This window comes from Lynx rufus, unplaced genomic scaffold (assembly GCF_022079265.1).
Source record: "Lynx rufus isolate CCGP_SWC_20201006 ecotype Redwood Valley unplaced genomic scaffold, mLynRuf1.p SCAF_19, whole genome shotgun sequence".
In the NCBI taxonomy this organism is placed as follows: domain Eukaryota; kingdom Metazoa; phylum Chordata; class Mammalia; order Carnivora; family Felidae; genus Lynx; species Lynx rufus.
This window is the reverse complement of record NW_025814833.1, coordinates 23,846,180-23,897,639: the sequence shown is the minus strand read 5'-3', so window position 1 is coordinate 23,897,639 and position 51,460 is coordinate 23,846,180. Positions and strand designations below refer to the sequence as shown.

The 51,460-nt window shown below is 44.3% G+C and overlaps 1 protein-coding gene across 1 annotated transcript; it reads left to right on the top strand.

Annotated features, from left to right (window-relative positions):
- The first annotated feature begins 981 nt into the window (after positions 1-981).
- On the top strand, positions 982-39,986 carry AIFM1 (apoptosis inducing factor mitochondria associated 1). Its single transcript, XM_047082073.1, has 16 exons — positions 982-1,224; positions 8,378-8,520; positions 14,409-14,508; positions 21,771-21,895; positions 22,021-22,151; positions 23,606-23,696; positions 28,435-28,519; positions 29,163-29,239; positions 31,198-31,306; positions 32,185-32,292; positions 32,630-32,718; positions 33,651-33,791; positions 35,479-35,621; positions 37,302-37,426; positions 39,205-39,401; positions 39,741-39,986. The coding sequence occupies exons 1-16, from the start codon at positions 1,119-1,121 to the stop codon at positions 39,810-39,812; spliced, it is 1,842 nt and encodes a 613-aa protein (XP_046938029.1). The 5' UTR covers positions 982-1,118; the 3' UTR covers positions 39,813-39,986.
- The last annotated feature ends 11,474 nt before the right edge of the window (positions 39,987-51,460 follow it).

Here is a 51,460-nt window from a genome sequence, read left to right as displayed (position 1 = left end):
CCATACAGTTTCTCTTGCTCTGGCTCTGAATTAGTCATTCTTATTACCTAAGTGAGAATTAAATGATAGTATATGTCATCTCCCTAACTAGTGACCACTTTATACTTTTCCACATGCCCCAGAGCCCCTTTGGTAGTACAGTCCAAGTGGCAAGTATTCATTAAATCCTTGCTAAATGAGTAAGTAACCCCAAACCTCGGAAAAGGCACGTTTATATTTTGCATAAAGTCAAATATTATTTCCAATTCAGCTTACATTTGGGAGAGTCAAAACACCTATTTACACTCCACCCCTCACCCTACTATTCCTCCCACAACTCTAAAGTCCTGCTGAGGATTTCTCGGTGAAACACGAACTCTTTTTGCCAGCATCCTTGCTCTCAAGCACAGAAGTCCTAACAGGAAACTATCCGCAGTACCTGGTACAGCATCTAGGACATAAAATTCCACAATATAAAAAAAAAACGATATGGGGAAAGAGAGCACGGAAGGATTACTTGCAGAAAAAGGGATTGGGTGGGAAAGTGCCAGCAATTTGTAAAAGACGGAAGTCCACTCCGAATCTGGGAAGCCAGGTGCTCTGGCTCAGACCTATGGAAAAACTGGAAGTGGAATACAGCCAGAGAATCCGGAAGGCTTAGTACCTAGTAGTTAGCAGCCTAAGACAGAACAAAATGCGGTGCTATGGCCACGGCAGCAGCACAGGCCACAACTGCCAGGCAAAGTGGCTCCACGGCTCCCTCCTTGGACAGTTTTCCAAACTCGATCAGCGGAACACTTTACCACCAACCCGTTGAAACTTGCAAAAACCTCCGGTCGGGGTCTTTGCAATAGTGCGGGCAGCAAGGCGCATGCGCAAATCTCTCACCGTGCGAGCCAATCGCAATGCGGCGCTGAGTACTACGCCTGCGCAGTAGGCCGACAGTCGCTCTTCCCCCTTCTTCTGCTCTAGCTGGCCTGGGTAACCGTCCAATACTCTCCCGGAGCTGGGAGGAGGAGTCAGCGTGGAGTGCGTGTGAAGGGAGCTGGGGGGAGCGGGCCGGGGCCCACGGTGTTTGACCCGTCGGTCGGTCAGTGAGAAGAAAGGAAAGGAGGAGGTGCAGAGTAGCGGTTGCCGAAATGTTCCGGTGTGGAAGCCTGGCAGCGGGTGCCTTCAAGCAGAAGCTGGCGCCCTTGGTGCGGACAGTGTGCGTCCGAGGCCCGAGGCAGCGGAACCGGCTCCCAGGTGACTGACCCATCCCGGGCAACCCCGACCTCGCAGACCAAGGGCCAGGGTTCCATAAGCTCCCTGTGCCTCGCAGCCCTCCCCCTGCCTCCTCCCCGGGAAAAACTTAACCCACTCACAGCCGCGTGAATTCTGAATGGCGGGATCCAAACCCTGAGTTTCACAAGCCGTGCCGACCTGACCTTCAAGGGCTTTGAACCAAGTAGTCGGGTTGAGGCCTTTTCCTAGGAGGGTTTGCTATTCAGGGATGACAGAACAGCTAGCTGTCTCGTATTGTCCAGTGCCACCTCCCGGCCACCCCTAGTCCGCCTTTTTAGAGCAATGAGGTCAAGTAGACTTTGTCATTTACTGATTGTGAGACTTGAAACAAGACATTTAAGCCCGATGCCTTAGTTCCTTCTGTAAATGAGGATATTACCTGCTCTACTTTCCAAACTCCAGATGAGATCCATAGATTTGAGCGCCCTGTGAAACAGAAGCAGCGCAGTTCAAGTACGGAGTCGTTCGGTTGTGCGCCAGACACCAGGAGAGTCCTCTCAGAATTAATTTGAGATGTCTGGTCCGTGTAATTCTTGGTGGTCTTTAATTCTCCAAAGAAACAGTTTGCAGGGCACATTGTGTTTGTCCTCCGTGAAGTTGTTTCCCCAAATTTTAGAGCTGGAAGGGATTTTGTGGTAAAGTTCAACCCACTCATTTTATAGATAATAAACCGAGACACAGAAAGATGAAATTATTTTTCCAAGGTCACATACCTAATTAATAGGTAGAGCAAAGAATAGTTTGCTGGTCTCTAGGCCCCTAATCCACTTGCCACAACTCCACACTGCTTCCTAAATTTGACCTCAAAAGATTAAGAATTCATCTGATTCTCCTTTAGCCCACCTTGCATGAAATATCCATGTACTTATCTGAGCATGTCTTGAGCTTGCTCATTTTCAACCTGCACAACTTAGTGGGGGTAATGAATTATCCACCTGTAAGAGGTGCTGGGTTTTTTAAAATCTGTTTTTGAATGATCACCTGGTGACATTCACATTTGCAATGTAAGGAGTTATCCTCGAGGCCTTTCCAGTGCAGAACCACCTTCTGGGTGCTTTAAAAATAAGATGTGGAAAATATTTCCCTTAGATGGTTAGTCTTTGCAAATGTGCACTTGAAAAGTTTTTCCAGTTGCTATGCCTCAAGAAAACGTTTCCTAATGGGTGTATCTGAGGGCACATCCTAAAACATATTGCTCTTGGAACTTAAAAACCTCTGCTTTAGGTTTTAAACTAATATGCCATCTATGGTGTTATCTGTATGGGTTTTATGCATTGAAACGATAGTGCTCTATGTAAGCTGTACATAAATTTACACAGAAACTTAGGTAAGCTGAAGATTTTCATCCACACTAGCCTTTCAAACTCTGTGTACTTATTTTGTTTAAAACTCACAATTTTTACCAGTACTCTGAAGTCTGACCAAAAGTTCTCATTAAATAAATATGGATTTGTAATGTTAAATTGATTTATTAGATATTTGAAGGTGGTTGGTGATGTTAAAACTACTGAGAAATACAGACGTTTTTCCATTGCATGATTTTGTTTGAAAGCAGTGTGCTGTAGAATATGTTCTGACTTCTTGACATATCCATCCACGTCTTTGTATACACTTATTCTTTGTCCTTTGGCCAAGCACCAGAGTACAACATCATATGCCTTTAGAAATGGGTGGGGTGGGGTTACAATTTCAAAAAGAAATCATATAATTTTAGGAATTAACCCTGTTTCGTTAGCTTTATTATTGTTTATAATCTGGTTTCTTTTTCAAGTAGTAACATCTGCCGTATGTTTTTGCATAGGTGGAGAAGAGGTGCTCTTTATTTATATGCCAATTTCCCTTCGTTTTTTCCTTTTCTCCTCCCACCCCCATTTCTTTGTCAAGATGTTACCAAACTTTAAACCCACCTTGAAAGATCTCATCCACATCTGTCGCCATTGTCAGATTCATTTTCATTATATGTTACCTTTTGCCTTAAAACCATAATTGCTGTTATTTATTTACTTTATTTGGATGCTCTGCCTCTTTCCAGAAATAATTGAAGGCAGTTAATGGTGACTACTTTATGTCTGCATTCAGCACTGAGGAGCAGATAGGTTAGGTAATGGATATTTTCTGTTCTGTAGTATTTTATTAGGTTACCAAACATTGTGTTGCCCATGTGATCAAACTGATCACCAACCCTTGACCTGAGGGTCAAATGTTTGAACCATTTTTCTCTAATCAGAAGAATTCTCACCTCCTTAAGAAGGAAACTGGACTCCTTGTGGGCAAGGATCTAGAATTACTGGGAACTGCCAAATGACACTTTTTTTTTTTTTTTGAAGCCCAGAAGATGAGCCGTTCCCCACTCTTTTCTGCTGAGGCAAAGCTTTCCAGAAGAAAAATTTTGGCAAGTCAGCCTTTTCTGCATCCAATTAATAAGTTATATTGTCTAGGCATTTTCTAACATTTTAAGGGAGTTGCAGCATATTGTAACTTTTTTCTAGATCATGTTTCCAAAAGCTGCCTGGTCTTGTAAATCAAAGAGGGCTGACCCCACGCCTACTGAATGAGAATGTCCTGGAGAAACCCCTGGGGATTTATATTTTAACGCCCCGTGATGTAATTCTTATGATCAGGCAAATTTGGGAAATACTGTTTTAAGGTTTAAAGAAAACAGACTGAGCAACTTTGAGTCTCTTGTAATTTGTGTTAATCCCATTTTCTGATACTCAGAATAGTGGCAGCCATTGTCCCTCCTATACTACTGCACTACCTGAGGCCAGGGATTATGTCCTATTTATTTTTGTGTCCTCAGTGCTTTGTACAGTCTCTGGCACGTGGTAAATTCTCAGTGGCAGAGCCCTAGTACTGTGAAGGACTTAACTTTGTAGAATAGAGTTAGATTTCTTTTTTTTTTTTGTCCTCTAAATCATTTTTCCTCTGTTGCCTTTCTTCAGAGTGGTTCACACTGCACTGTAGTTATTACTACTATGATTCGTCTAAAATAACAGCAAGGGTTTATGCTAAAGAAAGGGGGGGAGTTGATAAAGGGAAATAGTTGTCGCATTCCTTATAAAGAGATACCTGGCTACAGTGGACAGACCGCGTAGCTTGTCCTGTCTTGTGTTTTATCCATGTCAGAAAAATCAGTTTAACATTCAGAAAATAAGACTCAAGAGCATATAGACCTCTTAATTATTTGAGATTCCAGGTGCCTCAATTATATGGATGTATTTCTAGAAAACACTTTCTGGAAGTATGGAAAACGAGATTATGAAATCTACAGAAATGAACTTGCCAATTTAGGTACTATTCTAATGCTAGTCTGTAGTTGTAGTTACTAAGAGCTTACTAATTTATTATTATTATTTATTTAAATTAAAGTCAGTAAACATACAGTGTAGTATTGGTTTCAGGAGTAGAACCCAGTTATTCATCACTTACATACAAGACCCAGTGCTCAGGGTCACCTGGGTGGCTCAGTTGGTTAAGCCTATGACTTTGGTGCAGGTCATGATCTCATGGTTCGTGAGTTTGAGCCCCACAACTGGCTCTGTGCTGACAGCTCAGACCCTGGAACCTGCTTCACATTCTGTGTCTCCCTCTCTCTGACCCTTCTCCTCATGCGCTCTCTCTCTCTCTCTCTCTCTCTCTCAAATAAATAAACATTAAAAAAATTAAAAATAATAAAAATAAAAATTGTTTAAAAAAAAAGACCCAGTGCTCATCTCAACAAGTGCCCTCCTTAATGCCCATCACCCACTTAGCCAACCCCCCCCTCCAGCCACTTCCCCTTCAGCAATCCTCAGTTTGTTCTCTGAATTAAAACTCTCTCATGGTTTTCCTCCCTCTCTGTTTTTATCTGATTTTTCCTTCCCTTTCCCTATGTTCAGATCTGGCTAAAACTTATTTGCAAAGACTTCTTCAAATTGTTCAGTCATTACCATAGAATTGGAAAGAATTTGTGTTTCCTTCCTTCCTTCATTAATACAACAAATATTTATTGAGCAAACACCTACTATGTGTTAGGCACTAAATACAATTGTAACAACAATTCAAGAATTGAGTCCTTGTTTTTAATGTTTGTTTTTGAGAGAGAGAGAGAGAAAGAGAGAGAGAGAGAATGAGAGGGGGAGGGGCAGAGAGAGGGAGACATAGAATCTGAAGCAGGCTCCAGGCTCTGAGCTGTCAGCACAGAGCCCAACGTGAGACTCGAACTCAGGAACCATGAGATCATGACCTGAGCTGGAGTTGGATTCTTAACCAACTAAACTACCCAGGTGCCCCCAAGAATTGAATCCTTGAACAATATAGTGAATATAGACAACAATATTATAATCAGACTTGCTAAGAGACTAGATCTTAATTATTCCAACCACTAAAAAGAAATGATAATTATGTGATAGAGGTGCTAATTACTGCTACAATGGCAATCAATATAAATGTATCAAGTAAAAAAATTGAATCCCAAGTATGAGGAAGGAAGTGCTACCTCTCTGTGTGGTCTGATTGCAGAAAATCTCAGACTGATGTTGTAATGAAAAGTCAAGGAGTAAATTGGCTTCACACTTTGGCAGGACAAGTGAAAAGACATGTTTAGTCATGATGTAAAATTTCCTAAAATTTTGAAGCTATGGGGGAGAGGTGTGGGAGTGATTTTATGGGTAAAAGAAGACTGGGGGTGGGAGAATATAAACATCCATCCAATACTTAACACCTCTTACAAAATTAAAGTCAGTTGGTAGGTATGTAAAAATGGTTTATTAATAATAGTGTATTACATTTATTTTCAGGCAGTAGTTTAAATGTTAACCAATTGACTTTTTAAAAACTCAATTTACTTCTAAGTGTCTTTTTTTTTTGGCAAATCAAGGCAAAAACTGCTGAACTTTACCAAATCTACACTCTTAGTTTTATCAGTTTGTGAAAAGCTAGCAAAAACAGAATAAACACTAGTATCATTACCTTAAAACAAACTTGTTATATCTGGATTTAGGATCTTCTAGAGGGATAATCAGCGGAATTTTTTAAAAAGCCACTTATTTTCAATAAATAAACTTATGGTGGAAGTGGGGAACACAACTAAATTCATTGAACTAAACCGCGTGGAACTTTTTCTACCCAGTTTCATTTTCTAAGCTCTGAGAGTTGTCAGTTTCTGCTTCTGGTGCTTAATCATTCTATGGGTTTCTGAAATTCAAAAGCTTGTCCAGATTGAGATAAGCTTCTCCACCCCTGCATGTTTTTATTTTCATGATTTGTTATTTCCAAATATAAACCATTTTATTTCATGTGGCGATGAAGGATTCTAAAGCAGGTAAGAAATAAAAACAGTAAAGAAAAATACATTTTCACTTCTATGGGTGTGGATTTATAGTCTCTTATCTGTAATTCAGAAATCAAAATAGGACTCAAAAAATCAGGTTTTTGTAACTCATTTGCCAGTGAAACCTGACCTGAACTGGAGAGAAAGGCTACTTATTAAATCTTTTGTTCATCCCACTCAGTCAGCTTTGTCAGGGAAACATTAATGTGTGTGACTGTGGGTTGCTGCCCCTCACTGTGCTGAGTGTTATTTATGGTATGGTATCTGTATTATATACTTAAAACCAAACAATTCTGAGCTCTGGAATACAGTTTCCCGAGGATTTCAGGTAAGAGACTACAGACTCTGTTTTTACTTTTCTGTGCCCTGAAATTGTGGAAGCAAGGAGGAAGCTCCATATTTCTACTATGAAATGCTACAACCAGTGCCCATTCTGTTTGTCTTTCAAAGCCTGGTCAGACCAGGAATAGATCTATCTGCCTCTAGACCATTGGTTCTCAAAGTGCAGGCCAGCAGCATAAGCATCACCTAAGAACCTGTTAGAAATGCAAATTCTTGAGTCCCCATTCCAGATCTCCAGACTCAGAAACTGGGGGTAGGTCTGGCCATCTGTGTTTTAACAAGCCCTCCAATGGATTCTGATGCACGCTCAAGCTTTAGAACCACTGCCCTAGATCGGGATCCGCATCGGCAAATGGCAGCCCACAGGCCAAACCCACATGCTTTTGTAGGTATGCCCCTTGAGCTAAGATTGATTTTTGCATTTTTTAAATAGCTGAAAAAAATTAAAAATATGCTATTTTGTGACATACAAAAATTATTTAAAATTCACATTTTAGTGCCCATAAAGTTTTATTACAAAACAGCCATACCCATTCATTTATATCTTGCCTGTGGCTGCTTTTGTGCAACATCAGCAGAGACTGTATGGCCTGCAAAGCTGAAAATATTTGCTATCTGGTCCTTTACAGAAAAAGTTTCCAAACCCCTGCTCTAGGTCGGTAGTCAACATGAGGAGTATCAGAAGCAGAGAAGGTTCTGACACCTTCCTTCATTTCCGTGTATGAGAGTTGTTATATTCCTCAGGTAATTACATGGATATACAGAGTTTTACATCAACATGATATTTATATTATTTTGGAGGACTAACAGCCAAGTAGTTGATGGATACTTAAAATGTTGTCATTCTAGAAAATATTTTATAATCTGAAATTATTTAGTTCTTTGGAGAAGATAAATCCACTTAATTTTTTTTCTTATTTTGTGCTTTAGCATTTCCATCTTCCAGGACACATTACCTTTCATGAAAGACTGAACTGTGTCCAGGTTCGATTATGTTGTGGGGTTTTCTTATTTTGTGCAGGATTCGAGCCAGCCATTTAGATTATTCCTTAAGTGGTGGTTCCAATGAATGTCCCAGGTAGCCTGTAGTTCACTTTTTGTATCTATTCAGTCACCTCTCTGTGTTTACTTCATTTGTGATGAGGATGTGAAGAGAGTAGTAGTAGTGTTTGATGAACTGCCTGTTGGTTTTTCATTATCTTTTCTGTAAGCTGTAAATTTCTTCCCTGGGCAGCATTCAGTTATACTCCTAAAGTCTCCAACAATTTAAGTTTGAGGATTCAGTATCTATAGTATTCGTACAGTTTTAATTATTTTTTTCTTGGTCATTGAACAGTAACATCATGCAGCCCAGTGGGCAGTAAGTCTTGACTTCTACAGTGCATTGACCTGTAGTCACAAACGTGTATTAACTATTTTATTTTTGTATGTGTGTGTGTCTTAATGAATTGTGTTCCTCAGGCAACTTGTTCCAGCGATGGCATGTTCCTCTAGAACTCCAGATGACAAGACAAATGGCTAGCTCTGGTGCATCAGGGGGCAAAATCGATAATTCTGTGTTAGTCCTTATGGTGGGCTTATCAACAATAGGAGCTGGTGCATATGTAAGTAGAAAAGCAGCGTGTGTAAAGAAGCTGCCAGACAGCTCCCATTAGTAGACTCAGTACTCCCCTGCTTTAACACTTCTGCAACTAACTCCCCTTTCTCCTTTTGCAAAAATTTCCAAAAAGCCTTCTTTAAAGTGCCTACTATCTAACATCCTGTGAAAGCCAACATGGGAATGACTGAAATTTAATCTCATGTTGATTAGCTTTGCTCTTTTCACTTGTCTTTTTACTCATTACTTGAAAGCCACTGCGTTTTCTTAGATTTGACTAATCCACAAAATTGTACCTTTTCTCTTAGATATGACACACTAACCTGTGAATAGGTTAGAATTCATTGCAGCTCCTTAGCACAATATTTGATTTTGACTCATTTGTCAAATATTCAGTGTTTTCCTCAGCTTTGGATAGACATTAAAAAACAACAACAGCTTTCAATCCAAACTATTAAATGTTCCTAAAAGGAAAACTATCCCTGAATCTCACCCAAAGACTCAATTATAGAAGTAGGCCTAGTATCTCCACTTTTAGAATGGAATTTGTGTGAGGTGAGAAATATGGTTTTAAATGCTATGTAGTATTAACACAATTCTATCTCCTTAAATGAACTCTGATCAGCTTTGTTGGTCACAGAGGAATTATTCCATAGGTGTTTTTTCTTTTTTTTAACTTGGCAGGGTTTACTGTGACTAAGCAGATCAGTCTAAAGTTGGATCACGTAAGGTTGAGTGAACCAACTTAGATAACACCTACTATCACCCTTGATTGAAGGAAGCTGTTTCACTCCCCAAGAGCAAATTTTGGATGCCATTATGGTGTATGGCACATACATACGGTGTATGGTTCTTTCCACACTGGTAAGACAGTGAAATTATCTTTGTTCCTTGGTCACTAGGTTATAAAAAAGGGGTGTGAAAATTACTTGAAGTTACCTAGATTGACTGACCTGACTCCCAAATGCACCAATAGACAGTTTTTGCAGTTGTGAATTGACTCAGAATAAGAAATAGGTGAACTCTGATAACAGACTTTGAAGAAGGACACATTCTCCTCCAGTCCTGGAGCAGCATGTTTTTTTTCTTTTTTAGCACAGGGTTACCAAAAATCCTTCCCTGCCTTTGTGTTGAATGCTTCTTCATTAATACTTAGTGCTTTTTCTATTTCCTTTTGTTTCTTTCTTGGCCCTATCTTTACCTACAGTTGTGCAGTGTCATCACCTAGGATCCCCTTCTAGATCACTAGCGTCTACAGGTGCTCCCGTGAAAGATGGCAGCAGCCTAGTATACTTCTTAATTGTAGGAGCGACAGTCACTGGGGCAGGAGTTTATTATGTAAGATGCTTACACTAAAATATATTTCGGGGTAGGGTGGGTGAGACCATGGCACTAATGAAAACTTGATCCATTAGAATACAGTGAAGTATTCACAGCATGTGCTTTCTAGGTATTCATCAAAGGGACATTGTCAGTCACTAGGGAGCCCTCAGATCTCATCTTTCAAACTGTTGAAGCCCTACCAGATGTATCTAAAGCTATCATACATTTAATTATTATAGATCCTTCTCATTAACCGTTTCTTTGAAACTTTTGCCAAGTTCATAATTCTTTTTTAAGATGCTAAATTATATTGTGCTTCAGTGCTGCAGACCTAACAAGATAGTCTCAAACAGTAAACATTGAATAAGCAAGCAAAAGGAACTTGAATACCATCCATTTTAGATCATTTTAGGTAAAACATAATTTTTGTGTTTTGTCAGAAATGATCAACCTGACTTTTATTGTGAAAAGGCATTTTATTGAATGCTTCTGAGGAGGTCCAGAAAAGCCACAGAATTACAGTATTCGCCCCACCCACCCCCAGCCTCTATTTCAAAGTAAATTCATTTGGCAGTGTCCCTTTTGTAATCTCTAATTTGGTCAAACTAGTGGCTGAAGTGGTACAAGCTAACACATTTGTGTAGACTGCTTTCATAAATGCCTCTCATTCATAATTGAGATACTACCCTCTGAGCCTTACCTTTTCCATTTCCTAGCTCTCAGCATTTGCCATCAGTTCCACCTCATTCATTCAAAACTGGATTTAAAGTGTTTGCATCTGATATGTTTGTAACAACTGAAACCTTATAAGCCTCTGGTTTATGTTGCTGTACCAGAGTTGGATGGCCTTCACAGAGCTGGCCAGGCAAACCTCTTGATGCCGGCCACAAGACAGGGGCCATTCACTGTTGCTTTCTCTTGCCCTGGAAATACTACAAAGCACAAGTTCCTCTCAAGCCATTCACTCAAATGCCTCATTGCCCTCTGTGTTTATCCAACACTGGTAATAGTAAAGCTAATTATAGTGCTTTCAGGTTAAATGATAAGCTTTTGTCTACCTGCAACTGTTATTGAACTATTCTGTAAGGTTTTATATTAGGTTTTAAATAATTTAAAATGTGATCTCAGGCAGCTTAGATTTTTATCCTCTGAAACTGGTCTTAGTCTCACAAGAACTGTTAACTTAAAATCGGAATTCAGATTTGATGAGATATAGCTATAAGTTATTTAGTGTTTGTATGAGTCTGCTCTGGCTGCTGTAACAAAATAGCACAGAGAGAGAGAGAGAGAGAGCGCATGAGCTCTGGAGTCTCTTATTCTTATAAGGGTACTACTAGCCCTGTCGGATTAAGGCCCTACCCTTATTTCACCTTTATCACCTCCCAAATGTCTCCTCTCCAAATACCATCACATTGGGAGTTAGGGCTTCAACATAGGAATTTGAGAGGGACACAGACATTCAGTCCACAATGGCGTTCCTTCATAATTTTTTTTCTCGCACATGAGGAAATGTTCCTGATTTAGGTACAGATACTACTTTAGTGACTCCTGAGTTGGGAGCTCTTTTCCTTCCCCCGACTCCAGCCTCCAAAAGTAAGGGAGCAGAAGTGAGAACAAGGAAAACTTTTCTGAAATGTTTGTTTGGGGTCTGTACTTTAAACCAGTTGTTTTTACATTTTTTACCACGATCCACAGAAAGAAATGTATTTTATCTTACAACCCATTATGTTACTATACGTACATAAAATTCAAACAAAGTTCAAAATAATACCTAGTAGGTGTGATATACTCTGATAGTTTTATTCTCTTCTATTTGTTTCTGTAATGCTGATTAGAACTTTACCGAACTGATTTGAAAAGTACTGATTTGAACAGTGCTTCCTCGACTTAGATTGCAAATAGGAACTCCTAATGGGCGTGGATGTGGGCATTCCTCCTCCTGCTCTAGTGACTTTGTCTAGGATAACAGGCAGATCTCCTAATCTCAGTCCTGTTACTTATCAGTGAGCAGAGCTAACGTGGCCTTTAGAATATTTAATGAGATTTAGTATTGGGGCCCTTTGCCCAACTTGTTCAACTGGTAAAATCATATTGCCGTAGAAAATGATCTTTTTCCTTTCAAATTTCTTTAAGGAAAATAAACATATTAATCTGTTTAGAAAAGTTGTCTCCAGAGGCGCCTGGGTATTTCAGTCAGTTAAGCATCTGACTTAATTTCGACCCAGGTCATGATCTCATGGTTTATGGGATCAAGCCCCAAGTTGAGCTCCATAATAACACCATAGAGCCTGCATGGGATTCTCTCTCTCTCCCCCCCTTTATCTCTGCCCCTTCTCCACTCATGCTCGCTCTCTCTCTCTCTCAAAGTAAGTAAATAAACCTTAAAAAAAAAAAAGTTGTCTCCAGTGATATTTTTCACAAATCTGTAGTTTTTTAAAATTTTTTTAATGTTTATTTTTGAGAGAGAGAGAGAGAGACAGAGTGAGTGGGGGAGGGCACAAAGAGAGGGAGACACAGAATCCAAAGCAGGCTCCAGGCTCTGAGCCCTCAGCACAGAGCCCGATGCGGGGCTCGAACTGATGAGCCACGAGATCATGACCTGAGTGGAAGTCGGATGCTCAACCAGCTGAGCCACCCAGGCGCCCCAAATCTGTAGTTTTTCTTAACCTGACATGTATTCATGTCGATAATTGCAAATTTGTGCAAACTAGGAATACAGCAGTACTTGGGGGGAAAGTAAATTTTTATTTAGAATGTCTGTACACATTTTTGTATCAGGATATTTACTTAAAAGCTAGATCCATAAATATATGTGTATATAAATATATGACAAACCCCACTAAACCTCAAGATATTTCTTGGTCTGCTCTACCCCTCATGTGTGAAACCATTAGGAGGTGTAAGAGAGCCTAGGCTATTTTTTGGATGTTCCTCTCTGTCTGAGCATGATGCATTTCTATTCACTCATGTTGACCAGCTTAAGCCATCTTTTTGGTAAAATTCCCTTTCTTTTTTTTAAAAAAATTTTTTTTTTCAACGTTTATTTATTTTGGGGACAGAGAGAGACAGAGCATGAACGGGGGAGGGGCAGAGAGAGAGGGAGACACAGAATCGGAAACAGGCTCCAGGCTCTGAGCCCTCAGCCCAGAGCCTGACGCGGGGCTCGAACTCACGGACCGCGAGATCGTGACCTGGCTGAAGTCGGACGCTTAACCGACTGCGCCACCCAGGCGCCCCAAAATTCCCTTTCTTAAAAGAAATAACTTTTTAGGTGCGGGTAAGGTAAAAACTTTCTTCCTGAAAATTAATGTTAGTTGAATTCAGTGTATTAATTTGATGAATTTAGTGGTAAATTCAAGGACTAGCCATTTTCTTTTAACATACAGTACTTAATTTTCTAACCCATTCATATCATATGTTAGATGTTCCCAGGCTAATGAATGTTAAGCCCAGATCTCAGAGTATAGGTTCCTCATTACAGCCCATTGCCTAATGGGCTGCTCTGTAAAGGGGCTCATAGAAATATTCTTAGGACATGTCCTATGACACTTCTTCTGATTGCCCTTACTTTCTTCTCCAATTAATTAATAACCTAGGATTTCAGTTGACATAAATCACTTAAATTTCTGTCTTGTTGAGCCTGTGGAGTACAAAAGAGCAAAAGTGTTGTAATTAAAGTAAATCATTCTTGCCAATTTAAAAAAACATCTCCAACAAACTCTGATGCTGTATTAAAAAAAAATCTAGTCATAATGTTAAGGGACTCTTTTTCAAGTTGAACAGCTAGAAAAGATAGTATATTTGAAATAGGTGATTAAGCAGGGTGTTTCACCCTTGGTAAATATCTGAGTGTCAAAAAAAGGAGAGACCATTGAGGGAAAGATTAGTTACTCTAGAAGACTAGGATACAGGGAGTCATGTTTCAGGGCATTATCTGAGTACCCAGAAAAACTTGGGACATCTACCTGGAAAACTTAATGTCCCAACTTTGTACCCAAAACCGTATAGCTTGGTTTCACAACTAGTATCCAGCATGGTCCAAAACCCCTTTTATAAAGTTTAGCATTTTATTCTTCTAGTATAAAATGATTTTCTTTTTTTCTTTAGCTGTACCTTCAGACTTAAACATAAGGAAAATTCTTTACATAGAGCCTAAGGAAATTTTTTAAAGTTTATTTTGAGAGAGAGAGAGAGAGAAAGAATCCCAAGCAGGCTCAACACTGCCAGTGTAGAGCCTGATGTAGGGCTTGAACCCATGAACTGTGAGATCATGACCTGAGCTGAGGTCAAAAGCCAGATGCTCAACAAACTGAGCCACCCAGGCACCCCAGAGCCTAAGGAAATTTGAAAATGGAACATTTTCATCTGCTTACCTGTAGCCTTTCTAGGCCAGTGTGTACATACTCAGTATTTTTTTTTCTTGAGAAAGTAATTTTGCCTTAATGATTTTAACATAGAAGAACTTACTTCATGTAGACAAAAGCTTCTCATTTAATTGAAAGATACTGATACTACTTACGGTGTGAGCTGACTTTATGATAAAATAAATTTTCTCCATGTTTGGATCTGCAGGCCTACAAGACTATAAAAGATGACCAAAAAAGATATAATGAAAGAATGTCAGGGTTAGGGCTAACACCAGAAGAGAAACAGAAAATGGCCACGTCACCTGGTGAGTATCATTTGAGGCTCAGTATGTGAAGGGCAAGTTAAAAACAGTTTGGGTGTTGTGCTTTGCAGATGTCTTATAGACAGGACGATGCTATGAGTTGGTAAGATTCTAAAAACTATGGAATTACCCCAGACATGGGAGTAATTTATTAAAGTATTTGACTGGAATTTGGGTTTGAGAATAGTTATTAATGATGATTATGTTGGTTGGTTATTTTTCTTTATATTGGACTCTTAAAAGGCAAGCTTGGTGAGGAAAATTTTTGGAAAAGACATGAAAGCCTTTTTTTTGATGAGGAAATTCTTTTGGTCTGTTTTGTTCCCCGTTAGAGTCTTTGGAGTTTTCTATTTGTTAAAAGATACATTTGTTTCCCTATAACATATAGCCCTAGCAATCAGTTCCATCCCCATGGCTGGCTTGAGTTTTCAGAGAGGAATGTTTTATTTATTTTTATTTATTTATTTTTTTATATATGAAATTTATTGACAAATTGGTTTCCATACAACACCCAGTGCTCATCCCAAAAGGTGCCCTCCTCAATACCCATCACCCACCCTCCCCTCCCTCCCACCCCCCATCAACCCTCAGTTTGTTCTCAGTTTTTAACAGTCTCTTATGCTTTGGCTCTCTCCCACTCTAACCTCTCTTTTTTTTTTTTTTCCCTTCCCCTCCCCCATGGGTTCCTGTTAAGTTTCTCAGGATCCACATAAGAGTGAAACCATATGGTATCTGTCTTTCTCTGTATGGCTTATTTCACTTAGCATCACACTCTCCAGTTCCATCCACGTTGCTACAAAAGGCCATATTTCATTTTTTCTCATTGCCACGTAGTATTCCATTGTGTGTATAAACCACAATTTCTTTATCCATTCATCAGTTGATGGACATTTAGGCTCTTTCCATAATTTGGCTATTGTTGAGAGTGCTGCTATGAACATTGGGGTACAAGTGCCCCTATGCATCAGTACTCCTGTATCCCTTGGGTAAATTCCTAGCAGTGCTATTGCTGGGTCATAGGGTAGGTCTATTTTTAATTTTCTGAGGAACCTCCACACTGCTTTCCAGAGCGGCTGCACCAATTTGCATTCCCACCAACAGTGCAAGAGGGTTCCCGTTTCTCCACATCCTCTCCAGCATCTATAGTCTCCTGATTTGTTCATTTTGGCCACTCTGACTGGCGTGAGGTGATACCTGAGTGTGGTTTTGATTTGTATTTCCCTGATAAGGAGCGACGCTGAACATCTTTTCATGTGCCTGTTGGCCATCTGGATGTCTTCTTTAGAGAAGTGTCTATTCATGTTTTCTGCCCATTTCTTCACTGGGTTATTTGTTTTTCGGGTGTGGAGTTTGGTGAGCTCTTTATAGATTTTAGATACTAGCCCTTTGTCCGATATGTCATTTGCAAATATCTTTTCCCATTCCGTTGGTTGCCTTTTAGTTTTGTTGGTTGTTTCCTTTGCTGTGCAGAAGCTTTTTATCTTCATAAGGTCCCAGTAATTCACTTTTGCTTTTAATTCCCTTGCCTTTGGGGATGTGTCGAGTAAGAGATTGCTACGGCTGAGGTCAGAGAGGTCTTTTCCTGTTTTCTCCTCTAAGGTTTTGATGGTTTCCTGTCTCACATTTAGGTCCTTTATCCATTTTGAGTTTATTTTTGTAAATGGTGTGAGAAAGTGGTCTAGTTTCAACCTTCTGCATGTTGCTGTCCAGTTCTCCCAGCACCATTTGTTAAAGAGGCTGTCTTTTTTCCATTGGATGTTCTTTCCTGCTTTGTCAAAGATGAGTTGGCCATACGTTTGTGGGTCTAGTTCTGGGGTTTCTATTCTATTCCATTGGTCTGTGTGTCTGTTTTTGTGCCAATACCATGCTGTCTTGATGATGACAGCTTTGTAGTAGAGGCTAAAGTCTGGGATTGTGATGCCTCCTGCTTTGGTCTTCTTCTTCAAAATTCCTTTGGCTATTCGGGGCCTTTTGTGGTTCCATATGAATTTTAGGATTGCTTGTTCTAGTTTCGAGAAGAATGCTGGTGCAATTTTGATTGGGATTGCATTGAATGTGTAGATAGCTTTGGGTAGTATTGACATTTTGACAATATTTATTTTTCCAATCCATGAGCAGGGAATGTCTTTCCATTTCTTTAAATCTTCTTCAATTACCTTCATAAGCTTTCTATAGTTTTCAGCATACAGATCCTTTACATCTTTGGTTAGATTTATTCCTAGGTATTTTATGCTTCTTGGTGCAATTGTGAATGGGATCAGTTTCTTTATTTGTCTTTCTGTTGCTTCATTGTTAGTGTATAAGAATGCAACTGATTTCTGTACATTGATTTTGTATCCTGCAACTTTGCTGAATTCATGTATCAGTTCTAGCAGACTTTTGGTGGAGTCTATCGGATTTTCCATGTACAATATCATGTCATCTGCAAAAAGCGAAAGCTTGACTTCATCTTTGCCAATTTTGATGCCTTTGATTTCCTTTTGTTGTCTGATTGCTGATGCTAGAACTTCCAGCACTATGTTAAACAACAACGGTGAGAGTGGGCATCCCTGTCGTGTTCCTGATCTCAGGGAAAAAGCTCTCAGTTTTTCCCCGTTGAGGATGATGTTAGCTGTGGGCTTTTCATAAATGGCTTTTATGATCTTTAAGTATGTTCCTTCTATCCCGACTTTCTCAAGGGTTTTTATTAAGAAAGGGTGCTGGATTTTGTCAAAGGCCTTTTCTGCATCGATTGACAGGATCATATGGTTCTTCTCTTTTTTTTTGTTAATGTGATGTATCACGTTGATTGATTTGCGAATGTTGAACCAGCCCTGCATCCCAGGAATGAATCCCACTTGATCATGGTGAATAATTCTTTTTATATGCTGTTGAATTCGATTTGCTAGTAGCTTATTGAGAATTTTTGCATCCATATTCATCAGGGATATTGGCCTGTAGTTCTCTTTTTTTACTGGGTCTCTGTCTGGTTTAGGAATCAAAGTAATACTGGCTTCCTAGAATGAGTCTGGAAGTTTTCCTTCCCTTTCTATTTCTTGGAATAGCTTGAGAAGGATAGGTATTATCTCTGCTTTAAACGTCTGGTAGAACTCCCCTGGGAAGCCATCTGGTCCTGGACTCTTATTTGTTGGGAGATTTTTGATAACCGATTCAATTTCTTCGCTGGTGATGGGTCTGTTCAAGCTTTCTATTTCCTCCTGATTGAGTTTTGGAAGAGTGTGGGTGTTCAGGAATTTGTCCATTTCTTCCAGGTTGTCCAATTTGTTGGCATATAATTTTTCATAGTATTCCCTGATAATTGTTTGTATCTCTGAGGGATTGGTTGTAATAATTCCATTTTCATTCATGATTTTATCTATTTGGGTCATCTCCCTTTTCTTTTTGAGAAGCCTGGCTAGAGGTTTGTCAATTTTGTTTATTTTTTCAAAAAACCAACTCTTGGTTTCGTTGATCTGCTCTACAGTTTTTTTAGATTCTATATTGTTTATTTCTGCTCTGATCTTTATTATTTCTCTTCTTCTGCTGGGTTTAGGCTGCCTTTGCTGTTCTGCTTCTATTTCCTTTAGGTGTGCTGTTAGATTTTGTATTTGGGATTTTTCTTGTTTCTTGAGATAGGCCTGGATTGCAATGTATTTTCCTCTCAGGACTGCCTTCGCTGCGTCCCAAAGCGTTTGGATTGTTGTATTTTCATTTTCGTTTGTTTCCATATATTTTTTGATTTCTTCTCTAATTGCCTGGTTGACCCACTCATTCGTTAGTAGGGTGTTCTTTAACCTCCATGCTTTTGGAGGTTTTCCAGACTTTTTCCTGGGGTTGATTTCAAGCTTCATAGCATTGTGGTCTGAAAGTATGCATGGTATAATTTCAATTCTTGTAAACTTATGAAGGGCTGTTTTGTGACCCAGTATATGATCTATCTTGGAGAATGTTCCATGTGCACTCGAGAAGAAAGTATATTCTGTTGCTTTGGGATGCAGAGTTCTAAATATATCTGTCAAGTCCATCTGATCCAGTGTCTCATTCAGGGCCCTTGTTTCTTTATTGACCGTGTGTCTAGATGATCTATCCATTTCTGTAAGTGGGGTGTTAAAGTCCCCAGCAATTACCACATTCTTATCAATAAGGTTGCTTCTGTTTATGAGTAATTGTTTTATATATTTGGGGGCTCCGGTATTCGGCGCATAGACATTTATAATTGTTAGCTCTTCCTGATGGATAGACCCTGTAACTATTATATAATGTCCTTCTTCATCTCTTGTTACAGCCTTTAATTTAAAGTCTAGTTTGTCTGATATAAGTATGGCTACTCCAGCTTTCTTTTGGCTTCCAGTAGCATGATAAATAGTTCTCCATCCCCTCACTCTGAATCTAAAGGTGTCCTCAGGTCTAAAATGAGTCTCTTGTAGACAGCAAATAGATGGGTCTTGTTTTTTTATCCATTCTGATACCCTATGTCTTTTGGTTGGCGCATTTAATCCATTTACATTCAGTGTTATTATAGAAAGATACGGGTTTAGAGTCATTGTGATGTCTGTCTGTTTTATGCTTGTAGTGATGTCTCTGGTACTTTGTCTCACAGGGTCCCCCTTAGGATCTCTTGTAGGGCTGGTTTAGTGGTGACAAATTCCTTCAGTTTTTGTTTGTTTGGGAAGACCTTTATCTCTCCTTCTATTCTAAATGACAGACTTGCTGGATAAAGGATTCTCGGCTGCATATTTTTTCTGTCTAGCACACTGAAAATCTCGTGCCAAGTCTTTCTGGCCTGCCAAGTTTCAAAAGAGAGATCAGTCACGAGTCTTATAGGTCTCCCTTTTATGTGAGGGCACGTTTACCCCTTGCTGCTTTCAGAATTTTCTCTTTATCCTTGTATTTTGCCAGTTTCACTATGATATGTCGTGCAGAAGATCGATTCAAGTTACGTCTGAAGGGAGTTCTCTGTGCCTCTTGGATTTCAATGCCTTTTTCCTTCCCCAGTTCAGGGAAGTTCTCAGCTATTATTTCTTCAAGTACCCCTTCAGCACCTTTCCCTCTCTCTTCCTCCTCTGGGATACCAATTATGCGTATATTATTTCTTTTTAGTGTATCACTTAGTTCTCTAATTTTCCCCTCATACTCCTGGATTTTTTTATCTCTCTTTTTCTCAGCTTCCTCTTTTTCCATAACTTTATCTTCTAGTTCACCTATTCTCTCCTCTGCCTCTTCCATCCGAGCTGTGGTGGTTTGCATTTTGTTTTGCATTTCATTTAAAGTGTTTTTCAGCTCCTCCTGACTGTTCCTTAGTCCCTTGATCTCTGTAGCAAGAGATTCTCTGCTGTCCTGTATACTGTTTTCAAGCCCAGCGATTAATTTTATGACTATTATTCTAAATTCACTTTCTGTTATATTATTTAAATCCTTTTTGATCAGCTCATTAGCTGTTGTTATTTCCTGGAGATTCTTCTGAGGGGAATTCTTCCGCTTGGTCATTTTGGATAGTCCCTGGTGTGGTGAGGGCCTGCAGGGCACTTCCCCTGTGCTGTGGTGTATAACTGGAGTTGGTGGGCGGGGCCGCAGTCCGACCTGATGTCTGCCCCCAGCCCACCACTGGGGCCACAGTCAGACTGGTGTGTGCCTTCTCTTCCCCTCTCCTAGGGGCGGGATTCACTGTGGGGTGGCGTGGCCCGTCTGGGCTACTTGCACACTGCCAGGCTTGTGATGCTGGGGATCTGGCGTATTAGCTGGGGTGGGAAGGCAAGGTGCACGGCGGCAGGGGGGGCAGGCTTAGCTCGCTTCTCCTTAGGTGATCCACTTCAGGAGGGGCCCTGTGGCAGCCGGAGGGAGTCAGATCCGCTGCCGGAGGTCTGGCTCCGCAGAAGCACAGAGTTGGGTGTTTGCGCGGAGCGAGCAATTTCCCTGGCCGGAACCGGTTCCCTTTGGGATTTTGGCTGGGGGATGGGCGGGGGAGATGGCGCTGGAGAGCGCCTTTGTTCCCCGCCAAACTGAGCTCTGTCGTCCGGGGGCTCCGCAGCTCACCCTCCCTTTGTCCTCCAGCCTTCCCGCTTTCTGAGCAGAGCTGTTAACTTATGACCTCCCAGACGCTAAGTCGCGCTTGCTGTCGGAACACAGTCCGTCAGGCCCCTCCGCTTTTGCAAGCCGGACTCGGGGGCTCTGCTTGGCCGGCGAGCCGCCCCTCCGCCCCGGCTCCCTCCCGCCAGTCCGTGGAGCGCGCACCGCCTCGCTGCCCTTCCTACCCTCTTCCGTGGGCCTCTCGTCTGCACTTGGGTCTGGTGACTCCGTTCTCCAGAGAGGAATGTTTTAATCCTTTAATAAGTCCTACAACTCTGGGTGGGAGATTTACATCACTTTCTTCAGCAACACCTCCTTATTTCTGAACACTGTATAATAATTCCCAATTGGCCTGCCGAGTTTCCCCCCCCTTTATTGCTAACAAAAGCTGAAACTGAACTTGATATTTCTTTTTTAAATTTTTTTTACATTTATTTATTTTTGAGAAACAGAGTGAGACAAAGCGTGAGCGGGGGAGGGGCAGAGAGAGAAGGAGACACAGGATCTGAAGCAGGCTCCAGGCTCTGAGCAAGCGGTCAGCACAGAGCCTGATGCGGGGCTCGAACCCATGAACTGTGAGATCATGACCTGAGCCGAAGTCAGATGCTCAACTGACTGAGCCACCCAGGCACCCCTGAACTTGATATTTCTTGTTGGTCAGTAGGAAGTGAATGGAAAGAGCAGAAGCTTTCTTTTTTTAAAAATGTTTTAAATGTATTGATTTTTGAGAGACAGAACACGAGCAGGGGCGGGGCAGAGAGAAAGGGAGACACAGAATCCGAAGCAGGCTGCAGGCACTGAGCTGTCAGCACAGCTGACAGTGCGGAGCTTGAACTCACGAGCCATGAGATCATGACCTGAGCCAAAGTCAGACACCCAACCAACGGAGCCATCCAGGTGCCCCAGAAGCTTTCTAACATATTTCCAATAGCTAGACATTTAAGCTAGGTTCTAGTTCCAACAGACTTAATGAATGAACAACATTGGCCAAATCAGTCACCTCTTCAGGGGCTATTTTTCACTTATGAAATGAAAGAGATACTTGTTTTTCCTGTCCCATCAGGTGGCTGTGATGTTTGTCAAGATTAACGTAGGTACAGCATTTTGCTAGCCTCATGTAAAGGGTTGAGACAAGTGCAAGCTGATTTTCTTTTTTAATAGTGGCAAGGACTCATCTGACATTTCCAGAAAATTAACCCTGTCTGGTCTGTTGCCTGCAGCTCCAGAAGGAGAACCAGTTCCTCAAGTCAGGGTACCAAGTCATGTTCCGTTCCTTCTCATCGGAGGAGGCACTGCTGCCTTTGCTGCGGCCAGATCCATCCGGGCTCGGGATCCAGGGGCCAGGGTGAGGCGCACAGTCTTGCTTGGCATGGAGGGTGTGGTCTGCAGGCCCTTAGCCCGTGTGAACACGTTGACATCTGCCTCTTAAATGACCTGGCTCTGATAAGTATTATTATTTTATACCTAAAGGTACTGATTGTGTCTGAAGATCCAGAGCTGCCATACATGCGACCTCCTCTTTCAAAAGAGCTGTGGTTTTCAGATGATCCAAATGTCACAAAGACACTGCGATTCAAACAGTGGAATGGAAAAGAGAGAAGGTGTGTTCACTTATGTAAAATGGGCCTGACTAGCAACTTCAGCTAAGCATAAGGAATGGGTCAGGATTTTGCACAGAGCCTTGTGCAGCACATAGGAGAGACGACGTGGCCGCACAGCGGAGTCTGATGTGGTACACGCTTGGCACAGCTCAGAGGCAACAGGATACAGTGGCAGGAGGCCTGGATTCTGTCATGAGATCTGCCAACAAGTAAAGCTGTAGTGTTGGCCTCTGAAGTACTACTGCTCCTATCTCCGGGACCTTTCTGTTAGACTTCTACAGTGAAGATCGGCTTGGCCACTGTTGTCCCTCCTTACATGACACTTCCCTAGGTGTTTCCCAGAAAAGTAAAAGAAAGCCACTGTTCTTTGGCATTTTCTTTGATTCCCTAGCAGGGTTTCAGAATTGTGGGAATGCCGTAAGGAAGAACCTCTTTATTAAAATGTTTGCATGAAAGACTTGGAAATACAGGTCCTGAAGCCTTTTCCTTCTAAGGGACTCCATGGACTTCTTGATTCCAGTACTGCTTTGGGGTTCCAATGTTTTTCTCATTAGTGTTTGTGTTGATACTAGACTAAATTTTACAAATCTACCTACCTACCTCACCCCCATTATCATGTTCTGTTCTCAAGCAGGATGCATGCTGTCAGTTATGTTAGCCACCCCTTAATTAATATCTCATAGCTAATGTCTGCTATTTGAGGCAAAATCCTCTCAGGAGCTAGATGTAGCTGTCCATTGACCAGCCGTTCTAGACAGCTTATTTGCGTGGATGTGTGAATACCAGCTCCTTGGGTGGTCTTCCTGTTCTAATTTTGAAATGAGCCTAAATCCAGAGCAGGGTTTCTCAGCCTATTGGCTAAGGTCTGGATAATTGGCATTTAGGTCTGGATAATTCTTTGCTATGGGGGCTGGTGCATTATAAGATGTTTAATAGTATCCCTGGCATCTCCCACTAGATACCAAAAGCATCCCTCCCCCTAAGCTGTTACAGCCAAAAATGCCTCTAGACATTGCCAAGTGTCCTTGAGGGGGCAGAATTGCACCCAGTTGAGAACTGCTGTCCTAAAATACATCTGTGTACTGGGCGCTTGGGTGGCTCAGTTGGTTAAGCGTCTGACTCTTGATTTTGGCTCAGGTCGTAATCTCATGGTTTGTGAGTTCAAGTCCCGTGTCCAGCTCTGTGCTGACAGCGCGGAACCTGTTTGGGATTCTCTCTCCCTCTCTCTCTGCTCCTTCCCCGCTCGTGCTCTCTAAATAAATAAACACACAAACAAACTTAAAAAATAAAATATCTCTGTATAAGACACAACTAAGATTTAGTGGTCTTGGAAACTTACTCTGGAAAATGTTCCTGAAAGTTTTTCATGATGAGAACAATTTTACTAAGGCTATGGGGGAAGTTGATAGCAATTCCGGATGCTTATAACATTTTCTCCCTTCCTCTTTGTACAGCATTTATTTCCAGCCACCTTCTTTCTATGTCTCTGCTCAGGACCTGCCTCACATTGAGAATGGTGGCGTGGCTGTCCTCACTGGGAAGAAGGTGAGCTAACACGCTGCTTCCCTTGTCAAGTTCCATGTGGGCGGCAAGTATGGTGACCTGTATTCCCACGACCATTTACGTCTCTCCTGCCATTGTAGTTCATCAAAAAATGATCAAGTCATTTTAGGTTTAATATTGCCAGTCTTCACTGCTTAGTGTTTCTTCCTGGGGAAAACACTAATCTCAAAGCCTAGAGTAGCATCCCAACTAAACATAGAAACTAAACATAGTTTTTCCACACTAACATTTCCTTGGGATTACTGATGACAAGAGACTGACAAATGTATATTATTCAAGATAGTAAGATAATTTAGAGATTACATCCACATGGGAAATATTGTTAGACTTTACAAAGGTGAGTGCCTAAGTAATGGGAGCAGTTATTGGAGGGCATTTGTGGGGTCCAGGGAGGGTTTGGGGGGTTTTTTGTGCTATGTTTCATTTTTGTTAATGTGGGGTTACTAGGGTATGTTTGTAAACTAATGACAGTGTTACAGTAGAGAGGAAAGGGTTATCAGAAGGAGCAAAGCCCAGAGTAGATGGGATCCAGAGCACAGGTGGTGGCATTGACCTTTGATAGGGATAAGCCCACTTTTCTATAAGGAGCCATAGGCAGCGGAGGTGGAAATAGGTTTATGGATAAGCTATTAACGAGATGTAATGTATGTATTAAGTACCCTCTGTGTGTAAATAACACACAGGCCCTGACCTCCAGGGGCTAACAGTATTTAGGCAGAAACATGAACAGATGATTGTAACACATAGATGTGGAGTAAGAAAGATAGGCATAATGTGTTTTGGGAATTACTAGGAAGCATGCCCTGTATAGTGATGGTTTCAGGGAAGGCTTCCTGGAGGAGGAGCTCTTACAGAATGGGAGAATTTATGGAATGAAGAGGGATACACTAGATTAGTGGTAAGTGAAGAGAATTCAAGTAAAACACAGCATAAGCAAAGACACAAGGGTATGAAACAGCACGTTTGGTGCAGTGAAACAAGCAGCCAGCTACTGATAGAGCAGAAAGTATAAGTTAAAGAACAGCAGGAGATGACACTGAGAAGTCACACAGGGGCCCAATCATGGACGGCTCTGTTGTATAAAAACTTGAGCTTTTTCCCGTGGGCATTGGGGGGCTGTTAAGTTTTAGACAAGGGCATAAAACAGATTGAATTTTAAGTAATCACTGTATTGGCTATGAGAAGGATGGATTTCAGAGGGACAAGACTAGAAGTAGAGCATTTTGAAGACTATTGCAATAATCCAGGCAAGAGATGATAGGAACCCAAATTAAGGCAGTAATGGTAGTGATGGTGTAGTGGTGATGATGAAGAAGCAGCAGCAGCAGCAGTAAGCACAATTTTAAAATGCTTTACAGGTATTGTCTCATCTTGTCATAATAATCTTCTCAGGTAGGTAGTATTGTTGGCCATTTTATAGAGAAAAAAATTGAGATTAAAAAGAGGTCAACCAACTTGCCCAAGATCATACAGCTAATAAGTAGTGGATTACAGAATTTGAACCCAGATCAGTCTGACTACAGAGCCCATGCTCTTAATAATACCATTTTAGAGCTTGCCTTTTTTTTTTGCTATAGCTTCCTGATAGAGAGGTGATAGGGAGTGGGAGGCAGACTGAGACCTGCTTAGAAGGCAGCCTTGATAGGGCGTGGTGATAGACTGAAGGTGGGCCGTGAGGGAGAGGGAAGAGGCAGAGATGACTTTCTGATTTCCAGCTTGTGTGGTAGGTGGTGGTTACCCCCAGCTGAGAGAGATGTTACAAAAGGAAGACCTAGTTTAAGGGGGAAGGAAAATTTAGTTTTGGACTGTTACGGATGAAATGGCGTATAAGTGTAGAGATGTCCATGGGCAGTTGGATATGTGACTGTGACACTCAGAAGAGGGGTCTGGGCTTGGATAGGGATTCGGGTATCATCCACGTATGTGTAGGGGTTGAAACCATGAGAGTGGGTGAGACCTCCTGTGGAGAACTTTGCAGTCAGAAGGGGAATGCGGCAGGGATGGAACTCTGGGGAATCCAGCTTTGAGGAGGCAGACTGAAGAAGAGCCCCCAAAGGAAAGTAGGAAAGAAGTTAAAGGAGGAGAGCCCAGGACAGGTGCTAAGTGAGACTGGAGAGAGTTTCAAGAAGGAGGATGTGGGGGTGCCTGGGTAGGTCATTCAGTTAAGCATCCAACTCTTTGGATTTTGGCTCAGGTCGTAATCTCACATTTTGTGGGTTCAAGCCCAATATCAGGCTCTTCACTGACAGCATGGAGCCTGCTTGGGATCCTCTCTCTCCGCCCCTCCCCAGCAGGTGCTCTCTAGCTCTCAAATAAATAAACTTTAAAAAAAAAGGAGGAGGATGTTATTGACCTTCCTCCTTACAGCAGAGGGATCTGGTAGGAAAAGAACTGTAAGATGAGCCACAGACTCAGTGGTTCAGATGTCATCGTGAAGTTCGAAAAGAGGATACAGTACTCCTTCAAAATGTAAATGAGAAAATGGAGACTGCAATTGGACAGGCCCTGGAGAAGGACATAGAGTCAGAGGTGGGGCTCTGAGGATGGGACAGACCTAAGTGTGTGAATGGGCCAAAGGCCTAAGATGTCAGCAGAGAAGGACAGGAGTACGTGGTAACTAACGGGATGGGGGTCAGGCACAGAAACATCTTAGAAAGGACACCTCATCCCAGAAGCTAGAAGGAAGGAAGTAAAGTTTTTATTTGGGGGTTGGGAGGTGAGAAGCCTTATGGGAACCTGAGCAAGATCATATCCTATAGCTTCACTTGTTTTTGCAGTAAACTAGGATACCAGGTGGTTGGTTATCTGAGACTGAGCAGTGTGCCAGTTGAGTCACTGACTTACTGGGGCTGTATTGAAGAGAGAGCTTACCCAAGGACAAACCGGAAGTGTCTAAAGCAGCTACTCACCCAACCAGTCACAGTTTACATCATTGCCTCCAGAAAGCTCGACTGAGGGCATGTGTCACATGTCTCTAGAGCTACCTGTACAACCTTTATCAGAGCATTTCTCACTCTTGAATGTAGTGTTTGTTAAATTTTCTGCCTTGGCTACTGGACTCTGGAGGCAGGGAAGGTAACTTTTTCTCACCATTGTGTCCTGAACACTTAGCATGGTCCCTGACATAGTAGGTGCTTAGTAAATGTGTCTTGAATGAATGGCCTCACAGCTAGTAAGGAGGGGAGCAGAGACTGGGTCTCTAGTCTCTCTGACTACAGATCTCAAGCTCTTCACCATAAGGATTAGGGTACAAGGAAATTAGACGTGGTAGCAAGAGAACAGTTTGGGTGATCTACCATGAGCCCAGATTAGTTGGAATGGATTAGCCCACTGGGTAAGCAGAGAAAATTAAAAGCATATATAGATGACAGTGGGCCTGAGAAAAAGCTGGAAGAATGGAAATTTGTGACCAAAAAGTAGGATATTCAAGGTAGAAGTAGAGCTTTAAGATCTAGGATTCTGGATGTGGCTCACAGGAAAAGTATGAGCCAGATTCCAACAACTTCAGTGAATGAGGAGTGACCGGGAGGTGGCTGGATAGCAGTGATTGGTAGGATACAGGCTGGTGCTTCTCAGAGCAGCATGAGGGTACAAGAATCTGGAAGCAGCCGCAGCAGCAGCAGCAGCAGCAGCAGCAGCCAATACCTGCCCTGGGTGTGATGAGGAGTGTGGGTGAATAAGCAGTCTCTACGTGTGAGGTATCCTTGGCGGGAGAGCTGAGTTTTAGTGAAGGATAGAAGTTAGACAGAGAATCTTGTAAAAATGTTGAGAATGTAGGAGCATTGTTAATGAAGAAGGTTTCCAAAAAGCCAAATAGAAAAGTCTGTCTCTGTTCTCCATTTCCACAAATTGTGCAGGGACTGTGGGGACTGTAAGGATTTGTTTTAATGTTAGTTGCTTAAGACTATGACCACTCGGGGCGCCTGGGTGGTTCAGTCAGTTAAGCATCCGACTTCGATGCAAGTCATGATCTCATGGTCCGTGGGTTCAAGCCCCCGCATTGGGCCCTCTGTTATCAGTGTGTAGCCCACTTTGGATTCTCTCACCCTTTTTCCTCTTTCTCTCTCCCCCAACCCCCACGTGCACACACACACACAGACACACACTTTCTCTCTCTTAAAAATAAACAGTAAATTAAAAAATCTTAAAAAAAAAAAAAAAAGCAACTGTGACCACTTGAAGAGGCTGGGTACCAGAAACCGTGGTGCCAGTGATTACTTAGAAATGGTTTCTTGGGGCACCTGGGGGCACCTGGATGGCTCAGTCGGTTGAGTGTCTGACTTCGGCCCAGGTCATGATCCTGCGCTTTGTGGGTTCGAGTCCCGTGTCGGGCTCTGTGCTGACAGCTCAGAGCCTGGAGCCTGCTTCAGATTCTGTGTCTGCCTCTCTCTATGCCCCTCCCCCGCTCTGTCTATCTCCCAAAAATAAATAAACATAAAAAAATTATAAAAATATATAAATAAATGGTTTCTTAAGCATCACCTTAGGTCAAGAACTAATTCTTCTCACTAGACTGGTGGCTAAAAGGTACAGGGTTCCTTTTTGGGGTAATGGAAATGAGCTATAATTATAGTGGTGATGGCTGCACAACCTTGTGAATATACTAAAAACCACCGAATTGTACACTTTAAAGTGGTAAATTTTATGTTGTGTGAATTATGTCTCAATAAAAAACTGTTTTAAGCTAATGCATTTCTCCCTCTTTCTGTGTATGTACCAGGTAGTGCAGCTGGATGTGAGAGGCAACATGGTGAAACTTAATGATGGCTCTCAAATAACCTATGAAAAGTGCTTGCTTGCAACAGGTGAGTGTTTCTGGACAGGGAGTTTGTCCCTGGTACAGCTCATTCGAGTTTTAGTCTAGAAGACATGACTTAATCCTAAGAAAACCAAACCCAGTATCTCTGAAGTGGTCCTCTTCTCTTGGTGCAAAGCCCAGCTAACTACAGGCATCTGATCAATAGCCCTTCCAAATTATCCTTGCTGTCACTTCCAGTAAGGGCACGGATGGGTATTGAAGAGAGTGGCCTTTTTTTTCCCCGCTCTCCCTGTTAACCCTTGCCCTCTGCTCTCTGCCCTGTGCCCTGAAAATGATACAGCCTCATGGCCACTACCAATCAGAAATCAAAAGGGGAGATCAAAGCTGTCCCTTAAACAAAGCATGCTTTCTGGTGAACCCCCTAGAAGGGATTGGAGATGCAAAAACTGAGGCCTTGTGGCCATCACTGGAGAGGGCAGGCCCTTTGTAGAGAGACTCTCAAATGGCTTGTCGAAGAAAATTGACAGAAGCCTGCCGGGAGAGAGGTGAGGTGAAGGGAAACAGCCTTCATGCCCTGTGAATGCTGAGGTGGCCCTGGCAGAGAACACCACAGCGCCACCTTTGTGAGGGGATTTTCTGGGCTAGCTCCAGCTTGTTGGGCTAAAGGGTTTTCCTTCTTCTATTTCTAGGAGGCACTCCAAGAAGTCTGTCTGCTATTGATAGGGCTGGAGCAGAGGTGAAGAGTAGAACAACACTTTTCAGAAAGGTAATTGCTGTAGTGCTTAGGTTGTGTTGGTTTTTGAAGAGGTAGCATAAGCTTGTGGTCCCCAAGCAACCATCCAGGAATCAGGGGATGTGAGTTCTATTTATTGGTCTTCTACAGACTTGTTATCTGGCCTTGAACAAGTCACTTCCTCTCTCTGCACCTCAAATACCTTACTCAAGGGTTTTCTACTCCTAGGTGAAGAATACATTTACTGTTTTTGATTACTTGCTATGGTTCCTTCTGATTGCCCTTCCATAGTTTTTTTTTCCTGATGCACTGGAACTCCTTACAGCCTCTTGGCATTTTGCATTATAAATGCTACCGTGGAGACTTTGAGGAGAAAACTTAAGAATACCTAAGTGAAGGGGCGCCTGGGTGGCTCTGTCAGTTAGGCGTCCGACTTCGGCTCAGGTCATGATCTCATTGTTTGAGAGTTCGAGCCCTGCATCGGGCTCTGTGCTGATAGCTTGGAGCCTGGAGCCTACCTCAGATTCTGTGATTGACTAACTCTCTCTCTCTTTCTCTCTCTCTCTCTGCCCCTCCCCCGCTCGCACTCTGTCTCTCTCTCAAAAATAAACAAAACGTGGGGCGCCTGGGTGGCGCAGTCGGTTAAGCGTCCGACTTCAGCCAGGTCACGATCTCGCGGTCCGTGAGTTCGAGCCCCGCGTCAAGCTCCAGGCTGATGGCTCGGAGCCTGGAGCCTGTTTCTGATTCTGTGTCTCCCTCTCTCTGTGCCCCTCCCCTGTTCATGCTCTGTCTCTCTCTGTCCCAAAAATAAATAAACGTTGAAAAAAAATTTAAAAAAAAAAAAGAAAAAATAAACAAAACGTTTAAAAAAAAAGAATACCTAAGTGAAAAAAGGAAGTGGGGGCTTTTCTTCTTAACACTGCTTTACTCATGAAAACAGCTGAAATTTTCCAGCCACTCTTACGGGTATTTGAAAAGATTTGTATCATCCTTTAAATTCTTGATAGAATAAGGTTAATCAGTCTTTGGCACTATGGACATTTGGGGCTGGATAATTGTTTGTTGTGAGGGGCTGGCCTGTGCATGTAGGATATGTAGCAGCATCCCTGGCCTCTCCCCACTAGCTGCAAGTAGCACCTCTTCACACCAAGTTTTGACACCCAAAAATGTCTCCAGAAATTTCCAAATGTCCACAGAGGGGGAGAGGGCAAGACTGCCCCCAGTTGAAAACCACTGACACTAGAAGGAGTGTTACAATGGAGAAAGAAATTTACATCAATATCAGAGGCTTGGGCCACCTGAGTGGCTCAGTTGGTTAAGAGACTAACTCTTGGGTTTCGGCTCAGGTAATAATCTCACAGTTCGTGAGTTCACGCCCTATGTGGGGCTCAGTGCTGATGGCAAAGAGCCTGCTTGGGATTTTCTCTCTCCTCTGTCTCTGCTCCTCCCCTGCTAATGTGCGTGCATTCTCTAAATAGATAGATAGATAGATAGATAGATAGATAGATAGATAGATAGAGAAATAGATAGATAGGCAAAAGCCTGCTTGGGATTTTCTCTCTCCTCTCTCTCTGCTCCTCCCCCGCTAGCGTGCGTGCGTTCTCTAAATAAACAAACAAACAAAACAAACAAACAAACAAATAACAGAGGTGGGGTGCCTGGGTGGCTCAGATCATGATCTAATGGTTTGTGGGTTCGAGCCTTGCGTCAGGCTCTGTACTGACAGCTCAGAGCCTGGAGCCTGCTTTGGTTTCTGTGTCTCCCTCTCTCTCTGCCCCTCCCCTGCTCATGTTCTGTCTCTCTCTGTCTCTCAAAAATAAAATAAAACAGTAAAAAAATAAAAATAACAGAGGCTATAATTGAGCCACTTTATACAAGAAGATTTTATATGCAAATTACTGTTGTCAAAGATTTAGCAGAAAATTCTTATCAGTATTATCATCCTATACATCTTTGGAAAATCAATGGACTAAACTGGTATGATCCTGCAGATTGGAGACTTTAGAACTTTAGAGAAGATTTCCCGGGAAGTCAACTCAATAACAATAATCGGTGGAGGCTTCCTTGGCAGCGAACTAGCCTGCGCTCTTGGCAGAAAGGGTGAGTACTAGGCAGTGACCTCGATTTTCTCTCTCTGGTCTTATATCCTATGCTTTTTGGGGCTCTCACAAATTCCAGGGATGCATTTGCCAGGATCAGTAGAAAGAGTTTGATTAAGATTTATATGGTAAGGGGCACCTGGCTGCCTTAGTCAGTAGAGCATGCACCTCTTGATCTTGGGGTATGAGTTCAAGCCCCATGTTGGGGGTAAGGTTTACTTAAAAAAATGATTTATATGGTGTAAAGCTAAGCACTGAGCTTAGTTCTCATGAGGAATCCCTTAGTGAACAAAAAGCTGTCATTTAAGCAACTGAGCAGAACTGCTTTCCTTCCCTTCCTCTAGCCTCTAAGCCAGGACTCCTTTGAAACAAAATATTAAGGAAAGTGAGTTATTAAGATGGTAAGTGCAATGTAGACTACAGAATCGTATGTATGTTTGAACTGCTATTCCCTGTAAAAGTCAGTCTTCAGACACACAATGGTTCCCAGTTGGATAGATCTGTGTGTTCCAGTTTGAATGTTTCATTGCAGCCGTTTTTCTTAATGTTAGTTTTCAGCTCTGTGAAATCAGGGCATCTTCTCAGGAGGGTGCTTACTGTTGAGAGGTCGTAAGGCACCTGTGTAAGTCTGAGGTGATGCCTGGGTGTAAGTGCACTTAATTCACTTATAGATGAATCCAGGGATGGCAGTTCTGGCGCCTGTTATATTTGCCTTGTCAGTGCCCTCGTGCCCCAGTGACCCATAGATAGGAGCTCTGGCCTGGGTCGCAGCATCACCCGGCATATAGTGAATGGCTACCTGCTGCTCCTTTACTTCTCTTCCAGTCTTTCCAGGATTGGCTTTCACCTCCCACTGTACACTCTGTTTCTTCTTCCCAGCTCGAGCTTTGGGTACAGAAGTAATTCAACTCTTCCCTGAGAAAGGAAACATGGGAAAGATCCTCCCTGAATACCTCAGCAACTGGACCATGGAAAAAGTCAGACGAGGTAGGGAGACTCCTTCCATATGCTGCTACTCTTTCCTTTGAGTTAGGCCTAAAGCAAAGTTAGCTTCTTTGGGAACCCCCTTGACATACGCCATATCACCTGACAGATGAAGTACTTCCACCATTCTCCAGTCATCCAAGTTCACGTAGGTGTTCTGAATCTGATGCACCAGATTTCTGGAAGTACTGAAAGTGAACTGTGGGTGTGGGGTCTCCAAGGCTGCCTGCATACTGATGATTACCGGTTTTATGATAGCAGATGCTTTAGTCATCTTCTCTACTTGTCATGAAGGTGGTACGCTCACAGACTCAGCCTCAGGTCTCATTTGCCTTCACAGAGGGGGTTAAGGTGCTTCCCAATGCTATTGTGCAGTCAGTTGGAGTCAGCGGTGGCAAGTTACTCATCAAGTTGAAAGACGGCAGGAAGGTAAGGAGGGGAAGATGGGCTGCCAGATCTTCCAGCTCTGCCCCCTGCCTTGCCTTATTCTTACTCCTTCATTTGATAGCAGTAGTTTTCGGGGCAGCCACCATTCACCTGTCATAGTTTTCTGAATGAACTTTCCATCCATTAACATAAGAATGATGAGGGATGCCTGGGTGGCTCAGTTCGTTAAGCCTCCAACTCTTGATCATGGCTCTGCTCATGATGACATACTTTGTGAGTTCAAATCCCATGTTGAGCTCTGTGCTGACAATGTGGAGCCTGCTTGGGATTCTGTCTCTCCCTCTCTCTGCCCCTCCCCTGCTTGCATGCACACACAATCTCTCTCAAAATAAATAAATAAACTTTAAAAAAGAGGCCTTTTTAAAAATAAAAAAAGAAATAGGGCGCCTGGGTGGCTCAGTCGGTTAAGCGTCCGACTTCGGCTCAGGTCACGATCTCACGGTCCGTGAGTTGGAGCCCCGCGTCGGGCTCTGTGCTGACTGCTCAGACTGGAGCCTGTTTCAGATTCTGTGTCTCCCTCTCTCTCTGACCCTCCCCATGTCATGCTCTGTCTCTCTCTGTCTCAAAAATAAATAAATGTTAAAAAAAATTTTTTTTAAATAAAAAATAAATAAGAATGATGAGAGCCAGAGTAGACACCTGTTAGCCATTTTCCCATAGCCCCCTCCTGTCTGTAACAGATTTTTGAGACCTCACAAGGGTGGCAGATTTCTGTTCTGATAATGTGGGGTTTGTTTGTGTTTGAGGGAACTTTATGAAGTAGAAGTTTAAATCTATTTACCAGAGTTACCTAAGTTAACCAGTGATATTTTTTTTAAGTCTCCAGTTCTGAGTAGAACAATGTGCAGTTGCTATGTCCATAGGCATACATGGAAACCATGGTAATTGGCTGAAGTATTTCTTTTTTTCCTCAGGTAGAAACTGACCACATAGTGGCAGCTGTGGGCCTGGAGCCCAATGTTGAGTTGGCCAAGACTGGTGGACTAGAGATAGACTCTGATTTTGGTGGCTTCCGGGTAAATGCAGAGCTCCAAGCACGCTCTAACATCTGGGTGGTAAGTGTGCTACAGCACGAGCAGGCATGGTTCTTTGTCCCCAGCCTGTGAGCAGGTCTGCCTGGCAGTGTGCAGAAGCTCACCGAACTTTCTTACCTGAACAGAGCCGGGGTGTAAAGCCCAGGGTAAAGAACGGGAATGTAACTACTTGACTTAGGAGATCAGGTATGGCCTCACGCCACAAGCCGGTAGAAAAAGAAATGAACAATGTACATGCCTGCAGAAAGACAGTTCTTCCCATTCTCCAGTTGGCTGCAGCCTCCAGCATTACCCGGATGTGCTCATGCCCAGCTTTCACATTGATCTTCTGTTCCCTTTGCCCCAACGTGAGTCCAGGGAATGGAGGATGAGGCAGCTTTAAAACATTCTGGAAAGGAAAATTACTCCATTTTCATTATCCTTGAGCACTATTTTTAGCTGTCTTAAACAAATCTGTTATGACACAAACAAGACTATAGTGTGTAGGAACCATGAGGTAATTTCCCCATTGTTAGATCATTACGAGTGTATTGTGTTTGATTATGGACTCTGCAACTAAGGCCATAGGAACTTTGAAGGGTGTTTTTCCCTTAAAGCTTTTTTTTCTTAAAGATAAAGTGTACTGGATTTTTAAAAACCTGTTATAAAAGCAATCTGCACTCAATATGGAAGACACAGACAAGAAGGGGGAAGGCGGGAAAATCACCTATAGCAAGCACCAGTATTTTGATGTATTTCCTTCCCTTCGTATTCTTGTGCATCAGATTTTTTTCCTTTGTTGTAGATGGTCATGGTGAGTGTGCTTTATATGAACACTTGTATTCTCCTCTTTTTCACTTTCCCTTCTAACGTATTTTCCACATTGCTTCAGAATCTGAAGTCTAATGACTATATAATAGTCCACCAAGTGGATTTCATCATCCACTTCACCATTGCTCACATGTTGGATTTTTAGGTTGCTTTGGGAGAGTCTGAATAGCCACAAAGATGAACAAAGGGTTAGAGCACTCACGTGCCACATATTGAGTGAAGGTGGCCTTGTTCACTTCCAGCCAGAGGCCCTCTCTCTGCTTGGGACACTGAGCTCACTCAGTCTGTACCTCTCACCTGGCACCACACTCATTTGCACCATGCTGTGGTGAGGGGCGATGCTGCATCTTCCTCAACTAGGTGACATCCTCCTTGTGAGCAAAGTGTGGCTCCGGTCTGTCTCAGCCACCCAGACAGGATAATGCTTTGTACAGGAATAAGTTCTCTGGAAACATTTGGTGAATGAAGGAACTGAGGCCGCATGACCAAAATAAAATCTTACCTTGGAAAAGATTTCTAGGTAAGAGGCAGTCACACCTAAAAACCGGTTTCCAGGCATAGGAAAGCATATTCTGCAAACCATGGCTATTAAATATTTGGTCTCTGCTAAGGGCAGAATAAGAAAAGAAATCAGTGTCAGCTGGAGCATAGAAGATTTAGGTTAGCTTTGTGGAAGCACAGATTCGTTTTTTGATTCGTTTTTTTTTTTTTTTTAGCCTAGAATACTTTTTTAAAAATGGAATCTCAACTGTTTTTTTTTAATAGTGTAGGTGTGATTCTGGCCTATAAATGGAAAACATTAGGTAACAGCACAAGGTTTTATTGAGCCCCCAAAAGTATGTTCTGTCTTCAGTTTGCTTTTTTATCGTGTCCTCATGTAATGTATTTGTCTCCAAAGGCAGGAGATGCCGCATGCTTCTACGATATAAAGTTGGGTAGGAGGCGGGTAGAGCACCATGATCATGCTGTTGTGAGTGGAAGATTGGCCGGAGAAAATATGACTGGAGCTGCTAAGCCATACTGGCATCAGTCAATGTTCTGGTAATAGTTTTTTTGTACCTTGTGGATTCAACTTATTAGAACACAGAATTACTGAAACCACAGTTACAGTTTGGTTTCCATGTGGGCCAGTTAGCTTAATACAGAGGGGGAAAAATTTCCATCTCATTTCCGTGTATTTTACACCCAAGCAGTGTTCCAGTAAAAGGCCCCACCTGGCATAAGTTAGACTAGGAGAATGAGTGGAGATGGCATCAGCACTTCCGGTAAAATAGGTCAGAGTTTGAGCTCTTAGCTATAGATGGCAGTATATTTTTATTTGTTCTTTGCTGATCCCAATGTACTGACAAAAAAGGCAGCCCAGGGGCACCTGGCTGGCTCAGTCAGTGGAACATGCGACTCTTGATCTCGGGGCTGTGAGTTGGAGCCCTACACTGGGTGTAGAGATTACTTTAAGAAAAAAGAAAAAAGGCAGCCCACTCATATGTAACCCTTAAGATCAGCAATTCAAAGTCAGACATAGGTAGGCAGTTCTCTGGATAGCAAAAAGTTAGCAGTGGACATTGCTGAGTACTGGGACTGGCCTTACTTGGCACAGTCTCATCTTGTTCCTTTGAAAGATGGAATACATAAAAAACTTCAAGGTTTCCAGAACCTCTAAACAATTTCTGTTGGGGAAGTTCTCAGCTGGTGAGAGTACATTTTAGGACAATCACACACAGTTTTGTGAGTGGGCAGTGAAAACATAACAGATGGATTTCAGGGTCAACACATGTAAGATAATGCGGTTAAGAAAAAAAATAGTCCATAGCTATACAAGTATCAGTTAGGTCTCAGGAACAGAATCCAGGAGGTCATTGTGGACCAATCCCCAAAGACACCAGTTCATTGAGCTTCTATGGTCAGGAAGATGACAACATGGGAATAAAAAGCAGAACAAAGGGAATATAGTCAATGATATTCTAATAGTGTTGTGTGGGGACAGGTATAGCTCTGTTTGTGGTGAACGTGGCATAATCACTAAGTTGTACACCTGAAACTAACATAACATGGGTGTCAGCTATACTCAAACATTAATTAATTAAATGATGGCAAACTGTAGAGCACCAGAAACAAAACCATGAGTAGCCTCCATGATTTACAAAACCATGGTGTGTCTGTGCCTCAAACACTCTCTGAAGTTCCTGACATACTAAGAGCAGGGTATGATAATGATAGGAAAAGTTTCCAAGAGGAACAATTAAAATGACCCAAGTGGATGGAGGCATTGCAGCCTTGATAAAATGAAGGCTCAGAGGAAATACTGTGAGTTGATGAAGCTGTAAAGTATCTCAGATTCTGAATTCTAGATATACGGAGTACTCCTTAAAGCTTCAAAAAGGCAGTTTTAGGATGAATTAAAGGAAGGTAGTGAATAGTAAACTCAAAGAACCCATCACTCGTCAAGTATGGTAAGGGGTAAAAGCATAGATAAATTTAGCAAAGTGTAGATCATTGTATGGATATGTGATATGTATAATGGCTTCCTAAGGGAAATAAAAACTGCTTTGGGATAACCCCAGATGCTCTAGCAAGTGGACAGATCAGTTTGGCGTTTCTCTTGTTGCACCTACCAAGTTCTCTGGTTGGCATGAACCAAAGTGCGGTGTCTTAGAAAAATATGCCGTTGTGTCATTCTTTGCAGCCCCTTGACAAAACACCCTCTTGTCTCTCTTTCCTTAGGAGTGATTTGGGCCCTGATGTTGGCTATGAAGCTATTGGTCTTGTGGACAGTAGTTTGCCCACAGTTGGTGTGTTTGCAAAAGCAACTGCACAAGACAACCCAAAATCTGCCACAGAGCAGTCAGGTAAGGAAGCCCAACTACTTCTCTTGCAAGAGTGTTGAGCAGCAGTGGTCCAAATTCTCCTGAATAAGGAGTTTCTGTATTGACCAGAGGGAACTGTCAGTGAAAGCCTTTCTTCATGTTGTGCTTTAAAATAAACCATACCCGAAGTTCTCACACTTTTGTGGTCTGAGAGCTGGCAAAATCAGGTCTCCTGGTCAAAGCGTAGACTCAGATGTTGTGGGTGTCTGTCCTGGACTCTGGACAGTGGCTGGCTCAGCAACTCTTGTTTAGTTTGCCTCTAGGGGATAGGGAGCCCTGTGTGATGAAGAAAACCTGAACTTTTTAAAGATATTATTATTATTATTATTATTATTATTATTATTATTATTAGCTTCCTACTAATCCAAAGAACCTTAATTTAGGCCTGAGAACCGTAGTTTAGGACCTACTATCCTCCACGGACCCTGGGTGGTGAAGAACTGGGCTGAGTAATTCTTGAGCTGCCTGTAATTCCATCCGTCAGGTCTTACTGCCAGGTTTTCTTTAGATGGGAGGCATCTCTTGTGGAATGAACTGCTCTCCCACACACAACTCTCATTAACTCTTAGACCTATTCTCTCTGCCTTCCATGACCCTGGCTTAAGTTATTTAACCTTTGTGTCCTCTTGTTAGAGGCATTTCAAAAACAGGTTGCTCTTTAAGGAGAGAGCAAGACATCATAGGGACACGTAGGTCCTTTTTCTGTACAATCCAAGTGATAATATCCACCCCCTCCTTCATTCAGCCCTCCAGGGAAGTGGATCCAGGAGAGGGACTCAGGGACTTATAAACTTCAGATCACCACTCTGTGCACTGGGCAGTATTATTTGGAAACTGGTTGTTCTCAGAGGACAACACACCTCCTCTCCAGAAGGAAACACCTCCACTGTGGTTTTTCCATATTAAAGTGTCCTTTCCTGCTTTGGCCAGAGTGCCTCTAGCAGTACTGCCCAATAGACCTTTCTGCTATAATGGCAGTGTTCTATTTCTGCTGTGTCCAGTACATTAGGCACTAGCTGCATGTGGCTATTTAGCACTTGAAATTTGACTAGTGCAAATGAGGAACTCAATTTCACATTTTATTTCATTTTGGTTAGGGGCACCTGGGTGGCTCAGTTGGTTCAGTGTGTGACTTCGGCTCAGGTCATGATCTCCCGGTTCGTGAGTTTGACCCCACGTTGGGCTCTGTGCTGACAGCTCAGAGCCTGGAGCCTGCTTCAGATTCTGTGTCTCCCCCCCCCCCCTCGCTCGCTCGCTCTCTCTCAAAAGTAAATAAACATCAAAAAAATAAAATTAATTTTGGTTAAAATAAATTAAGCTTTCATTAACTTTTATTTATTTAATTAATTTTATCTAATTAATTTTAATTAGAATAGCTGTTTGTGGCTAGTGGCTACGATACTGGACCGTGCAGCTCTAGAATGTTTCTCAGAGGACAAGGGCAAGTCTTCTGCAGTGTGAAGAAATCTAGATACCAGGAAATATCCATAGCATAAATTTAAAATGAGATAGTAAGGGAGGGAAGTTTGGGGCTAGACTGACCCAGTGCCCTGGAGCTGGCAAGGAAGACCTTTTGTTAGCTTTGTCAATGGAGAGGATCTGGAGAAGTCAGTGTTCACTAAGGGGGCATAGAAAAACAAATCATCTAGAAGCAGCTTGAATGAAGCAGGTGTCAAAAGATGCTTGCCTTCTAGAATTTCCTAAGTTCATAACTGACTTTGTTTTATTTTGATTTTGTCTGTTGTGTGGGTTGGCCACAGGGACTGGTATCCGATCGGAGAGTGAGACAGAGTCTGAGGCCTCAGAAATCGCTGTTCCTGCCGGCAGTCCCACAGTCCCCCAGGCCCCAGCTGAAGGGGAGGACTACGGCAAAGGTGTCATCTTCTACCTCAGGGACAAAGTAGTGGTGGGGATCGTGCTGTGGAACATCTTCAACCGAATGCCAATAGCAAGGAAGGTAGGTACCTGTCAGAGCTCCTAGAGGAAGATGGGCAGTGTGGACCAGAAAACGCACTTGGGACTTCATCAAGGTGCCTTGCTGTGCATTGTCCACCTGGGTCAGACTGAGCCTGAGCAGAACAAAGGTGTAGCCTTGCCTCAGGAGCGTTTCTTTTTCACTCAGGACTTGGCTGGGTGGCCTGGGAGCTGTTACCCGCTCATTTGGGGTTAACAGAAAGCTGTTCCGACAGCCCTCTCCCAGTGTGATGTGGGGGCTGGCCTGGGCTGCCCCCATTGTGCGGGCCCACCTGAGTGCACATGAAGTGAGTTAGTGACCCATTGTTACTCTCTCCCTCAGATCATTAAGGACGGTGAGCAACACGAAGATCTCAATGAAGTAGCCAAACTGTTCAACATTCATGAAGACTGAAGCCCCCCACAGTGGAATAGGCAAGCACTTTGCTGTCCCTGACAGCAGTTTGGATGAGCATTTTTTATTCAGCAGACTTCCTCTGTGTGTATGAGTGTGAATGGTAAAATCTTTTGTGAATATTTCAGCCATGTAGACAAATTCTTAATGTTCACATCACTAAATAAAACCTGATTCTTCTAAATTCAATTCTTTTCTCTTTGAAAGGGAGCAGGTGGGTGAGGGGAGGAAAGCTGTGCATGTTAGCGAGCAAGCGCACTGGAGCTACGACCAAGTGCGTGATTTTCCTCAGCCTCCTGTTCCCTGCTCCACGCTCTCAGCTTTTTTCAGTTCCCTGAATGTCTCTCTTGCCCCATCCATTGTTGAGTGAGCGAACACATAAACATGTGGAATAGACTCTGATTTACCCAGAATGATTCCTGTTGTCCTGCTCAGAATTGGATTGGTCCTGCAAGGGGCCAGCAAGGTCACTTACTGCAAAAGAAACGGGTTCAGAGACCTGGCGCTTCATGGCTAAACCTGGAGACTGATTCCTTGAGGGATCGTGATCTCTGAACTCCATCTCTCAACTCCTCCGTGCACTGTCCCCCAAACTAGAACTCTGCTCTCTCCTAACCCTTTTTACCTAAAACAGGCTTATAGACAACACCTCACTTTCCTGGGGACATAAGTCAGAGTTTCATAAATCAACTCATTTTTTTACATTTCAAATTAGTTAACTTTTAAAAATCAAATCTTGGGGTGCCTGGCTGGCTCAGTGGGTGAAGCATGTGACTCCTGACCTCGGGATCATGAGTTCAAGCCCTATGTTGGGCATAGAGGTTACTTATAAAAAAAAAAAAAAAAAAATCTTGGGGCGCCTGGGTGGCTCAGTCGGTTGAGCAACCGACTTCAGCTCAGGTCATGATCTCGCGGTTTGTGAGTTCAAGCCCCACGTTGGGCTCTGTGCTGACAGCTCAGAGCCTGGAGCCTGCTTCAGATTCTGTGTCTCCCCCTCTCTCTGCCCCTCCCCTGCTCATGCTCTGTGTCTTTCTCTCAATAATAAATAAACGTTAAGAAATTTTTTTTTAATCAAATCTTATTTTTTTAATGTTTATTTATTTTTGTAGGAGAGGGAGACAGCGTGAGCAAGGGAGGAGCAGAGAGAAAGGGAGACATAGAATCCGAAGCAGGCTCAAGGCTCTGAGCTGTCCGCACAGAGCCTGGTGCGGGGCTTAAACTCACGAGCCATGAGATCATGACCTGAGCCGAACTCGGACGGCTGAGCCACCCAGGTGCCCCAAATCTTATTTTAATTAAGAAGAAATTTTTACTACTTATAAGAGTCCTGTTATGAATATTTTTGTAAAGAGAAAATTATTACCAGCCTGGATTTTTTTCAATATTGGGTTTGCTTAAAGAGATTTGCAGCTACAACAAATTCCTTTCCAAACACTAGAACAGGATGAATGTCCACTTTAAGAATTAGCTGCACTACTGGGGCACCTGGCTGGCTCATTTGGTGGAGTGTGCAACTCTTGATCTCAGGGCTGTGAGTTCGAGCCCCACGTTGGGTGTAGAGATGACTTAAAATCTTTAAAAAAAAAGAATTAGCTGCACTAAGACAGGTTCTTACCATATGTATACAGGTTTAGTGAAATACTATCTGATTGATGCATAGCATATCCAAATCCATATGTAGAAAACTTATCTAGCATCCTATGAAATAGGACTTATTATACAGTAATAATTGCTACTACAAAGATGGTGGTAGTTCTAAGATCCTAAAGCATTTCACAAATCATTTTTAAAAGGATCAAATTGTGGGGTGCCTGGGTGGCTCAGTCGGTTGGGCGTCTGACTTCAGCTCAGGTCATGATCTCACAGTCTGGGAGTTCGAGCCCCACGTCGGGCTCTGTGCTGACAGCTCAGAGCCTAGAGCCTGCTTCAGATTCTGTATCTCCCTGTCTCTTTGCTCCTCCCCTGCTCATGCTCTGTCTCTCTCTGTCTCAAAAATAAATAAAAACACTAAAAAATATTTTTTTAAGATCAAATTGTGATGTATCTTTTTTTAGTGTTCTGTGCGGTTTAGTCTTAATTTTTTTTGACAGTTGTTATCCTTATATGGAATGTCATTGTAATTCAGTTAAGTAAAATGAAATGATTTATTCATCTAGCCAGGCAGTAGTTGAGTGCCTACTGTGAGTCAGGTACATGTCAGAATAGGAAGATGGAAAAAACCTGGCTGCTTCAGGAACTCCTGGTGTCAGTAAGGAAGGCAGGCACATGAGCACAGAAGTATAATACGGGGAGATGTGTCCATAGAAAGACACAAAAGTATATGGACACACCAAGAAGGGAGGTCACTCAGAGCAACCATCCTTAGTCAACTACTGCTGCTAGATCACTTCCTAAAGTGTAACTTGGTGCTCCTAGCCCCACCTCCACCCCCCAGTTGAAGAATAAAATGACTCCTTGTCACTAATCGGATCGAGTCCAAAGTCTTCCATAGTGTTCCTGAAGCTCAGCCCACAGTGCCCCATCCAGCCTCCTCTCCTGCAGCATACACATGTATGCGGGCACACGTACACGTCTGGTTTCTTGCGACCTTTAAACTTTTTTTCATGCTTTTCACATCTGGAATGTCATCCCCATTCCCTTTTACTTATCCAATCCTGCTCACCTCTCAAGGCCCAAATGAAATCGCACCTTGGTAACGTGGTACAAGTTGGATTAGTGCCCATGCATGATTTCATCTCTGAACTCCAATTGCACCTTCTACCTTTGAACTTGATTGTTAAGTCATTCTCTGCATTATTAGTTCATTCCCTGAATTGATAGTAAGCTGTCCCAGAACAGAGACTTTTTTTTTTCTCAAAATGAGGACAGCGTGCCCCATCCCCCAAAACCCTGGCAGAGTCTTGAACAAGTTTTTGGTTGCTTGGTTGGATGACACTAGATAACAGGGCTTCCTGCAAAAATGACCCTCTGCCTTGTAACCCCTGTTCTCTGTGATCCAGGTTATCAGACACCCATCACTTCACCTGCTGCCGAGACTTGCCACATAACCCGGGATGCATTTGATCTGTTCAGGCCCCCAAGGATTGAAGAGATCTATTTCTAACCATATAGATGAGCAGTACCAGTGGAGTTCTGGCCCTGGACAGCTGGCCTGTGAGTCGCTGGGCCACAACACCATTTGATACAGGGCTAGTCATGCCCCACAAAGAAGGGTTGGCGCTCTGCCACAGCCCTGGACATTTGGAGCCCATCCTCTTGGCTTCGGTTTCACTTTGCCATTTTGCAATGCTATCCGATGGCACCTCGGCATCACATAGTGGTGGCACTGGCCTTTGCCTGGCCACCTGTAAGGCCCTCAGGAGGTGTCCTGATACTTCAGGTGGAGAGATGGACCTGAGTGAAGGAAGAGCGTCTAACTGGAAAGGGGTCAGAGTAGGCCTCTTGGTGGAGGATGAGGTCAGCATATGTGACTTTTTTGTCGTTCTAATCAGCGGGGCCCGTTTTGGAGACAAGAGGCTTAAAGCAGAAAGGGATGGGTGTGGGGATCCACAGTGACCTACTGCAGGCTGCTTCCTCGAAGGAAAATCAGCAGCTTCTCTAGAGACCCATTTATACCAAAGAACTCTCCCCTCCCTTCCACCACTACCCCCGCTCCTCTAAAGTTTGGCTGCTGCATTATCCCCTCTGTCCCTCCCTGACCCTACCTAAAGCTGGGCACCCTCACTTCCCTGGAGATTGTTGAGACTCAATCCCAGCAACTCGCTCCCTGGGCAGAGGGGAAGTCCTGCTGGGCCCAGAGGTGAAGTAGAACCGCCTCTGGCCTCTTTCCCAACTTATCAGGGAATTTCTGGCGGGCACAGACACATGTACACAAAACCACACACATCGACACACAGCCCAAGCCAGTGATGACGTTCTCTTGCCTGGCTGGTTCTACAGATGGGTGTGACTGGGTCAGAGTACAGGGAGGGTCTAAATATTTAGATACTGGACTGCCAAGCTCTTGTTGGAAAACAGGGATCATCTCAAAATGGACATTTTGAGAAAGAGAAATGCAGCCCCTGACAATCCGGAGGCCAGCCTGGGACTGTGCGCTGGGCGGTGGTGTTACAACCTGTTACAACCGGCCTGGCTCTCACCATTAGGCCTCTGTATTCTGTTAAATGTAAATAGATTCACAAGACGTTAGCATCATACAAGGCCACTCTGAGCATGGTGGATGGAGACAAAAACAAGAGCACTTCATAATCATGTGTGAATTCAGACAAAAACATGAACATTGCCCAAACCACAGAAATGACCAACACCCACCCACCCCCACACTGGCTAATGCGAGTGATTGCTGCTTCCTTGCCAATTACAGCTTTAGCCTCACTCTAGTCTGCCCTCCTATAGGATAAAATTTATTTAGGAGGCGCCTGGGTGGCTCAGTCGGTTAAGTATCCAACTCTCGATCTCGACTCAGGTCACAATCTCACAGTTCGTGAGTTTGAGTCTCACATCAGGCTCTGTGCTGATGGTGCGAAGCCTGCTTGAGATTGTCTGTCCTCCTCTCTGCCCCTTCACCACTTGTGCTCTTTCTCTCTCTCTCAAAATAAATAAACTTTAAAAAAAAGTATTTGTTGGGGCGCATGAGTGGCTCAGTTGAGTGTTTAACTTCGGCTGAGGTCATGATCTCACGGTTTGTGAGTTCGAGCCCCGCATCGGGCTCACTGCTGTCAGCGCAAGGCCTGCTTCAGATCCTGTCCCCCTCTCTCTCTGCCCCCCCACTTGTACTTCCTCTCAAAAATAAAAATAAACATTAAAAACATTTTTAAGTATTTGTTTAGGATAAAATTTATTTAGTAAGGTAGCCATGCTTCTTGACAGCATCCAATCCAGAGTAAAGCCCTGCTTCTTTCAACCCTCCCCCAAATCACCCAGCCTGGCCCACGTCCTCTAATAAATCCTTTCTAGTACATTTTTCCTGAGATACCCCATGGTTCCCCATGGTATGCATTCCCTGTCACTATAGTGAGCAGTATAAACCCAACTTGCCCAACCACAGGAATGTCTTGGTGGTCTCTGGCTGGTGGGCGTTAGCAATTTGGAGACAAAAAGCCAAAATACGTGCCAGAAGCCCACTACCAGGCAGAGACCCTCATGGATTCTGCCTCATATTGTACCTTCCCCAAGATGTCTCAGTGAAGCCTCCCAAGGTCTCCGTCTCACAGGGGAAAAGCCCACAAGTTGTACCTGATGTCTGTGGACAGAGGTGCCTGGTTCCCACATACTGCAATGCCTTGGCATTTGCCGTGCAGCACAGAGATGCTTCTGGAGGAGCACCGAACATGGGCATTGAATTTATAAATACATAGACTCATAAATGTATTTACTGGTCGGCTAGCAAACTTGTGCTGCACAGTTACTGCAGGCCATGGTACGGGTACAATAGGCCCTGGAGATAAGATGATGAGTAATAGTTCCTGCCCTCAATGGCCATATAACCTACTGGTGGACACAGGTCAACAGGAACGATCTGTGCAACACAAGTGCTGGGAGTACCATGTGGGAGTTCAGATCAGAACTTCATGATTCCTCACGTCGCTTTATTGCTCTGCTTCTATCTTGGTTAAGCCTTTCTTTCACTGACCAAATTATGGTTCTGCCTCCATCCTATGGTTGTATCTTCTCTGTCATGAAACATGAATATGGGGGCACCTGGTTGGTTCAGTCGTTGAGCACCTGACTTCGGCTCAGGTCATGATCTCACGGTTCATGGGTTCGAGCCCCGCATTGGGCTCTGTGCTGTCAGGATGGAGCCTGCTTTGGATCCTCTGTCCCCCTCTGTCTCTCTGAACCTACCCCCTCGCACGCTCTCTCTCTCTCCCTCTCTCAAAAATAAATAATAAAACATTTTTAAAAGGATGAATATATTTACTGTGCTTAAATGAATATGTGTAATATACTTCATGCAGAGGACAGAGCTGATGTTCTTCTTGCCCAAAGAGATTACACCTCTTTGTCTCCACTTTCCCTCGGCCCCATCATTTTCCTTCCTTCCTCTCAGAATCTCTGCAGTCTCCCCTGCTTGTTTTCCTTCTCTGTTTCTTCCTCATCTTCCAGTAAGTGCTCCCTGCCCATGTGTTTTTCTCCCAAAGCAGTGGAGCACAGTGTAAAGAGCACTCCTGGATTTGAGTCTCAGCTCTGCTGTTCACTCCTGGATGACCCAGAGCAGCTACTTACCTAGGTCTCAGTAGGTTCATCTGTAAAACGGGGAGAACAGACTAGATTATACCTCCACCCTCAGTTCTAACCTCCTGTGTATGGAAAAGTCTCTCAGGTGCTTGCACAGGACTTTGTTCACCTTGCCATGGACTCAGTTGCCTTTCGTCTCTAAGATCTAGAGCAGATGCTAATGGGACTCAAATCTCTTGGTAAATGTCTCTCCACATTGCCTCTGCTGTCCCTTTGACTCAACTAGATTTACAGGTTTGGGGGTGGGGTTTTTTCTGGTGGTTTTTTTGTTTGTTTTGCTTTATAGTTAATGGCTTGTGATTCTTCTTTGACCTAGCAAGTTACAGCCAGAACCCCCTAGGACCCCTAAAAATTGCAACTTGCCTTATTTACTCTCCATGGAGAGGTTGACAGCCTCAAAACTGGGATCCGTGAAAGGTGGCATCCTTCAGCCCCTAAAAAATGTTGACTTCAAGCCCAGAATTTCCCCAGGAAGGCTTTATGGTGAGACTATTCTTAGCTATGCTCCTAGCAGGTACATCCCTACCCAACCATTTAATGGCTCCCAGTCCCCAACAAACACACCCTGCAGAGCTAGCAGGTGGATAGCCACCATAACCCAGGGCAGTCAACTTGATGCTGACATGAGAGCTCACAACACTCCCCCCCCCCATGCAATATAAGCACTGAGCCCCAAGATCAGCCTGTACACCCACTTTGTTCTTGGTCCATGGCCATCTTCACATTGGTTATGGCCTTGGCAAAGCCCTGTCCTGAAGTGCAGTATCAAGTGAGCCAGGAAGCTTGCAAGCTTTACCACCCAGCTTTTACCATAGAGACAGCTGGAAACTACACAGGGAAAGAAAGAAAATCCAGGACCATGATTTGCTGGGTGAACAAGAATGCTTAAGGATCACTGCTCCTCCAGAGGGGAAGTGGAGCTTCAGGTGTTTCACAGGAGGCCAGCAGAGCCCCTCCAGCTTGAAGCCTACTCCCACCAGGCCCTGAGGCCCTCAGCCACCTTGTTGAGACTAATATCCCAAGCAACAGGTGTAGAATTCTGGTCTTCTACTCCAGTGGGAGACCTCAAACTAGCAGTACAGTGGGGGTAGGGAGAGGAGGGGAGTGCTGCAAACAGGGAATCCTTGGCCTCAAGTCACCCCCTCAACCTGGACTTGGGCCAATACCAAGTCCTAGGAAGAAGGGCCACAGCAACCTTTCAGGTGATCAGCTCGACTTCATGCAGGGGTGGAGGGCAGCTCAAGGTTCAGAGCACTCTACATCTGTCACCTTTGGTGGCGCAAGCCCTGGTGCCGGTCTGTTCATCCGAACAGGATGTCCCAAAGAGACCTCAGCTACTAGGTGAACTCCCAGCCCGACCCCCGACCCGAGGATGCAAGGAGGTCCCCAGACGCCCTCCTCTCCGCAGGCACGCACTGTATGAGGTGGATAATTGCAAAAGAATACTTCAGTGGGAGTTTTGCCCAAGGTAACAAGCACGCAACTCCCCGAGGGCATTCCATGTGCGCCCCAGAAAAGCACCGAGTGGCCGGTCTGGGATAGCAGCGCAGAGGTCTCCCGGGGACTCTTGCCCGCCACCCTTTCACAGCTGACCCACTGAGTGCTCCCCGGGAGTCCTCCCGGAGCCGCCCTCGCTCGCCTGACGGGACGGGAGGAAGGGGGGGGCGGGGAGGGAACAGGAAAGAAGAGATTGAGGGGGAAGTTTCAAGGGGTGTGCCCGGGAGCGGGGAGGATTCTCGTGAGTCAGCCGAGCTGCTCGAGTGTGACTTCATTGCTTCCCGAGAAGAGGCGCCCGGGGCAGGAGGCCGCTCAGAGTGCAACAGCAGGAGTAGAAGGTCGGAGTCCCTGGCCCCCTGCGCGGGGCAGGACACGGGACAGAGCTCGGGGCTGGACAGGTTGCTTGGGGCTGGGGCGGCGAGGGAGGCCGCGCGCGGGCCAGGAAAGCTCAGGGCAGAGGAGCCGACCTCTCCTCTTCTCTTCTTCCTCCCGCTGGGACGCCAGTTCCCGCCGCCCAAGACGCCGCGCGGCGCGCGTTCCGCCTGCAGGTGGCGCTGCAGAGGCGCCCTGGGCGCACTGCTGGGGGTTGGGGGTGGAGCTCTGCCCCAGCGGAGAATCTGGGGTTTGGAAGGCGCGCGTGCCCAGAAGGGGCGGGGGCGGGGGCGGGGGCGGGGGGGGGAGAGCGAGGGAAAGGCGGGAGGGGCCGCCAGAACCTCCACGCCGCTTCCCGCCCCGCTCTCCCACCCGAGTGGCGGGAGAGGCAGATTTGACCTGCTGCGGTAGCGCCACAGCGTGGGGCTGGCTCCTGCGTGCTTCTTAATAATCCCTTGGGCCACTTCCCGGGCCCCGCAGAGCTTCGGGCGGCTCACCTTCAGCAAAGGGATTGTGGTTTACGGGCCGGCTTTCCTCTCCGGGGATGGCGCTCTTGACCCGCGGGCAGTAGAATGGAAACTTTGAGTCGCGTCTCGCGCGTTGGGGGTGGGTTTCCCTGAACAGCCACTCTCTAGCTTGGCTCCCCTGAGACCCAGAATGCTTCGCCTGCACAGGGATAGACCCGGGCTAGGGTTGGGGCGCAATCTGGGACCTGGGCTCAGCCTAGGTGAGGGGCAGGAGCTGAGCTTTGGGCTGGATGTAGGGCGATGGTTTGGGATTCTGCGCTCCACAATCCGGTTTTTGGCAGCTGTATGAGAAACAAACAAACAAACAAACAAAAAACTAAGAGGCCCATCTGGGGCTCAAACTTGCAACCTTATTTTCAGGAGATAAAGCCCTGTATTCTACTTTCTTGCAAGGCCCTGAGCTCTAGAAGTCATGATGCTGCTAACCTTCCCATGTTGGTTCATGGTTATGTGGTGGCTCTTTAGTTAACATATTGAGAGTATCAAAGCACAAAAATAACCTGTGGCCAGACACCTTTAGGCTGACAAAAAAAAAAAAAAAAAAAAAAAAGCTGTTGGGGGCTCCAGCCTCATCCTTTCCAGAGGCTCCAGTGGCTATTCCCATGATACAACTTTACATATAACTATATGGCTACATTGTGTCTCCCGTGCATGAGCATAAAAGCTATGCTCTGGGGGGCTAATGTTTTGGGGGGGCCTCTTCTCCTCTATCAGTCAGTCCAGCTCCCCTGCTTTCAGGATGTCCAAAGCCATCTGAGAAAGTTATCCTTAGGATTTTCCATAAAGAAGAGGAAAGGGGTTTAAAAGGAAAAAAAAAAAAAAAAACGAAGGATCCTAAACGTTTCACTGTGTTTCACTGTGTGCCAGGAGAAATACCGTCTGTCTCCCGCCCAGACCTCAGAGCCCGGGCCTCCTTCCTACAGGGCGGTGCCCAGCTATTCCTGGAAACCCCCTCCTTTCTACTAACCCCTTCCCCAAGGTGTCTCCTCCCAGAGCACGACCTAGGAAAAGTATCCTACTGTCAAACCTGATGTCTCCGTCCTCTTTCTGTCCCTAACCTGACCTGCCACAGTCCTCAGCCTCCCCTTTTTCCCTTGATGCCCTCGTGCTGGCTTCTCCTCCCAGAACAGGGCCCGAGCTGTGACCTCTCCCTCAAGCCTGGCTCTGCGCCCCACTAGGTGACTGGGAGAGGATCTGATATACTAATTAGTGTTAATGTGATAATGGGAGTTAATGGGGTCACGTGGTAACCACAGGCCAATTTCTAGCCCGGCCTCACTGCCTCAACCCCAAGTCGAGGCAGTGGGGATGGGAATTTCAGGCTGACTAATCTCCACAGCCCGCTGGAGGGGGCGGGAGAATGGGAGGAACCGAAGCCCCAGGACGATCCCAGAGTGCTGGTGCCTCGGTTTCAGTTTCATCCTTGGCTGACACTTTCCTCCGACGAGTGGAATTGCTTTGGTTTTCCTCCAGCCCCTCTCCCCTCCCTGGCTACCCCCCTTTTGGATTGCTAGCTTCCCTCGGCCAGCCCTTCACTTCGTGAGGGGAGAGATGGGAAGATAATTTGGCAGTAACGAAGAAAAAAATGTACACGTAGACACCCTCAGACGCACAGGCTCACATACCATGCTGCCTTGCAGACACACACACATGCGCATGCCCTCCACAAACACACTCGCACGCATGAGGGGACTCGCTACTCACATCTGGGAGTCAAGCTCACACGCATGCACACACAAACACACATACACACACACAACCCTCCTCCCCGCCATGGTTACACCCTCAGTCACATCTGAGACACCCTCACGGACACACACAAGGCCCTACACAGAGGCCCATCCCACACACAGACCCACACACACACTCTCACACACAAACCAGCAGCAGCAGCCGAGCTGGATGCCTTCCTCAAAAGAGGGCTGGAAAGTTTGTTTGCTGCCAGCAAAGGGGCCTAGACATTCCGTGAAATGACTCATACTGCACCTTTACAGACATTAAATATTGTATTTTTCTGGATGAAACAACAACCCTCGACCCCTGTTGTGATGACAGAGTGGGGAAACTGAGTGGCTGCACTCCTTTTGGGTCTCTGTCTAGTGCACATCTCTGGCTTGTCCTTGCCTCCCTGTGGGATGGGGCAATCCTGAAAGAGCAGAATCATCTACCTCCTGACACAGACCTCAGCCCAGCACTGCGCCTTGGCAGGATGTGAAGTGGGTGAAAGTCAGGCTAACAAGCCCCCCTCACAGTCTTTCCCCACTACTCCATCCCCAGACTCGAGGATCTGGAGTCAGGCCTGGTACCCCCACGTTGGTGACCCAGCCTGAGCCCTTCCTGATCTCTCCTTTCATTCCAGCACCCCTCCGCACCTCTCCTGGGTCTGTCCTTACTGCCACCTCTGAACACAACTCCAGGGGGTGCCATTCACCATGTAGGTACGTAGCGCCCCATGCAATGTGACTGGAGCCTCCTCCACTGCCCTGAGCCTCCTCTCCACCTCTCCACCTGAGAAGGGAACACCTAGCTTGGTGGCTTCATGCTCCCTGTCTCCCAGCACATTCAAGGGGCCCCAGAAATCACTTGGCACCTCCTCCAGGAAGACCTCTATATGTCGACATCTCTCTGCCCCCCCCCATCCCAATCTCTGCCCCCAAACAGCAGCCCCTTGGGCCAAGGCCCCCTTAGACCCACTCGTTTTTTCCTGCAGGCCATGAGGGGAGGTACCTTTGGGGTGTTGTTGGGCATCTGCGCAGGGCCGCAGAGCACAGTGAGGCTGCCAGCCACACAAGATGACACATCAGAGGTTGAGGAGTTAACTCTAGTTCCACTGGATCGTGGCCTCAACACTCTGGATGCTGCGCTGCCTCTGATAGGTGCCCCAGAGTAGGCGCCTGCCCTTGGCCCTGGTCCCAGGGACTTTTCCATGGCTCCAAGATAGGGGCTAAGGGCCAGTAGGATTAGACTTCAGCGGACTTGCTCTCATTTGCTGAACTGTGCTTGAAGCCACTTCTT

Coding starts and splice junctions, on each gene's coding strand:
- AIFM1 (XM_047082073.1), top strand. CDS start 1,119: ATGTTCCGGTGTGGAAGCCTGGCAGCGGGTGCCTTCAAGCAGAAGCTG. Junction 22,152..23,605: donor TGGAATGGAAAAGAGAGAAG/GTGTGTTCACTT, acceptor CTCTTTGTACAG/CATTTATTTCCAGCCACCTT. Junction 28,520..29,162: donor AAAGTGCTTGCTTGCAACAG/GTGAGTGTTTCT, acceptor TTCTATTTCTAG/GAGGCACTCCAAGAAGTCTG.